Genomic DNA, 72,089 nt, shown 5'->3' with positions numbered 1-72,089 from the left:
TATCATAAAAACATTTTTGATTGTGAAATCAGAATGTTTTAATTGTCTTTTCATTATGTTTTCATAAAGTGGTGTTTTACTTGTGACATCTTAATGCTATCATTTTCATATCATTATGGCATCATAAAGGGGAGTTTTGATTGTAATATTATAATGTTTTAATTGTCTTACCAGAAAGAGGTGTTTTTATTGTGATACCATAATGCCATCAATGTGTTATAATTATGACATCATAATAGGGCATTTTGATTGTTACTTCATAATTCTACCATTCTCTTATCATTGCAACATCATAAAGGAGTCTTTAGATTGTGACATCATAATGTAATTGTTGTCTTATCATTATGAGGTCATAAAGAGGTGTTTTGATTGTGACATAATAATGCTATCATTCTTTTATCATTATGACTTAATAAAAGAGTGTACTGATTATGACAACATAATGATTTAAAATAGAAAAAGGCTCCAGGCACTCAAGGGTTCCATCAGACAGATTTATTGAAGGAAACGGACAACATAATTATTTAATTCTCTTATAATTATGACATCAGAAAGGGGTCTTATGATTGTGATGTCATAATGCTATCATCATCTTAACATTATGACATCATAAATGGGTGTTTTGATTGAACATTATAATGCTATAATTTTCTTATATCTGAGACATTATAATGGGGTCTTAATATCGGGTCATAATAATCCAATCAATGTCTTATTTTTATAACATCATAAAAGGGTATTTGGAATGTGACATCATAATTCTATCATTGTCTTTTCATTACAACATTATAAAGGAGTCTTTTGATTGTAACACTATAATGTAATTATTGTGTTTTTATTATGACATCATAAAGGGGTGTTTTGATTGTGAATAATGCTATCGTTTTCTTATTATGATATCATAAAAACATTTTTGATTGTGAAATCAGAATGTTTTAATTGTCTTTTCATTATGTTTTCATAAAGTGCTGTTTTGCTTGTGACATCTTAATGCTATAATTTTCTTATCATTATGACATCATAAAGGGGAGTTTTGATTGTAATGTTATAATGCTTTAATTGTCTTACCAGAAATTGGTGTTTTTATTGTGATTCCATAATGCCATCAATGTGTTATAATTATGACATCATAATAGGGCATTTTGATTGTTACTTCATACTTCTATCATTGTCTTATCATTACAACATCATAAAGGAGTCTTTAGATTCTCACATCATAATGTCCTTGCTGTCTTATCATTAGGAGGTCCTAAAGAGGTGTTTTGATTGTGACATAATAATGCTATCATTCCTTTATCATTATGACATAATAAAAGAGTGTATCGATTATGACAACATAATGATTTAATTGTCTTATCATTATGTTTTCATAAAGTGGTGTTTTGCTTGTGACATCTTAATGCTATCATTTTCTTATCATTATGACATCATAAAGGGGAGTTTTGATTGTAATGTTATAATGCTTTAATTGTCTTACCAGAAATTGGTGTTTTTATCGTGATTCCATAATGCCATCAATGTGTTATAATTATGACATCATAATAGGGCATTTTGATTGTTACTTCATAATTCTACTATTGTCTTATCATTACAACATCATAAAGGAGTCTTTAGATTGTGACATCATAATGTAATTGTTGTCTTATCATTATGAGGTCATAAAGAGGTGTTTTGATAGTGACATAATAATGCTATCATTCTTTTATCATTATGACTTAATAAAAGAGTGTACTGATTATGACAACATAATGATTTAATTCTCTTATAATTATGACATCAGAAAGGGGTCTTATGATTGTAATGTCATAATGCTATCGTCATCTTAACATTATGACATCATAAAGAGGTGTTTTGATTGTGACAGCATAATGTCTTAATTGTCTTATCATTATGTTTTCATAAAGTGGTGTTTTGCTTGTGACATTTTTATGCTATAATTTTCTTATCATTATGGCATCATAAAGGGGAGTTTTGATTGTAATATTATAATGTTTTAATTGCGTTACCATTATGAGATCCTAAAGAGGTGTTTTGACTGTGACATCATAATGATTTCATTATCTTTTAATTCTGACATCAGAAAGGGGTCTTATGATTGTGATGTCATAATGCTATCATCATCTTAACATTATGACATCATAAAGGGGTGTTTTGATTGACACATTATAATGCTATAATTTTCTTATATCTGAGACATTATAAAGGGGTCTTAATATCAGGTCATAATAATCCCATCAATGTCTTATTTTTATGACATCATAAAAGGGTATTAGGAATGTGACATCATAATTCTATCATTGTCTTATCATTACAACATTATAAAGGAGTCTTTTGATTGTAACACTATAATGTAATTATTGTGTTTTCATTATGACATCATAAAGGGGTGTTTTGATTGTGAATAATGCTATCATTTTCTTATCATTATGATATCAGAAAAACGTTTTTGATTGTGACATCATAATGTTTTAATTGTCTTTTCATTATGTTTTCATAAAGTGGTGTTTTACTTGTGACATCTTAATGCTATCATTTTCATATCATTATGGCTTCATAAAGGGGAGTTTTTACTGTAATATTATAATGTTTTAATTGTCTTACCAGAAAGAGGTGTTTTTATTGTGCTACCATAATGCCATCAATGTGTTATAATTATGACATCATAATAGGGCATTTTGATTGTTACTGCATAATTCTATCATTGTCTTATCTTTACAACATCATAAAGGAGTGTTTAGATTTTGACATCATAATGTCATTGTTGTCTTATCATTATGAGGTCATAAAGAGGTGTTTTGATTGTGACATAATAATGCTATCATTCTTTTATCATTATGACTTAATAAAAGAGCGTATTGGTTATGACAACATAATGATTTAATTGTCTTATAAATATGACATCAGAAAGGGGTCTTATGATTGTGATGTCATAATGCTATCATCATCTTAACATTATGACATCATAAATGGGTGTTTTGATTGTGACATTATAATGCTATAATTTTCTTATAACTGTGACATTATAAAGGGGTCTTATGATTGGGTCATATTAATCCCATCAATTTCTTATTTTTATGACATCATAAAAGGGTATTTGGAATGTGACATCATAATTCTATCATTGTCTTATCATTACAACATTATAAAGGAGTCTTTTGATTGTAACACCATAATGTAATTATTGTGTTGTCATTATGACATCATAAAGGGGTGTTTTGATTGTGAATAATGATATCCTTCTCTTCATTATGAGATCATAAAAAAGTTTTTCATTGTGACATCATAATGCTTTAATTGTCTTATCATTATGTTTTCATTAAGTGCTGTTTTGCTTGTGACATCTTAATGCTATTATTTTCTTATCATTATGACATCATAAAGGGGAGTTTTGATTGTAATGTTATAATGCTTTAATTGTCTTTCCAGAAATTGGTGTTTTTATTGTGATTCCATAATGCCATCAATGTGTTATAATTATGACATCATAATAGGGCATTTTGATTGTTGCTTCATAATTCTATCTTTGTCTTATCATTACAACATCATAAAGGAGTCATTAGATTTTGACATCATAATGTCATTGCTGTCTTATCATTAGGAGGTCCTAAAGAGGTGTTTTGATTGTGACATCATAATGCTATCATTCTTTTAGCATTTTGACATAAAAGAGTGTATTGATTATGACATCATAATGATTTAATTATCTTTCAATTCTGACATCAGAAAGGGGTCTTATGATTGTGATGTCATAATGCTATCATCATCTTAACATTATGACATCATAAAGGGTTGTTTTGATTGTGAATAATGATATCGTTCTCTTTTCATTATGAGATCATAAAAAAGTTTTTCATTGTGACATCATAATGCTTTAATTGTCTTATCATTATGTTTTCATAAAGTGGTGTTTTACTTGTGACATCTTAATGCTACCATTTTCATATCATTATGGCATCATAAAGGGGAGTTTTGATTGTAATATTATAATGTTTTAATTGTCTTACCAGAAAGAGGTGTTTTCATTGTGATACCATAATGCCATCAATGTGTTATAATTATGACATCATAATAGGGCATTTTGATTGTTACTTCATAATTCTTTCATTGTCTTATCATTACAACATCATAAAGGAGTCTTTAGATTTTGACATCATAATGTCATTGCTGTCTTATCATTAGGAGGTCCTAAAGAGGTGTTTTGATTGTGACATCATAATGCTATCATTCTTTTAGCATTATGACATAAAAGAGTGTATTGATCATGACATCATAATGATTTAATTATCTTTTAATTCTGACATCAGAAAGGGGTCTTATGATTGTGATGTCATAATGCTATCGTCATCTTAACATTATGACATCATAAAGGGGTGTTTTGATTGTGACAGCATAATGTTTTAATTGTCTTATCATTATGTTTTCATAAAGTGGTGTTTTGCTTGTGAGATCTTTATGCTATCATTTTCTTATCATTATGGCATCATAAAGGGGAGTTTTGATTGTAATATTATAATGTTTTAATTGTGTTACCATTATAAGATCCTAAAGAGGTGTTTTGATTGTGACATCATAATGCTATCATTCTTTTAGCATTATGACATAAAAGAGTGTATTGATTATCGCATCATAATGATTTAATTATCTTTCAATTCTGACATCAAAAAGGGGTCTTATGATTGTGATGTCATAATGCTATCATCATCTTAACATTATGACATCATAAAGGGTTGTTTTGATTGTGAATAATGATATCGTTCTCTTTTTATTATGAGATCATAAAAAAGTTTTTCATTGTGACATCATAATGCTTTAATTGTCTTATCATTATGTTTTCATAAAGTGGTGTTTTACTTGTGACATCTTAATGCTATCATTTTCATATCATTATGGCATCATAAAGGGGAGTTTTGATTGTAATATTATAATGTTTTAATTGTCTTACCAGAAAGAGGTGTTTTTATTGTGATACCATAATGCCATCAATGTGTTATAATTATGACATCATAATAGGGCATTTTGATTGTTACTTCATAATTCTACCATTCGCTTATCATTGCAACATCATAAAGGAGTCTTTAGATTGTGACATCATAATGTAATTGTTGTCTTATCATTATGAGGTCGTAAAGAGGTGTTTTGATTGTGACATAATAATGCTATCATTCTTTTATCATTATGACTTAATAAAAGAGTGTACTGATTATGACAACATAATGATTTAAAATAGAAAAAGGCTCCAGGCACTCAAGGGTTCCATCAGACAGATTTATTGAAGGAAACGGACAACATAATTATTTAATTCTCTTATAATTATGACATCAGAAAGGGGTCTTATGATTGTGATGTCATAATGCTATCATCATCTTAACATTATGACATCATAAATGGGTGTTTTGATTGAACATTATAATGCTATAATTTTCTTATATCTGAGACATTATAAAGGGGTCTTAATACCGGGTCATAATAATCCCATCAATGTCTTATTTTTATAACATCATAAAAGGGTATTTGGAATGTGACATCATAATTCTATCATTGTCTTTTCATTACAACATTATAAAGGAGTCTTTTGATTGTAAAACTATAATGTAATTATTGTGTTTTTATTATGACATCATAAAGGGGTGTTTTGATTGTGAATAATGCTATCGTTTTCTTATCATTATGATATCATAAAAACATTTTTGATTGTGAAATCAGAATGTTTTAATTGTCTTTTCATTATGTTTTCATAAAGTGGTGTTTTACTTGTGACATCTTAATGCTATCATTTTCATATCATTATGGCATCATAAAGGGGAGTTTTGATTGTAATATTATAATGTTTTAATTGTCTTACCAGAAAGAGGTGTTTTTATTGTGATACCATAATGCCATCAATGTGTTATAATTATGACATCATAATAGGGCATTTTGATTGTTACTTCATAATTCTACCATTCTCTTATCATTGCAACATCATAAAGGAGTCTTTAGATTGTGACATCATAATGTAATTGTTGTCTTATCATTATGAGGTCATAAAGAGGTGTTTTGATTGTGACATAATAATGCTATCATTCCTTTATCATTATGACATAATAAAAGAGTGTATCGATTATGACAACATAATGATTTAATTGTCTTATCATTATGTTTTCATAAAGTGGTGTTTTGCTTGTGACATCTTAATGCTATCATTTTCTTATCATTATGACATCATAAAGGGGAGTTTTGATTGTAATGTTATAATGCTTTAATTGTCTTACCAGAAATTGGTGTTTTTATCGTGATTCCATAATGCCATCAATGTGTTATAATTATGACATCATAATAGGGCATTTTGATTGTTACTTCATAATTCTACTATTGTCTTATCATTACAACATCATAAAGGAGTCTTTAGATTGTGACATCATAATGTAATTGTTGTCTTATCATTATGAGGTCATAAAGAGGTGTTTTGATAGTGACATAATAATGCTATCATTCTTTTATCATTATGACTTAATAAAAGAGTGTACTGATTATGACAACATAATGATTTAATTCTCTTATAATTATGACATCAGAAAGGGGTCTTATGATTGTAATGTCATAATGCTATCGTCATCTTAACATTATGACATCATAAAGAGGTGTTTTGATTGTGACAGCATAATGTCTTAATTGTCTTATCATTATGTTTTCATAAAGTGGTGTTTTGCTTGTGACATTTTTATGCTATAATTTTCTTATCATTATGGCATCATAAAGGGGAGTTTTGATTGTAATATTATAATGTTTTAATTGCGTTACCATTATGAGATCCTAAAGAGGTGTTTTGACTGTGACATCATAATGATTTCATTATCTTTTAATTCTGACATCAGAAAGGGGTCTTATGATTGTGATGTCATAATGCTATCATCATCTTAACATTATGACATCATAAAGGGGTGTTTTGATTGACACATTATAATGCTATAATTTTCTTATATCTGAGACATTATAAAGGGGTCTTAATATCAGGTCATAATAATCCCATCAATGTCTTATTTTTATGACATCATAAAAGGGTATTAGGAATGTGACATCATAATTCTATCATTGTCTTATCATTACAACATTATAAAGGAGTCTTTTGATTGTAACACTATAATGTAATTATTGTGTTTTCATTATGACATCATAAAGGGGTGTTTTGATTGTGAATAATGCTATCATTTTCTTATCATTATGATATCAGAAAAACGTTTTTGATTGTGACATCATAATGTTTTAATTGTCTTTTCATTATGTTTTCATAAAGTGGTGTTTTACTTGTGACATCTTAATGCTATCATTTTCATATCATTATGGCTTCATAAAGGGGAGTTTTTACTGTAATATTATAATGTTTTAATTGTCTTACCAGAAAGAGGTGTTTTTATTGTGATACCATAATGCCATCAATGTGTTATAATTATGACATCATAATAGGGCATTTTGATTGTTACTGCATAATTCTATCATTGTCTTATCTTTACAACATCATAAAGGAGTGTTTAGATTTTGACATCATAATGTCATTGTTGTCTTATCATTATGAGGTCATAAAGAGGTGTTTTGATTGTGACATAATAATGCTATCATTCTTTTATCATTATGACTTAATAAAAGAGCGTATTGGTTATGACAACATAATGATTTAATTGTCTTATAAATATGACATCAGAAAGGGGTCTTATGATTGTGATGTCATAATGCTATCATCATCTTAACATTATGACATCATAAATGGGTGTTTTGATTGTGACATTATAATGCTATAATTTTCTTATAACTGTGACATTATAAAGGGGTCTTATGATTGGGTCATATTAATCCCATCAATTTCTTATTTTTATGACATCATAAAAGGGTATTTGGAATGTGACATCATAATTATATCATTGTTTTATCATTACAACATTATAAAGGAGTCTTTTGATTGTAACACTATAATGTAATTATTGTGTTTTCATTATGACATCATAAAGCGGTGTTTTGATTGTGAATAATGCTATCATTTTCTTATCATTATGATATCATAAAAATGTTTTGACATCATAATGTTTTAATTGTCTTTTCATTATGTTTTCATAAAGTGGTGTTTTGCTTCTGACATCTTAATGCTATAATTTTCCTATCATTATGGCAACATAAAGGGGAGTTTTGATTGTAATATTATAATGTTTTAAATGTGTTACCATTATGAGATCCTAAAGAGATGTTTTGATTGTGACATCATAATGCTATCATTCTTTTAGCATTATGACATAATAAAAGAGTGTATTGATTATGACATCATAATGATTTAATTGTCTTTTAATTCTGACATCAGAAAGGGGTCTTATGATTGTGATGTCATAATGCTATCACCATCTAAACATTATGACATCATAAATGGGTGTTTTGATTGAGACATTATAATGCTATAATTTTCTTATATCTGAGACATTATAAAGGGGTCTTAATATTGGGTTATAATAACCCCATCAATGTCTTATTTTTATGACATCATAAAAGGGTATTTGGAATGTGACATCATAATTCTATCATTGTCTTATCATTACAACATTATAAAGGAGTCTTTTGATTGTAACACTATAATGTAATTATTGTGTTTTCATTATGACATCATAAAGCGGTGTTTTGATTGTGAATAATGCTATCATTTTCTTATCATTATGATATCATAAAAACGTTTTGACATCATAATGTTTTAATTGTCTTTTCATTATGTTTTCATAAAGTGCTGTTTTGCTTTTGACATCTTAATGATATAATTTTCTGGTCATTATAACATCATAAAGGGGAGTTTTGATTGTAATGTTATAATGCTTTATTTATTATGACATCATAATAGGGCATTTTGATTGTTACTTCATAATTCTATCATTGTCTTATCATTACATCATAAAGGAGTCTTTAGATTTTGACATCATAATGTCATTGCTGTCTTATCATTAGGAGGTCCTAAAGAGGTGTTTTGATTGTGACATAATAATGCTGTCATTCCTTTATCATTATGACATAATAAAAGAGTGTATCGATTATGACAACATAATGATTTAATTGTCTTATAATTCTGACATCAGAAAGGGGTCTTATGATTGTAATGTCATAATGCTATCATCATCTTAACATTATGACATCATAAAGGGGTGTTTTGATTGTGACAGCATAATGTTTTAACCCCTTCAATCCCAGGGGTTTTTGGTACCTCAAAGCCCAGAACAATTTTGCCATTTTGGGGGTATGTCGGTTTAGCGATGATTCTCTTTTCCTGTGAATAGTGTACTTATATAAACTATATATTGTTTTTTCAAGGAGAGATAGAGCTTTCGTTTGATACCATAGTTGGATGATTAGCTGAAAATTTAGAATGAGAAATTTAGTAAAAACTAGCGAAGATTAGAAAAATAAACTAATTTTTTTTTAAATTTTCCCTCTGAATCCTCACAAAATTAGGTAAAGTGATGGAAAATCCCCTCCAAGTTTATTAATTCAGGTGTCCTAATTTCAGAAATACCTAATTTATATAGATTTTCCAGACTTTCCCAGCACCAGGGAGCATACTATAAGGTGTACAATTTTGTATAATTTTTATGCCTATGGCTTAACGGGTTTGGGGGTTGTGAATGGGGGCAGAAGGGTTATACTGGCTAGATGTTATGCTAGGGCAATGGGAAGTAAGGTTTTTTAATAATTTTTTTATTATCTTTTTTTATATATATTTTTTTTAATTTTAATTTATTTTTATTTATTTTTATTTTTTTTTATTTTTTATATATTATTTTTACACAGAAACGGTTAGAGGTCCTCCTAGGGACCTCCTGAACATGCCAGTGATGTCACAATGACATACAGCTCACATTATAATTTTTTTTTGTATTATATATATTATTTTAATGTTTTATTTAATATTATTTTTTAAATGAATTAACTTTTTTTTTCTGCTTTTCTCTTTCAGGACGGGAGGGGGAGTGAGAGAGATGGTTTCTCACTCCCCTCCCCGTGATCCCCCTGCACCGATCACACTGTGATCTCTATGCAGGTCCTCACAGACCTGCATAGAGATCGCAGCGTCTCTGTGCCTCATCCTTCGGAAGGGAATGCCCGATCGCGCGTTTGCAACTACGAGATCGCGCGATCGGGCACTTTCAACTGTAACAGCTTACCGGCTTGTACCTGCAATTGTGACATCACCATGATAGCTGGCATGACATTCCATTCACCACACAGCATGCTTAACCCTTCTACTGCAAGAGTACTGTATGCCACTCACAGCTTTATAAATAGAAACAAAATGTGAACAACACATTGCTGCTCATTAATTTTACATTCCCTGAAATTGTAGTATTTAAACATAAAATTATGATGTGATAATTGAAACTAAGAGTAGTGTTTTCCTTTCAATTTGAGGTCATGTGGTGTTTGCGATATGAGAGGAGAAAGTGAACCTGAAAGGCTAGGAAAAAGTTGTTTTGCTATTTTCAGAAGGTATTGCCTAAAGTTTGTTTCCTTCAATTTGTTCCCTTTTTGCATCCCTATGTGAGCATCATCACTTGACACAATGCAGCCTATTAAATGTCAGATTGTGGTTTTCCTGGTTTATAATTGTTATTTTTTTAGATCCCATAAGGAGAGAAAAGGGGAGTTTGGGCCACATAGAGGGACTTCCCTCCAAAACAGCGGCACTTGGGAAGTGTTTCAAAATTATTTCAAGGGACAGTGCCTCTTTTGGCCACAAATGCCTGTACTTCTCTTTCCTCCCCTAATGTTCCTCTTTTCATTGAGCTCAGAAAGCTTGCTGGTTATGAATGTAGCACAGTGTTCTATTACAAACATCAGAAAATGTCTTTATTTGCTAAATGCATAACAAAGCCTTACTCGGTTACATAAATAGTTATCAATAAATGCCATAAAATGTTTCAATAAAGCTCTGCCCTAGCCAAACCTCCTAAAACAAAGTGTCCCTCTGTGGCTATTTCTATGTTATTATATATATTGTATTTGAATGTAGCATGTAAAGGTTTCGCCAGCACTAAATATGGCTTCTGCTGCGTAAGACACGTAACCTGACATACTGTCCTAGGGTCTTGTTTACGTGATAGATTGGGCAGGAATCATCTGGCCCCACCCCCTCACCCAGGCACTGAGAAACATGGCGGCTAAGGTACTTCTGGAGTGGAGGTTTACCGAGCTGACAGGGTCGAGTGGGGATTTCAGAGAGTTCTTGGGGCTGCCCGGTGGACTAAGGGTTAATACAGAGAGCCTGAGGCCTTTAAAAACATAATTTTACCCCATGTTATGGTGCGACTGTGTGATTGAAAAGCTTCATTTCTGCCCCCTCATAGGGTAATAAGCCATGTGCTTCTGCTATAAATAAGGGGCTGCAAGGATTAAACATATTTAGCTGTAACAGATCTACTTAGCGCTTTCCAGTTTACCGTTTAATTAGTGGACTTTATCATAAGTACAGCAGTCATACAAACATTATTGGGGTACAATAGGTATTACGTGACTCACTGGAGGTGTCAGCGTCTGTCTGCTTCCGTGCCTGTAGATTTACTGAGATTTTTTTACTCACATACTTGTAGTCATGCATTAATAGCCATCACTGATGTACTCCCTATTGCCCTGATTTACTTTCTTCATGTTAGTGTTTAACAGCTTCATACTGATGGGTGTTTTGGAACACCCGATCACGAAAAAGGTTAAAAGACTTCTACAAAATCTTTATAGTCTGTATAACCACTCAAGGACCATGCTGGTTTTTTTTATTTTTGTACCCTTTGGTACCAAGGCTGTTTTAACACTTTTGTGGTGCTCATGTTTAGCTATAATTTTCTCCTTACCAATTTAGTGTACCCACACAAGTTATATATTGTTTTTTTCAGGACAAGACGGGCTTTTATCATATCCTCTAATTTCCTATAAAATAATAAAATATGAATATCACTTTTATTTGAAAAATATTTTACTCATTCAAAAAAGCTAATGAAAAACCTGCTAAATAAATCTTACTATTTGTCCTGAGTTTAGAAATACCCTAATGTTTTTTTTGGTTTTTTTTTTCCTGCAAGCTATTGGGCAATAAGTACAAGTAGCATTTTGCTATTTCAAAACCAATTTTTTTTCCAAATCTGGTCATTCTGCTGGTATTTCAGGTATCTTTAATGCCAGCCAGTGCAATTTACCCCATCAAACGATATATTTTGAAAACTAGACTAGGTATTTCAAATGCTAGTATTTTAACCCTTTCCATGCATGAGATTCTACCACCAGCATTTGCCAGAGTTTTTGATCTTGATAATGATCAACTCCTAAACTTTTTTAAACAGGCGTCCGCCACCATACAGTGTATGGCGGACATTGGCGCCTCGGGGAGGGGCGCCTAATTCCGATCTCAGTGTTGCTGAATGCCTCAACATTACAGCAACACCGTTTAGGTGTTCTAAGCTTCTTTAATGCCATGATGTGCCAGGCTGGCCTGTCATTGGACGATAAGGGGATAAACCGCAGTAGGATTCTAGATAAATGGACAAACATACGATGCTTTCTTTCTAATCACTGCTGCTGAATTACAGTTACAGAACACTTGTAACTTACTACGCCATTTGACCAGGTTTCCTATTGTGTATTCATTGGTTTCTAGGTGCTGTGTTTGCTGGAGGAATGCCGGGCTACCAGAGCTTGTGCTACAGTTGTCTACTTTGGCAATAACTGAAGTAGCTGGTGACTGGAAGAGTCAGATAGAAGTTTATCTTTAAATATTTTACTGCAGCATTATTTATTAACATTTAGAATTCTGGCGCAACACTTTATTATCAGTTATAACTTCTAAACAACCCAACAAACCCATGCATGGGGGTATCACTGTACATGGGAGATGTTGCTGAACATATATTGGGGTCTTGTTTGAAAGTGACATACACCAGGCGCTGTAAATCCATACCTGAACTGCAATAAAAAAAATAAGTGTGTGATAAAAAAAACACACAAAATAAATTACTACCATAAAGTTTGACATGGTGATGTTAAAATGCCACTGGATAGTGTGTTCAATATAAAATAAGATTTCCGGTGGGGATCTTTATAATACAATTAATAATACACATTTCTCCGTTCTCATGTCTACTTTATAGCAAAAGTGCGCCGTGTGATTGGCCGGGAACGTTTAGCACTCATACGTGGAAACGTATTACACACAGTGAACCTATGACCACAACAAAAATGGCGGTCTGGTGATGTACGCGAAGCTCTGACGTCATCGCGCACAGCGAAAGGAGACTGGATTATCGTCGATCGAGAGCCTACGGAGCAGCCGTACCTGGGACCGGGGGAAATACGTATACTCCGTACCGATAGGAATAATTTGTGACATCGAGGCCTGGTTGTATCGAAGGCCTAATTTGGTAGGCTCCCACTTACGGAGCGAAGATGGCGGCTACTTTGGTTTTGCTGCTAGGGCCGGGAATACTCCTACTTCGAGTGATGGAGGCCGCGGCTCCGGACCCCTCCTGCCCAGCACCGTGTGTGTGCGAGGGGAGAATGCTGGACTGCAGCAGAAGGAGGCTAGGTCGGCTCCCCGCAATGCCTTTGCCAGAGGGGATAACCAGCCTGTGAGTAAATAACAACATCCATTACCCCGCCACCCATGGAATGTATGAGCAGCTTATCCCTTAAACAAGACTTAACCCAATTTTTGCAATTATAAATATTGAGGGTATACATTAAAAATACATGAAAACGTATGTGTGTGTGTGTGTATATATATATATATATATATATATATATATATATAACTAACACACACTTTTTAATAGTCCCAAAATGGGACTGGGGATATGGGTATGCAATGAAGAAACTACAGCTTCTTAAGCAGTTTTGTATGTTGGGTAGAAAACGAATTTCAAGGTTAAAAGTAATCAGAAAATTCTGGTTACGTTATTTACTTTTCTTCTGTGTGAATGCATTTTTTCACACAAAGGGTTAATTATATACATACACAAAACTTTTTTTTCCCCCCATTATTAGCTTGACAGCCACATGTCTGTCTGGTTAGGCACACTAAAGGAGGTGAACTATTTGTGAAATACTTCAAATATTTGAAAAAATATAAAAAGAAAAAAAATGCTCTCACCTGAGTTTGATGAATGAAAGGAATTGCTCCAGGTCGTAAAGTGGGGTACGCAGGAAGTTGCTATTGTCCAAACAATGTTTGTATCTGTTTTGGCACAGACGTGTGAATACGGGAATCAGAATAATAGACGTGTATTTTTCTGTAAATGTGTCGCAAAGTTAAGAAAATTGATATATATATATAATTACACACACCATACATACATACACACTCTGGGATGGATCAGTTCTCTGTACAGCTTTGTATAATCCTCCATGCATTTACAAGGGGGAGAAAATGGTAATTTTAAGGGGATTCTTAGCTAAATATTGTGTCCAAAAGAAATTTGATTGTGATGCATTTTACAAACCTATAGAGCATCTATTATGCACAGAACTTTGTGTCACCAGTCGCAGAGCTTACTATAACAATTCAATCATCTTTGTTCACAATCTGTGAAAATATTTTACTCCAGACAAGCTGAGAGGTGGCAAATAGTAGCAAGTGTAGCATATCTAATGTATTTCCTGTCATCTACTACCCCACAAATTCTGGGTTTCTGCATCTTATTTACCAAAACCATACTGAGTTTTTATAGGTCTAAAATAGTGAGATGTATCATATTTAAGGAATCTGTGTTTCTCTTCTGCCTGGGAATAACCCACAAGTGTCATTTGCCTTCCTCTAACGTAGGTAACAGATCTTCCGCCTCCTTCACTTATCAAATTCAAATGCTCATCAGCTTTGAGTTGGTATCTGATTTTTGGTTTGGAGCAAACGCTGACCTGCATTGCACTAGACACTGTTGAGCATTTTATTTTCTGTTTGCGGTCTTATATTGATGATTAACGTGTACTTGAAAGAAATAAGATACCATAGATAAGAACGATTTGACGGATCATAATTAAAGGCTGTTAAAAGGTAATATATGGAAACCCTTGTGCTTTTAAGATATCAACATTTGGACTGGAGATTTTCTTTTGATTTTGTTGGTTCTGTTTTCCCTGGCCTTATCCCTTTAGTTAAATGTAAATATTTTGTATGGCCTATAAGCAACTTTAAGTGTTTCCATCTCGTACAGTTTGAATTAGGGGTATGATTAGAAACCATAGCGCTAAGCAATATAGTGCCACCTTTGCCCCAAGCAGCTTATCAGTGCCCCTAAACTGCTTATCTGTGCCACCTTTGCCCCCAAACAGCTTGTCTGTGTCATCATTGCTCCTTGCCACCCCTCCAACATACACTATGGCGCACATACACCGATCAGCCATAGCGTTATGACCACCTGCCTCATATTGTGTAGATCCCCTTTTGCTGCCAAAATAGCCCTGATTCGTCGAGGCATGGACTCCACTGGACCTCTGAAGATGTGCCGTGGTATCTGGTACCAAGATGTTATCAGCGGGTCCTGTAAGCTTCGAGACGAAATATTCACTTGCTGTCTAAAATATCCAGCCCACTGACAGGTGCCATGATAACAAGATTATCAGTGGTCATAATGTTATTATAAGTGAACGGTGTATAATCTATAGCTTATTTCTAGAGACTATCCAATATTGAAATCTTTCATCTGTCCTTATGTAGAGATATATTATACGCTCTTGTAATTTTTGTCTTGCATTGGAAAGGGCCTTAAAAAAGGTTTGCCAATTGAAGGCTATGTATGTCTTATTATTTTAGTAGGGGGACTCATATATGTGTCAAACAATAGGCAGATTGCATTTTAATTGTTTCCTCTGCCGTTAATAAAGGAAGAGACCTTGTGGAAATGAGCACTTCCTGATAAATGTGAACATGACAATTCAGAGCAAGATTTTTTTTCTGTTCCCCTGAAGGTTTAATCGGTTAAACATTGGGTGGCGTTTTATAATTTTATTTAAATAAAAATGAAAGAACTTTTATTTTTTTTACCCATGGTGATATGTTTCTGAGATGCTCCTCGTTATTTGCTGCGTACTGTTACGTTAATTGAATGTTTCCCATACTGTTTTGCCTGTCCAAAATGTTTTGGGGCTTTTTCACATTTTGTTCCTTGCTGGTAATATAAATAATAATAATAAAAAATCTTGAATTGTCTTGGAAGTAAATGCAGTTTTTCTGTCACTGGCACAAGGAGTCCATTAAATTTATCTCCTACTTGTGAGTATGGGCGTAACTAGAGACCACAGCACCCTGGTGCGGAAAATTGCCCTGTGGGCCTCCCAGCCTCACAGCTGGCCTGTGCTGTCATTGCCCCAAACAACTTCTCTGTGCCTTCTTTTCCCCTTGCCCTCTTCCAGCATACACTTTGGCACACATATGTAAATACAGTTACAGAAATTACACACACGTACACATTCATTCTAACACACACTCCATCTCACCCACATGCACAATTCCACGCCCATGCTGACGCGCACGCGCGCTTACCCGCCCATGCTGACGCGCACGCGCGCTTACCCGCCCATGCTGACGCGCACGCGCGCTTACCCGCCCATGCTGACGCGCACGCGCGCTTACCCGCCCATGCTGAAGCGCACGCGCGCTTACCCGCTCATGCTGACGCGCACGCACACGGACACTTACGCGTCCATGCTCACTTACATACATACATCTGATCTATGCAAACATACATACATTCCTCCTGCCCCCGCTTACCTCTCACCGCTCCTGTAGCTTGCCGTCTGGCTGCTCGCACACTTGGTTTCACCTCAGGATCACATGACCCCTATACACTCCTGTCCCCTTGTGCAAGTTCAAAATAGTTTTATAAAAGGGGCCTTCCGACCTGGATCAGTGCGGTCCAGGCTTGAAGGGCAAGAGACAATACAAGGAGACCGGTAGAAGGGGTCGCAGTGCCCCTAGAGGCATGGGCCCTGTGACAGCTGCGACCCCTGCAGTTATGCCGGCGCTTGTGAGTAGCAATAATGTGTACCCGTTTGTCAGAATTGTGTCCTGCTCTGAACATCAGTGTGCAATGCAAATTGACAGTTCCACTACAGAAAAATGCATATTAATGTACTTTACTGCACATTCTTTGAGAACTAAAAAACCCACAAAAACATTCACCTGAGAGGGAAGCTGCAGCCCTGCACCTGGAGCTTCCCTCTTCAATGTTCTGAGTATTCTTTCTACTCATTGACAGTTTCAAATCAATGGGAATGCTTTCCACGCATGTGCATGGGCAGCCTGCAGCATTCTCAGAGCCAACAGTGGAGATGACTAGTGGGGAAAAAAATTGCATACATGGAATCAAGCTGGGGGACCCTCACTAAAATTTGAAGGGACGATGCAACTATCATATCATATCATGCATATGGTGAAAGGAGTGTCCCCTTTAAACCAGCATGTCACAATCTCCTGATGAGCAGAAATGCTAACCGTTATTTGCAACAAATTGATGAAATCCAACAGAACTAAGAATTGTCTTCTCAGCAGTTTCCTGATTCATACTTTGTGAAGTGCTTGCATTCTTTCACATAATGAACCCTTACTATCTATAAGCTTGGGTGTGTTAGCAATGAAAAAAGATAATCTCTTGTTTAGGAAACTAAAACATTAAGTCTTCTCTGAGTGGCATGTTTTGTACACTGTGGGAACTGTCAATGTCTAACAACAGGAGCTCTGTTTTTGTTTTGTAGAATATTTTTGACGTAGAGTGACAACACTACTAAAATAAAAATGAATGCCTATCCCAACAAATTAACATAAATAGAGTTGGCTGCTCAACAAGAAAGTGTTGGAACTTGTTTTGTATTTCTATCTTTATAAGTGTGGTTAAAGAAAAGAGAGCTTGGAGTCCCACTAGTGTCTAAAAATATTAATGTTTTTAAATACCCCCAAAAAAAACAAATGTTATATTTTTAGTGTATTTTGTGTTATTCTTTTGAAAAAAAATGTTTGATTCTTCCAGGATGAGTACTCTCTTCTTTAGACATTGTCCGTATTTATATATATATATATATATATATATATATATATATATATATATATATATATATATATATATATATGAAAAATAAATAACACAATTGCCCACTTACACTTTATAGAGCAACTTAATTGCTCCTTAAATACAGGGTCCACGGGTATTGCTGTCAAACCAGGGGTTTAATAGATGATCTGATCAAAAGAGAAGTTCACACATGACAAGGCAATTTAAAAAAAAAAAAAAAAAAAAAATATATTATAAATACAATTTTTAGCTTATGAATAAAACCTTGAGAAACCATGAGGAGTCTCACACTAAGCACTTTAGAAAGGGCCCTGTTGCAGTTTCATCAGCTGTCTTCCTGCAGCTGCTCCATGCAAAATGCCTATGTGAAGGGCATCTTGCATGAAGAATACAAATTTAGGATTTCTTAGGCCACATCCTGCCATAAATGTTATCTGGAGCCCTGGCTAGACTGTATCTTAAAATCAGCGGGGCATGAAGTGCATCCAAGCAGGGCATCTTCAAAGCATACTAGATGTCTTGTCCTAGGCACCATAAATTCTTATAGGGGGACTAGTATCTTCAGAGTTTTGATTTGAGAAATGTGGTTGTTTTCGTAGTAGAATCATGACATGAAGATGTTCTGTGTGGTGACAGTGTGTCCTCCAGAATCCCATCAAACATGGCAGGAACGGTTTATATAGAGCCTGAGAAGTAAGAATAGGTCACCCATTCCCACTAATTATTTAACTTTTTGTCTTCTATCTATGGTCTCATCCTTGTTTGTTTTTATACTGTTTTTTATTTTTTTTGTGTTCCTCTTTTACCGTTCTTTTTGAAAAGCACTGTGAGTATTTTTGTCAGATGAAATATAAATGAATCAGTTATGCCTTTTGTGCTCTTATATTGAACTCAAAGCTTTTGAGGATAACCGGAGCTATCACGTTAGCGTTTAACTTTTTTGACCAAATTGGAGTTTGGGGGCCGAGGGGTGAACAGGTTTGGGGTTATGGTGTAGTAGCGTTTTTACTATTAATCATTTCACACTGGCGTTCCTCCCTTAAAGTCGAGGTGAGAGTCAACAAGGTGGCCGTTAGTGTTGCTGTGTGTTTAAAGGTTCCATGACACTCCTCCTTGGCTTTCTATGTTTAAAGTATCCACACAATGCGTATTGCCTCACCCAGAGGCTTGCTAAAAGTGTTTGTCAATCATTCTCCACAAAGGGTTTATATGGCAGCAGTTCAAAGTGTCTCCCTCCCAATATCAAAAATAATTTACGAATTTCAGTTGAATGGTAAAATACATTTCTCAGATTTCAAATAATCAAATGTCACCTCTTTTTGTGTAGAATTGTGTAAATTCAGAGTTCTGCCATGGTCTGTTCATTTTTACAAAATCCTTTTTATTTCTAAAAAGTATAGTGTAGTATTTGATCTAAAAGAAATTTCTTTTTTACCATGTTTAAATTTGTAAACTATTTTTGATATTGGGAAAGAGGTACCCCTTATGCAATACATTAATAGGCAATTGATACAATTTGAGCTGCTACAATATGTATTATGCGGATGCTTTCTATGTAAGAGCCAAGGAGGAGCCTATAGGTTGTTACCTGTTGGTGGAGCGGCTACAGGAAGACACCTGATGAAACTGCAGCACTGGGCTTTCTAAAGAGCTTAGTGTGAGACTTTTCACTGTTTCTCGTGCCTTTTTACGTAAGCTGAATATTTTATAATACATAAAATTTTTTAGATTGCCCTTATTTTGTCATGCTTGAACTTCTCCTCCTTAGTGTTCGATCCGATCCTCATTTAACCCCTGGGTTGCCAGCAATATCGGTGGATCCTTTATCTCAGAAAAGGTTCACCATTTGTCTAAAACATTCTCCATTTGGTTAATATGGCTCTTACATTGATCCTGTGGGAACCCGGATCATTGTAGATAGATGTGCATAGACCAATTTCCGGGGTTGTTTAGACATGTCTTATGAAAGTAGCATGATGTGCCTGGGACCTTTAACACATAATATAGCACAAATAGGCCTTATATGTGAAAGAGCAAGTGTTTCCGTATAAACTAAATTACTAAACCCTTATACTTCTGTTGCACATTTGATACCGTCACTTTGGATGTGGTGGTTTTCTGTTGCAAAATCCAAAATAGTTATAGGTGGAATGTATAAGTCTGTTGACAGTGGCCTAGTGTTATTTCTTTATTGAGCAGGGCTCTCTGGAATCAGATCTAATTGTTTAATTCAAGCAATAAGATTGCCTTTTGTTTATTTACCAAGAACATCAACCAAATGAAGCAGACCCCAAACTTCAGATACCTATAAGTATTACTACAAACAAAAAAAAAATCATGTGACCAAAATATGCAATAATGCGTAAAATAAAAGGGGGTCAAATACTTTAACACAACTGTAATAAAAATGTTTAAGTCAAGCAATGCCTGGTGTATAACTATATGTGTTTAATAGATTTAAGTCTCAAAATGATGAACGCAGATCTAACCAGAGTGAGAGCTACATAGGAGATGCATAGATGTCAAAGTGGGCTCAGATGGTCAGGTGTATGTCTCCTAGGTAGCGGCAGTCTTAGCAGTGTACTACATAAATGATCACTTACTGTCACGTACAAGTAAATAGGAGATACCGTAGTCAGGTAGGACTCCAAGACAGAACAAGTTCAGACAAGCCGAGGTCAGGATTCCGGAGAGCAGGATAGCCGATAAACGTAGTCGAAGTCAGGATTCAGGAGATCAGGATAAACGATGAACAAGCCGAGGTCAGGATACAGGAAAACAACGTAGTCAGGCGAGCCGAGGTCAAACACAGGAATCAGGCAGGTAAACGCTATCTGGGTGCTAGCACAAGGCATAGATGACCATCAGAAGGCAAGGTGAAACTGGTCTGAGGGGTTTAAATGGAGAACCGCGGAGGAAGTCTGAATCTCCCATCAGCCCCTCATGACATCACTTCCGGTGTCTGTGACTCGCGGCCATCTTGTGGATGGCGTAATCTCCCTTCATAAATTCCTCCAGTATGTGAGTTCGCCACTAGAGGTCGCGCATGCGCAGCAGCAGGTCGCCGTGTACCAGGAGGTCTGCCTCTCCTGCGTGGCACTTCAGAGGAAGGCAGCGGAAGCGGCCTTGCGGTGGAGGGGGGTCTCCCTCTCCCTCGTGGTGGCTGCTGCGGAGGTGGCCGTGCGGTGGGGGGTCTCCCTCTCCTCCGTGGGGGCTGCTGCGGAGGTGGCCGTGCATTGGAGGGGGGTCTCCCTCTCCTCCGTGGTGGCTGCTGCGGAGGTGGCCGTGCGTTGGAGGGGGGTCTCCCTCTCCTCCGTGGTGGCTGCTGCGGAGGTGGCCGTGCGTTGGAGGGGGGTCTCCCTCTCCTCCGCGGCGGCTGTTGCGGCAACGTGGGAACCGAGGACAGGTGAGTAACAGTACCCCCTCTCAAAAGCGCGCCCTCAGGGCGACCACCAGGACGAGAAGGGCGTCTTGCGTGGAAGGCACGTATCAATTGTGGTACTGAAAGGCGTGCCGCTGGTACCCAGGAACGTTCTTCTGGACCGAGTCCTCTCCACTGTACGAGGTACTGTAGACTGCCTTGTTGCCGCCGGGAATCAAGAATGGCCTGGGGGATACGACTCTCCAAACCCCTCCTGGAAGTCTCAGCAGTAGACTGTGCCCCTCGGGTATACTGGTTGCAGACTAGAGGTTTCAGCAAGGAGGCGTGAAATACCCGAGGAATACGAAGCGTTCTGGGGAGCGAGAGTTCGTACGCCACCGGATTAATCCGGCGTAGAACCGGAAAGGGCCCAATAAAACGCGGAGCCAATTTCATAGAAGGAACCCGGAGTCTCAGGAACCGCGTGGACAACCAAACCCTATCACCGGGTTGGTACGAGGGATTGGGAGACCGCTTCTTGTTGGCCTGTCTCTGCTGGAGCTGAGCAGCACGTTCCAGGGCGGAGTGAACAGAGGCCCAGGTGGCACGGATGGAAGCGAGTCTCTCCTCCAGATCTGGAACAGGTGAAACCGGTAAAGTCCCTGGGAGAGACTGCGGGTGGAGGCCATAAAGGCAGAAAAACGGAGAGATCCTGGTAGCCTCCTGGAGTGTGTTGTTCCTCGCAAATTCAGCGAACGGCAGTAGATCGGCCCAATCATCCTGGTGGTCATTAATAAAGAGGCGCAAGTACTGTTCTAGGTGCTGATTAGTCCTCTCCACCAGGCCGTTCGTCTGAGGGTGATACGCAGAGGAGAAAGCCAAGGTGATTCCCAAGGACTTAGTAAAGTCGCGCCAGAATCTAGCAACAAACTGGGTCCCTCTGTCCGACACAATCTCAGACGGTACGCCGTGCAGGCGAACGATGTCCCGGATGAACACATCCGCCAAAGTAGAGGCGTTGGGAAGCTTCTTAAGCGGGATAAAATGAGCCATCTTTGAAAAGCGGTCAACCACCACGAGAATCACGGTATGGCCCTTTGAAGGAGGCAGCTCGACAATAAAGTCCATGGCCACATGGGTCCAAGGAACCGAGGGACAAGGGAGTGGCTGAAGTAGTCCAGCAGGACGTGTACGACAGGACTTATTGGCAGCGCATTTGGTGTATGAGTGGACGAAGGCTGTAGTGTCCCTCCCCCAGTGGGGCCACCAAAAAGTTCGAGAAATCAGGTCCTTGGTGCGCGCTACTCCAGAATGTCCCGAGGTTCTAGCGCCATGAAGCGTGCGTAGCACAAGGGTGCGTAAGCTAGGAGGCACAAATAGTTTCCCAGGAGGTAAGGAGGGCGGAGCTTGTCCTTGAAAGCGAGAAATACGATCCAGCAGGGGAGTATACCCACGTAGATGAATGGCAGCGATGACCTTGGCAGGGGGAATAATGGGTTCGGGTTCCCCATTCTCCTCCTCTGGTCGCGTATGCATACGGGACAATGCATCCGCCTTGGTGTTCTTAGAGCCTGGACGATACGTCAACACAAACGGAAATCGGGATAGAAACAAGGCCCACCTAGCCTGGCGTGGATTGAGGCATTTAGCAGATTCCATGTACTGGAGGTTCTTGTGATCTGTCAAAATTAAGGTAGGTACAGAGGCTCCCTCCAGCAGGTGACGCCACTCCTCCAAAGCAAGGATGACAGCCAATAACTCCTTATTCCCGATGTCATAGTTCCTCTCAGCCGCAGAAAAGTGCCGAGAGAAGTACCCACAAGGGTGCAGCGGTCCGCTGTATGATGCGCGTTGAGAGAGAACGGCTCCAACCCCAGATTCCGAAGCATCTACTTCCAGGACAAACGGTAGATGCGGGTTGGGATGCCGTAGCACCGGGGCAGACGTGAATCTCTCCTTGAGAATAGTGAATGCAGACACTGCCTCCGAAGACCACTCCGCGACTTTGGCACCTTTCTTTGTCAAGTCCGTTAGAGGTGCAACGATCTTGGAGTAGTTGCGAATAAAACGCCGATAATAGTTGGCAAATCCAAGGAAACGTTGAAGAGCCTTGAGGCTCCTGGGCTGCGGCCAGTCCTTGATTGCTTGAACTTTGGATGGATCCATGTCGAACCCCTCAGGAGTGATAACGTACCCCAAAAACGTCACTTTGCGAGTCTCGAAGACGCACTTCTCTAATTTAGCAAATAATCCGTGTTGCCGAAGACGGGACAGTACACGACGGACCTGTTCGCGATGAGAAGGCAAGTCTGTAGAGTAAATGAGGATGTCGTCTAAATAGACCACGACAAACTGCTGGAGGAAATCTCTGAGACAGTCATTGATAAAGTCCTGAAACACCGCCGGGGCGTTGCATAATCCGAACGGCATGACTAGATACTCGTAGTGTCCCGAACGCGTATTGAACGCAGTTCTCCACTCATGACCGGCACGGATACGGACAAGGTTATAGGCCCCACGAAGATCCAGTTTAGTAAAGATCGTAGCCCCTCGTAACCTGTCGAATAGTTCAGAGATGAGGGGAATCGGGTAGGAGTTACGTCTTGTGATCTTATTCAACCCTCTGTAATCAATGCACGGTCTCAACTCTCCATTCTTCTTCTTAACAAAAAAGAACCCGGCACCAGCAGGAGATGTAGACCGACGGATAAAGCCACGCTTGAGATTCTCCTCGATGTAGGTCTCCATAGCCTTGGTCTCAGGAACGGATAGCGGATAGACCCGGCCTCTGGGCGGCATAGTACCTGGAAGGAGATCAATCGGGCAATCATACGGTCTGTGTGGGGGCAACGTCTCTGCCTCCCTCTTGTCAAAGACATCCGCAAACTCCTGGTATTGTCTGGGAAGAGCTGTAGTAACGGTCTACAAGTCAGAGGACATACTGGCCAGTTTGACTGGTTTGATGCAATGCTCCTCACACGGTCGACTCCAAGAGGTAATCTCTCTAGTAGTCCAATCGATGGTGGGATTGTGCGTCTGTAGCCACGGAAAGCCCAGAATGACTGGAGTAGAGGGAGAGCAGATAACCAGGAACTGAAGCGTCTCATTATGAATCATGCCCACGGAGATTGTCACCGGTGTAGTAATATGGGTGACCTGGGCAGGATGCAGAGGTCTGCCATCAATGGCCTCGAGTCTCACAGGAATGTCCTTAAGTGTTGTGGGAATATGCTGTTGGTCACAGAAACCGGCATCGATAAAATTCCCAGCAGCACCCGAATCCAGAAAGGCCTCTGTGCAAACAAACCCCGCAGGCCAGGACACCCGAATCGGAACAGTCATTCGAGTGTTACTTGAGTCAGAGGACATACCCAGCACATCCAAAGCAGGTCCTCTGAACCACTCTAGGTGCTGGCGTTTCCCCGACTTCTTAGGACAAGAACTTGCCCAATGCCCTGCCATGCCGCAGTACAAACAGAGCCCCTCTCTGTGTCTCCTGGATCTCTCATGCTCTGACAAATGGGTAGTCCCCAGTTGCATGGATTCCACAAAGGCGGAGGAATTCATAGGTGGTGGTATGAACTGGGGAACAGCACGCACAAGATGACGAACTCCTCTGTCACGTGCTTTCAAGTCGTCCCGCTGTGCCTGTCGCTCACGGAGTCGAAGATCAATCTGTGTGATGTAAGCTATTACAGAGTCTAGGTCAGACGGTAGATCTCGAGCAGCAATCTCGTCTTTTAAAGTCTCTGACCGTGCAAAAAGGCTGCAATCAGTGCTTCATTAGTCCAATCCACTTCAGCCATTAGGGTGCGACATTCTATAGCATAGTCCATCAGAGAACGTTCCCCTTGGCGAATATTGAAAAGAGAGGACGAAGCAGTGGAACTCCTGCCTGGAACGTCGAATACAGAACGTAGTGCAGACACAAATTCGGAGTAGGAACGAACCACCGAAATGTCTCTCTCCCACAGAGGTGAAGCCCATGCCAGGGCCTTGTCGGTCAGGAGCGAAATTACGTATCCCACCTTAGCGCGGTCAGAAGCAAAGGCATAAGGAGAAAGTTCAAAATGAATTTCGCATTGGTTAAGGAAAGCACGACAAGTAGTAGGATCTCCTCCATAACGTTGTGGCGGCGGAAGGTTCGTAGGAGCATGAACCATGGAGACTGGAGCCGGGAGGGAGGCTGGCGGAGGTGCTACTGCTGGAGACTGTGCCGGTAATCCGGGATCAGTGCGCTGAAGGAGGATCTGGAATGCCTGGGTAAACTGCTCCAGACGATGATCTATCTCATCCAGCCGAGCCTCACACGGATCTTGAAGTCCCACCGAAGCGGGTCTCATGATGGCCTTCTGATTCTGTCACGTACAAGTAAATAGGAGATACCGTAGTCAGGTAGGACTCCAAGACAGAACAAGTTCAGACAAGCCGAGGTCAGGATTCCGGAGAGCAGGATAGCCAATAAACGTAGCCGAAGTCAGGATTCAGGAGATCAGGATAAACGATGAACAAGCCGAGGTCAGGATACAGGAAAACAACGTAGTCAGGCGAGCCGAGGTCAAACACAGGAATCAGGCAGGTAAACGCTATCTGGGTGCTAGCACAAGGCATAGATGACCATCAGAAGGCAAGGTGAAACTGGTCTGAGGGGTTTAAATGGAGAACCGCGGAGGAAGTCTGAATCTCCCATCAGCCCCTCATGACATCACTTCCGGTGTCTGTGACTCGCGGCCATCTTGTGGATGGCGTAATCTCCCTTCATAAATTCCTCCAGTATGTGAGTTCGCCACTAGAGGTCGCGCATGCGCAGCAGCAGGTCGCCGTGTACCAGGAGGTCTGCCTCTCCTGCGTGGCACTTCAGAGGAAGGCAGCGGAAGCGGCCTTGCGGTGGAGGGGGGTCTCCCTCTCCCTCGTGGTGGCCGTGCGGTGGGGGGTCTCCCTCTCCTCCGTGGGGGCTGCTGCGGAGGTGGCCGTGCATTGGAGGGGGGTCTCCCTCTCCTCCGTGGTGGCTGCTGCGGAGGTGGCCGTGCGTTGGAGGGGGGTCTCCCTCTCCTCCGTGGTGGCTGCTGCGGAGGTGGCCGTGCGTTGGAGGGGGGTCTCCCTCTCCTCCGCGGCGGCTGTTGCGGCAACGTGGGAACCGAGGACAGGTGAGTAACACTTACCTCCCTTTTTACAAGGCACAGTTTGAGAGAAAGAAGCTGCTGATTAGTCTGTATTTGACACGCTTGAAAAGAGAGTTGAGGATTTATTAATTTTAATATTTATTTTTATTTGTCTTTAAATAAAAAAAAAAAAAAGTCCGATTGGCTTTTGTGGATTGTGCAATCTACATTTGTGTATCACCACGTCTATTGATCAAATTTACTAAGGTTATGGGAGCTTTTATATATGTATATAAATATATATGTATGTGTGTGTGTTTTCACCACTATATTTGTTTTACATGATGCACAACTTGCCCTAAAATAGGTGTTTGTAAATGGCTTAACTAGTTCTAAAAACAACAATCCGAGACATTTAGGTTTACCTAGGTAAAGCAAAATCCAAAAATTGTCCAACCTCCATAAAGGAATATGGGCCTCTACCCTGGCACTCAAAGGGTTAGCCTTAATGTCACAATACACAAACTATTGGCTTCGCTTAGTGTAATGAGCAAAACACTTGGCAACAGTTGCAAAGCAATACACCCATACAAAAATAAATGAAAAACAAAGAATTTTAAGTCTCTAATTGCACTTGTAGTCTCCCTTTGTTTTCTTGTGATCTCGAGAAATCTCCATTTTAGGCATTGTGTATGTTACGGCATTCTTGACACGATAAAGCCTGAAATCCATTTTTTGTGATTTTACTTTTCCTTCACCATCATCTTCTACCTCAACTGATGGAGCAGAGTTGGGAACTATGAATGTAAATTTCAATACTAAGGTGACGGCTACCTGCTCAAGTTGGATCAAGTTGAAACTGACTGCACTCAGTTCCTTGAAGCCAATTGGTTGGAATTAGGCAGAGTTTTGAAAGTATTTAACCCATCCCCCCCTTAAATACTGAGACAGCTGAGCTAAGGAATGTGTAACAGGGCTGTCAGTTTTCCAATCGCTATCCTTGCTGCAGGGTGCAGACTTTAAGAGATTCCTCTCCACTTCCTGTAACACATTCAGTGGCCAACTGCACAGCATTTTAATTAGGGACCTATATACTGCTCCGAGACATCTGGTTTCACTTAATCCATAATAAGCCCATTCTTAGAGGCCTTTCAGGTATCTTTCTGTATAAGATTTAACTCGGTGGTGTGTGCCAGAAACTTTGGATTGTTAGCAGAGCCTTTTTGCCAGCATAAAGTCACTCTATCATTGTTGCACAATTAAGTATTTTTGATTTCTTTGCAGCTCTTATCACATGTGTTTCAGCCTCCAGATCCTAAGAATATTTTATTTGTTCCACGTTTTGAGTTATTTGCAGAATAAGTATTTAAAAATCCTGCAGCTACCAGGCTACTACCAGTCCGTTGCCTTCAGCGCTGCGGAATATGATGGTGCTCATAAATCAATAATTGTCTTCTCCCTCCCTCGACCGCTTCAGCTTACCCTCCTTTATGTATTTATTCTTCATCTTAATGTGTGTTTTTGTCCGTTGTCAGTTTTAACGTTTTCCCTTTTGTAACTAGTCTTACCTACATAGAAACCAAAGAAGTGTTTTGATTGGAACACTGTTAGCAGTAGAACATACCCCCCATTTTCAGAAATCTTTCTCAGTTTGTGTTTGAGAGCCACATGTTTTGAGCCTACTCTCTCGGTCCCCGGCAGGGATTAAGCCCCAATAGTGCATGTCCATGACCATGGTTTGTCCTTCATCCTGTAGGACCGTTTTTTGTTTTTTTTTTGTGATGTATCCCCACTTCCCTTGGTCGCAAATGGGTTAAACCTTAGGAATAAAGAATAACACTACAAACCTGCTAAGGTTAATTCTCTTTATATGGTACAATGTGCAATTAATATTTGGTCTAAGTAACCGCACATTTAACAATTTGAGTGCCAACCAGATATGATACAATACTTTATTACACCAACATATATACCACTCTTCTGAAAAGGCCTTACACAAGATTTTGGTGTGTTTCTGTGTAAGAGTCCGCAACTACACCTACTCCTAGAGGTCATACATATGGGGATGGCTGTAAACCCACTTTAGCTGATCAGGTATAGATTTTTATGGTAGATGTTATCTTGGAATCTCCTTTTAAAAAGTTGGCCCCTAACAGTAATTCTTGCCCTGTTTGCCTACCGTTAATACGTTTTGTGCTTTACGTGATAAGTTTTAGCACATTACAATAATTCGTCTCTGACAGGTGATATGTATTGCTCTGATCGTGAGACCATTGTACAGAGCCACATGGTATGTTGTAGCTTCATAAATAAATGATCATCTTTGATTTTTGTTTGCAATTTGTACAATTTGGTACAAAGTGCTATTGAATAGTAGCGTTTGTGTTTGAAGGCCCATTGTCCAGTTCCCTAGGTAGGTTTAAATGGCTTTGAGGACAAGGGTATTAATATTTTAGTAGGAGAACTTTATGGAAGTCTCTGCAGGGAATTGAATGATATCACTTGATACACAGATGATTGCATGACATCACATTCACACATAGATGTGTGTGTTGCATAGATTATGTCAGCTACTCAAATATTTACAAACCTTCATCAGTTTCCTGCTGGTCTATCTATGAATTTAAGAACTTTTTTTTTTTCCTTCACAAAGTAAAATGCCAGCGTTCTTAGTGGCATTTAATTCTAAAACCTTCTCAATGCTGTTTGTGCTTAAGGATATAAATAACATTATTGACATTTGTAAACCTTTGTTGTATATCAGGAATTAGGAGTAGGCTGTGTCAAGGACTTCTGAACTGTGATGGTAGAAAATGGGAGCATGTTCAGCCCAGAATGCCACAACATCTTGTGTATGAATTGTCTTGCTTTAGTGTTGTAAATAGCAAGCGTCTGTCACGTTAGAGATTTATTTTTTTTACCATGGAAAGTGTGATTTCCCCCCGCCCAGTTATTTTTCTTAACATTCTTGCTGTAAATCAAATAGCATGGTCAATAATTAGATGTCTGATGCGAAAAAAGGAGAAAACAAATTGAAGTTTGCCAATGTAAATGATTTACCAACAAAATTACACATACTGCAAAATGAAAGTCATATCAAGATGTAAACAAAATATCTGCCAAACTTCCAATCAAACATTCCACGTATAACTATTTTGGATTTTGCAACAGAAAACCACTACATCCAAAGTGACGGTATCAAATGTGCAACAGAAGTATAAGGGTTTAGTCATTTAGTTTATACGGAAACACTTGCTATTTCACATATAAGGCCTATTTGTGCTGTATTATGTGTTAAAGAGCCCTGTTTAAAATAAGTGGCATCTTTGGTAGAACCCAAAGTTTTTCATCTCCTGTTGGAGTTTTCAGAATACAGGTTCTATGCACGGCAATGATGTTGTCAACACATGTCACTAAGACCAAGTGCTGTCGCAAAGGCAATTGCCCTTTTAGGCTTGCAAACGGTAGGAGAGTCCTAAGATCCCCCTCTCCGTAGTTTTAAATTGGGTTCTCTTTTATTACATGACTATGCAAAATTGCTGAGGGGTATATCTGACTTTAATACCTTATGTTCTAGGTAACATATCAGTATACGCAAACAATATATAATATCAGTGATGTTGCCTTTTAGATTAAATGAGGATATCCTTTTAGATGCTCCAGACAATTATATGGTTATTTCGATCACATGCAATGGAAACATATGTTGATGTGTACGTTTGATAGAGTGGTTTTAGGTTATGCTAACTATAATGACATTAAAGATATGCTGGCCAGCATAGGTCCCCCGATCTCCTGCTTACGAAAATATGCAGCCCTGATTGACTTTAGGTAAACTTTATCTGCCTTGCTATCTTACATATTGGCACAGAAACGCTACAGGACATATATTCCATACAAAAAGAGTCCTGTTACGTGTGTTGATTACATTTAGTTTGTATGCTACTCGACGTAGAATCGCAATCAAGTCAGACTACCCAGTCTGGAATGTATTTGCAAGTGGGCTACTGGCAAATTGAATGTAATAGGATGACTAAAAATGAAATCTTTTGGAAAGTTACCTGCATTAAGTGGCTGAATGCTGCGTTGGCTGAGTAACTGATCCGGCACTTGTTTTCCTTCTTACCTTCAGGGAGATCAGCCACAATTGGTTGACTGTTTCCAACAGTAGCTTGGTGCCAGAACTGTATTCACTGCAAGAAGTGTAAGTCCTACTTCTGTTTCATTTTCTCCAGGCATTTACTATGCGGATGTATTTGGTGTTTTCTACAATAATCTCGCAAAACTCGTTAATTTAAATGGGAAAGAATCAGCCCAAAAAAGCCTTATCTTAGCACCGCTCGCTAGCAAGAAGTTTGAAGCACAGTGAAGGTGAAAAAAGTACTCAGAATTACCACTTTGGAATAATAGGAGCTAGTTTGGCCATACAGTGAGGGTTGCATACAACCCTATATCAGCCCCACCTATACTCCCTAAAAAGCGATAGCCGTAGCTGCTGTAGAGCATTTTGAACAGTGCAACCGATTATCACAAACTGCAGCTAGGCATCCGTTCCTAAACTAATTAAACCGCCTCATTCTATAATATGTATGAAAACAGATATCAGACACGCGTTTTGACAACAGGCATAGCAGCAATGTAAGTTTTTCTTCTTTCCTATTGGTTTGTGTACACCGCTCGCATTACAGCGTTGATAAGGCAACAATGTATTCCATACAAGATACATTGTTGTTGGCATTATGGCACATACTGTGAAATAGAATATTCACTTCACCGAGCCTTCTCAATGCCATAATGAGAGCAGGGTGACGTCTTGCTAGAGTAACACGCCTTTATGCTCGTTTTTCATACATATCATAGAATAAGGGTGTTTACTAGTTAAGGAACTGATGCCTCACTGCTGTTTGCAATAATCAGTTCACCGTTTGAAATGCTCTACAGTGGCAGACCACCTCCCTCTTCCGTTTACTAATGCAAGGCTCAACACCGGACACATGTTGCTATGGCGACTAGAAACCACTTTGTGGTGCCCAGCGTATTGCTGTGCTGCCATCATGAATCTGGTGTAGCGGATGCCATGATGTGTCTAGTGGGGTCACATAATGCACGCTTCATGACCCCACCGGGTGTCTCACGTCACTGACTTCACCGCTTCCTAATGTTCTTATTTTTCCTAGTGTCTGGTGTGTCGTGCCTTGCCATACACTAACATACATTTATGCACTCCAACGCCATACAGTAACAGACACACGCTAACATTGTTTGCTCACAAACACCTTACAGTAACATGTTAATATTCTGTCCTTATGTACACGTATGCTACCAACATACACTAATACACACACTTACACTATATGCTGACATGCACACTCATGCTAATGCCATACTGTATTATAAACACAATACATGCTAGCACCACACTCTTATACACATGCACACACACTGGCTACCACTATAAAATGATACACACTAACACTATGGGTACATGCACACTGAATCTGGCACTGCAATACAGTAGACATACTGATTCTGGCACTATACATTTGCACACACACACACAGTCTGTAGCTCACATACCTACTGATGCTACAAACTACACGCACACAGACTTCAGCACTATACATTTATACACACAAACACTCACACAGACTGACGCTATAGTGGTATATGTAGTGTTTTTTTATGTATGTATAGTGTCTCGTGTATAAGAGGGTGTTGCGTGTATGGTGGTGATTGTTACAGTATAGCATTAGCATGAGTGTGTATATTGGCATCTAGTGTCAGAGTGTGCATTAGTGTATGGTGGTAGCATGTGTGTTACTGTAATGCGTTAACGTTAGTGTTTGGCAAAGCTTAACAAACCCAGAGCTCCAGGTTGGATAATATATGAAAATAAAAAATATGATTAGGGCAGAGAAGAAAAAAGTGGCTCCTAGATCCAAACCAAATTTGTCAACCCCTGTACAAATGCTTCTCACTATACAACCCAGCACCCTGCTTGCTTTTTACGATGCTTAACTTTAAGTAGAAATAACAATGCCCTAGACCTTCTCTTCTGTTGTTGCTGAGACAACAGTGCCCTGAATGCTATATTCTGCTTTGGGACTTTTAGATTCCAAAGTGCATTTTTTTGCTTCATTTTGTTTACATTTTCCAGGAAGATGAATTATAATGAGTTAAGTGTGATTCCCCATCTTGGAGAGCCAACTTCAAACATAACACTTTTGTCACTGTAAGTATGTGGTTTTTTTTTTACTTGAATTTGGGACTCTCAGACATATTTGTAATGAAAAATGGAATCTGTGTTGGAGATCTACTCTCCCTACTAAGTTGGTTGTCCTTTGTTTTACAGCATGTTAACGCACATGTCTTCATTATTATTAAAAGAGGGAGGCCAGGAATGAACTAATATCTTATCACTATTAATATCTAACATTTGTGGGATCTAGAAATGTATACTAGTCCTCCTTAATTATAAAAGTAACTTTTCCCATTGCAGCTATTATGACTAGTTGAACAAAACTGTTTTCTCTGCTGCTTAAGTTGGTAATTTATCAGAGGCTTGTAGACTTGTGTATATTTCCAAATACATGCTTGCCTTGGCTGATGAAACAGATGTGCAAATTATTAATTATCCTAATTTAAAAATGTCTTATTTTTTTTTTTTTATATATATTTTAGTGTACACAATAAAATCTCAGACTTGAATGCAGATCTGCTACAGCAGTACCAGTCACTGGAAACTCTAGACTTGAGCTCCAATCTCCTCACTGAAATAAAATGCTCATTTTTTCCACGGATACCACTCAAACACCTGTAAGTAATGTATAACTGTTCTTCCCGTGGTGCATGTTTTGTTACTGAAAACCAATGCAGTGAAGGCAGTGACACTACCTAGAATCCTTTGCAAATATGAGAAAGAAGATAGGTACCAGTAGACCTTGTGGCCCTGTGGCCAAGTGACATTTTTGCCCTTGCCTTCCCTCAATTAACATAGGCACTGGCACACAAGTTTTAGATACGCTTCACTCACTATCACATACTACACATAGATACACACCCTGTAACACACACTTTTTCTAACACATACAAATACACACACATACTCCCTTACCCAATCTGGCACTTCTGTCTTGCTCCCCTGTCACCTGGGCTAGCACACCCCAGATGGGTATATTCATAATTAGGGAGGTATTTTAGATTTTTAGTGTGTGTGTGTGTGTATATATATGTGTGTGTGTAAATATATAGTGTGTGTGTTTATAGCACTGTCAATGTTTATATAGAAGATATGATACAATGTGAGTCATATGCATTATTTACCTAATTGTATTTTAATCATTCTTGTGGAACAACTGAAAATAAGCTGAGGAACATCAGAAAAAACAATAATTTAAACCTTTAGAAAAACAAAATCTGTTTCTAATCTGTTTGGTTTGTTTGGTTGCAAAGTAGGTAGGATCATTTATTCCTTTTTGAGAGAGACAGTGAGACTGCCCGACATAACAGTCTATTAGGGGTTTTTGCCCTGGCCATAGTGTGTATTGTGGTCTCCAAACAAGAGTCTGTCCAGATCTCCAAGGGAGACCTGCAGCATCTACGTCAATATGTAGGAGTAAAATTAGGTGTAGTTATTTTACTGGCTAGGCTAATCTCCATTACAGCAATAATGAGCAAGTTTTTGTTTTAATTTTTTTCAAGAATGCATTTTCAAATCAAGTATCTATTTGGTTAAACATTCTGAATGGCCTTAAAGCATATTTATCTTTTCATCTGTATTGTAAATATAGTCAATAGTAGTAGTAAATAAATTAATTTAGTGACTGTAGAGGAGAATTTAATTGGCCCTCTGGAAATTTTCCAGTATTTATACTAAGTTGTGAAAGTGTCTTTGTCTGTTTTTTCAAAATGCTTTGGTGTAATCCAGTTGTTTTGCCTGGTCTTTATTCCAGAAACCTGAGCAACAATAGAATAGCTATATTGGAGCCTGGTTCCTTTGACAACTTGTCAAGCTCCCTCATCATCTTGAAGTTAAACAGAAACAAAATTACTGTAATTCAACCAAAGACCTTCAAACTTCCTTATCTGCAGTACCTGTAAGTAATGTATATAATGGGTTTGAAAATTCATTTTTTTTTGTTTATAAAATCTGTTTTTGGTGCAGAATCTTAAAAGTGGTCTTCCACACAACCCAATGGAATGTTCTCATTCATCAAACTTTCCAAAAGGAACACCATTTTGTATATGTAATATACATAGTGGTTTGAGATCAATAATAAGTCCATGCATGTTATGTCTAGGTAAACGTTTAGGTATATTGTGTGTTATGTTACCCCTTCAAAATATTTTGTAGTAGACTTACAAGCAGAAATATTGGCTTGCACTTACTTGTGGTGCATCAGCTTTTTGCAATAGCTGTAGAGAGTCTTCTACATCTTATGTAGCTTTATCACCCTTATTAAGATTATCCAGTCCAAATGTCACATCCTAACCTTGATAAATACCCAGAGTTGCTTTGCTAGCATCAGTCAACTCTCTCTAAGGTTCTTCAAATGCATTCTTTGTTGAATGGAGCATATGAGATGCTCTAGTAGGGACATTGAACATGTAGCGAGATAAAATCCAAAAAACTCTGAATTAAGTTGTCTAGGAAGCTATAAGTTGTATAAGACCAAATTCTTCATAAAGCAATGCTGTTTGTAAGTTGCTTGTCATCAACCTGTTTAAGAAAAAAAGTCTGTTTCTTTAAGGGAGGTTAGGCGTAATCGTATTAAAATTGTGGAGAGCCTCACATTCCAAGGACTGGATTCCCTAAAATCTTTGAAAATGCAGCGTAACGGAATAACCAAACTAATGGACGGAGCATTTTTTGGCCTGGACAACATGGAACAACTGTGAGTTACCAACATTACTCTTTACGAAAACCATTCAGATCAGTGGTCATAACTGATACACCACTGGTGTTGATGATCTGTAACCATGGCAATTGATTCTTAAGCTCAGATTGGTATATCCAAGAATTGTGGCATGTTTTATAGCCCTCAAAGGCCTGGAGTTGTGCACTGCCACATTAGCTGTCTTATTTGTACCTTGTGTTTAGAGATTTTTGTTGCCCTTTGTGACAATGTTCTGTCTTTTTTGATACATTCCTGTGAACATTTGCATGCATTTTCCCCATTGTCCTGTTCTCAGAATATATATATATATATATATATATATATATATATATATATATATATATATATATCTCTTAGTCTCCCCCCCTTTCTTTTGTGCAGGGAGTTGGAGCATAATAATGTCACTGACATTAACAAAGGTTGGCTGTATGGCTTGCGGTCCCTGCAGCAGCTCTATATGAGCCAGAATGTCGTTCACAGGATCAGTCCAGATGCGTGGGAGTTCTGCCAGAAACTCTTGGATCTGTAAGTGTTCAAGTACATTCCACTTGGTGTATGTGTGGGACACTCTGGGTTATGCAAGACTCCTGCTCTGAATATCTCTCTTGCATCTGGGTACCATTCCATTCTTGTTATGGAGTGAGAGAAAACAATGGTTAAGGAGTTCCATGAGGAAGTTATTACTAAGCCAAGGTTTCACATTGATTTTTCCATAATTTTTTCTGGTCTCCTTCAGGACCACCCTACTGATTTTCTGTGGATGTCATTATTAGGTATGGTATATAACATCAGTCTGACTTGATAATGATACACAATGTACAAATTGTCATATTTATTGAAAACGGACCTAAGATAAATCTGATTTAGCCTTCCCTAGTACGGTGCTCAAGCTGGGCTTCCCTCATATAGTGCAGTTTTCCTAAGTCTTTCTAGTTTATAATGTCCACATCGTATCCTCCAAATACTGGAAAGTTGTTGATGAGACCAGGGACTGGGCAGAAATCTATCTCCCTGAAAAAGTGCATGCCAAAACCATGTTTTGCATTAAATGGATCCCCCATCCTTCCGCTTGTGTAAAGCACTGGTTAATGCTGGGTGAACAGACCTATAAAATCAGTCTCTAGTTCACGAAGCATTAACCCTCAATATATACTGTTATAACTTGCAATGAATATATTTGCTGCAAACGCAGACATCATAATAAATACTTTTGATTATTATTCAAATAAGAGTATATTATAGTAAATATTTCAGTGCATCTAAAAGTTATACAGTGTCTTTTTCTTCCCTTTTAATGAGATTTCACAATTACAATGTCTACATTTTTTGTATGTGTTTTTGCACCGAATGCACTGGCCTTGGGTCCCATCTGCTTATCATAGAGCTTTTGTGGTAAATAAAATGTCTGTCTTCATCACATTGGGGGACCTTCTGACTTTTTAATATTTATAATGTAAGGGTCTTCATCAGCATTACTATAAATGATCACCTCAGTTTTGTGTTTAATTAGCAATGTAACCAAAATATCACCATTGACTACAATGGTGACTGCAAGTCTATAAATACATTTTTGGAATGTAAATCAAAACCCTGCTTTCTACTTTGCTAAACTATATACAACTGTACTTAAAATTCAAATATTTTTCATGCCCTGTTCAACTTCTGTCTGGCCCTTCCTGAGGAATCTAAACCTTTTAGAAAGAAGGAGCAGGTAGAATAAGTAACATTCATGTGTATGTTCTCAACTTCAGATTTTTTCATTGAAGGTAATCAAGTCTTTTTCTCCCCCCTCTGCTTGCTTCCCTCAGAGATTTATCCTATAACCAGCTGAGTCGTTTGGACTACTTTGCATTTGCTGGACTGAGCTCATTGGAAAAATTGAGCCTGGGGGACAACCAAATAAATCATATTGCCGAAGGTGTTTTTAAAGGACTTGCAAATCTTGTGACTTTGTAAGTATTGCAAATACTTTCTCTTCCTGACTTGAGCAGACTGCAAATTTATTTTTTGGGTTCAACAGCTGCTTGCGCTTACAGTAGTGTAATGTTAAGTTGAAAGAGCACTTTTTTCACACTCCTTGCAAAAGTATTCATCCCCTTGGCATTTTGCTGCATTACAACCTGGAATTAAAATTTGAATTTTATTCGGCTTTCATGTAATGAACATAAAGAAATAGTAAAAATTGGTGACATGAAATGAAGAAAATAACTTTTGAAAACAAATTCTAAAAAATAAAAAAAAGGAAAAGTGGTGCATGCATATGCATAAATAATATCTGGAGCAACCCATCACCTTCAGAAGTCACATGATCTCAGTGTGTGTAATACTGTATAATATATAGCTAGATAGATATAGATGTATTGATGTAGATATATATCTGTTCTGAAAGACCTCAGAGTCTGCAACAACACTGAACAAGGGGCACTATGGAGACCAAAGAGCTCTCCAAATAGGGGCAAAATTGTGAAGAACTACAGAAAAAAAAAACCCATCCCATTTCTTAATTAAATCCATTGTTAAAGAAAGAATATGGCACCGCAACAAACCTGCCAAGAGAGGGCCACCCACCAAAACTCACGGACCAGGCAAGGAGGGCTTTAATCAGAGAGGCAACAAGGAGACCAAAGTTAACCCTGAAGGAACTGCAAAGCTCCACAGCGGAGATTGAAGGATCTGTTCATAGGACCTCTTTAAGCTGTACACTCTACAGAGCTGGGCTTTGTGGGAGAGGGGCCAGAAAAACTCATTGCTTAAAGAAAAAACAAAAACAAATACTATTTGGCATGTGGGAGACTCCCCAAACAAAGTAGGTACTCTGGTCAGAAGATACAAAAATGTAGCTTTTTGGCCATCAAGGAAACGCTATGTGTGGCGCAACCCCAACACCTTTTTATCACCCCGAGAACACCATCCAGCTTGGTGGTGGCAGCATTATACTGTGGGGATGTTTTTCATCGGCAGGGACTGGAAAGCTGGTCAGCATTGAAGGAATTATGGTGCTAAATTATTGAGGGAAACCGCTTCCAGAGATTTAAAACTGGGATTGAGGTTCGCCTGGCAGCAGGATGATGACCTTAAGCATATTGCTAAAACAACATTCAAGTGGTTTAAGGGGAAACGTTTAAATGTCTTGAAATGACCTAGTCACAGCCCAGACATCAAACCAATTGAGAATCTGTGGTATGACTAAAGATTGCTATACACCAGCAGAATCCATCCAACTTGAAGGAGCTTGAGACGTTTTGCCTTGAAGAATGGGCAAAAATCCCAGTGGTTAGATGTGCCAAGCTTAACCCCTTGATGACAATTGCCGGTCCGGGCACGTCACGGAAAAACATGTCGTTAACGACAAATGACGTGCCAGGACCGTCATTTGTTAACACGTTTTAAAAGCGTTTAGGAGGCGATCAACGATCACCTCCTAAACTTAAATGGTGTCGCTGGAATGCCTCGATCAGGAGGCATCCAGCGACACCAACCACTTACCTTAGGATGGACTGTGACCGCTCTGGAGAGCGGTCACAGCCGCAGCTGCCGGTGATCTTCGCCATCAGCAAGATGGCGGCGGCCCGGGAAAAAAAACAATAAAGACGAAAAAGTTTGCTAGAGGGTCTCCAGACCCCCTAGAGAACTCTGGCTCCACTTGCAGGTTGAATACAGGTACTGCATTCAACCATGCAAGTCAATGGAGCCCAGCTTTCTAATCACAGTGTGATTAGTAAAAATAAATTAAATAAAATTAATAATAATTAGAAAATAGTAAAAAAAAACAGTACAATGTAAAAATAATTTCCCTCTTATGTCACTATCAGGGGAACCTTGAAGTTGAAAAAAAATGTTAAAAATGTTTTAAAAAAGGCAAAAAAAAATTAAAATATATATATAAAAAATATATTTTTGTGAGCAAGTCCTAAAATTAGCACATTAGCTTAAAACAATTCTCGCATGGAAAGAGTTAAAATACTGGCATATTAAATGCCCATGGGGTGTCTACTTTTAAAAAATGTATGATTTGATGGGGTAAATTGAATTGGCCGGGTTCAACAATGTCCCAATTAACACGGGGGGAAGGATGGCCACACATCTAATTTCCAATTAGAAAAATGCACACGTACCAAATGTGGCCTTTTAGTTCCCCCGAAAAATGACAAACCCATGCATGTGGGGTATCACTGTACTCAGGAGATGTTGCTGTACACATATTGGGGTGTCGTGTGACAGCGGCATATACCAGGAGCTGTAAATTCATACATAAAGTAGGTGTGTGTGGGGAAAAATAGACACAAAAGAATACTACTGCAAACTTTAAAAAAATGCTGGTGGTAAAATGTGTGCATGCAAAGAGTTAAAATACCAGCATTTAAAATACCCTATGGTGTCTAGTTTTCAAAAATATATGGTTTTGTTGGGCACACTGAAATGGCCCGGCTCAAAGATGTACCAAATAGGGCATGGGCAGTGGATCCCCAAATGCCAAAGTTCAACATTGAAAATGTGCATGCCCCAGATGTGGCCCTTTTGCCCCCAAACAGCCAGGCAAAATCATTCATGTGAGGTATCGCTGTGCTCAGGAGATGTTGCTAAACACATGGGGTGTTTTATGATACTGACATATACCAGAACCTGTTTATTCATACCTAAAGTAAAATGTGTGTGAAAAAACAAATGCAAAAAAATGACTACCATAAAGTTTGACAAAGGCTGATGGTAGAATTAGTGCTTGGAAAGGGTTAAAATAGCATTTGGAATACCCTGGGCTGTCTAGTTTTCAAAAATATATGACTTGATGGGGTAAATTGTATTGGCCGGCTTCAGAGATACCCGAAATGGCACATTGGGGGGAAGAATTACCAGATTTGGAAAAAATGGCTTTGAAATAGCAAAACGCTACCTGTACTTTTTGCCCCATAACGTGTAGAAAAAAGCAAAAAAACATAAAAACATTGGGTATTTCTAAACTAAGGGCAAATAGTAGAATCTATTTAGCAGGTTTTTTCATTACCTTTTATAGATGAGTAAAAGATTTTTCAACTAAAAGTTAGAAACAGTCATTTTTTTCTAAATGTTTCACCATATTTTATACTTTTTTTAATAGTAAATAATATGATACAATCAAAACAATGTCATCTAAAGAAAGCCCTTCTTGTCCTGACAAAAACAATATCTAATGTGTGTGGGCTCAGTAAACTGGAAAGAAGAAAATTACAACTAAACACGAGCAGCGCAGAAATGTTAAAAAGGCCATTGTCACGAAGGGTACAAAAAGTAAAATCAGCCTTTGTCACGAAGGGGTTAAAGAGACACAACCCAGGAGACTTAGTTGTTTACTGCAAAAGGTGGCTCTGCAAAGTATTGAAATTGGAGGGTAAATTAATTTCCCAATAAAACAATGTTTTTCATATTTAAAGTGGTGTGTAAATCAAATGATACAACCCCCAACAAATGCATTTTAATTCCATGTTGTAATAGAATAAAATAGGAAACATGCGAAGGGGGTGAATACTTTTGCAAGGCACTGTATAATTGAACTTGTTACAAACCACCATGCAAATATATATACATAGCTGCAAACAGCCCAAATATACTAGTTCAGTCCTAGCAGAGGTTTATAAGAACAACCTTGTTTTTGGCTACAAGTTAGTGGCTTATTTTATTAGCAATTAAATTAATTTTAAGTATAACCCCAGCAGTGAGAAAGTAATTGTGTAATAAGGGTGACTGTTAGCACCCTAGTGCTTTAAGTGGCTTAGGAGTAGAATGCACTTACTTACTCAATAGGTGGTGATGTTTGTGAGCAGATTAATAATTTATAAACTCTAAACGTAACATTTTCCAAAAAGGAATATGTGGCTCTCAAATTCTTTGTTCCTTAATGATATTTAAAAGCGAAAGATGTTTTTTTCTTTTTGTGGCATTTACTAAACCATTATGGAAAAGCTGCTTAATAGCCTGTCCTATGGTGCATGCTACTGTGAGTCCACCTCAAGTTTGTTTTTTATGGCAATTTTAGAATATTTTTTTTTATCAGTACCATTATGAGAACCATTTTGTTTCAACCATTATCAAGCCACTGCAACAGTATGTTTTTGATGGGCGATTAGGTTATTTTTTGATTCTCTTGGTCATTTCAAACTTTTCAATTGTATGTCTTACCACAGAGCTCAATCAAAATAGATAACATTGTGTTCTAATAAGCATATGCAGAATCATTTGTTTGTGGTCCTCAAGGCCTGGGCGTTTGACAAGCTTTGTGTGTGTTCAGCTGTGATATGTTTTTGGCTGATAACCATCAGTTCACTCAGTCAATATATTTACACAGAGACCTTCAGAACAATGAAATATCATGGGCTATTGAAGATTCAAATGAGGTGTTTGCTGGACTCCTAAGACTAAATACACTGTAAGTTTAACTTTTTTTTAAAAACCTGATTTTGCAGGTTAAGACCTTTTTGTGTTATCGTTGGGTTTATCATTCTCATTTGACTTAAAATATGAAAATTGGCACATAGTTTGAGAGGACAAGAGCCGAGCATACATTGGTCCTCAGGGATCTACATTACAGGCTTTGTGGCTGGTGAACTACTACCACCACATTTAGAAAAGTGCTTCTAACTTTTTACATTGGTTTGGCAGCCAAACCTGTTGGCAGGCTTGTTTAAGCATGTGAATGTTGCATCGTGGGAGTGTCCCATAGATAACACAGCATACAGATAAAGGTTAGTGTATGACTGCTTTTAAGTGACTATCCTGGCTTAAATAGGAGCTTAGACGACCCTTCTAAATAGGGCATCTTAAAACAAACTAAATCATACAGGACAGCAGCGTTGTCCAGCAACATTCATGTGTATTGATCCCATCATCCTAAGTATCAAAATGAAATGGATTCCCCAAAAGTCATTTTAATTAAGAAGTCTGTAGCAGGTAACTCACATTTTTATTGTAACAAAACTTACCCCTTTAGAAATAAAATGTAGCAAATACATTGTAATACTAGCCATTAGCACTTTTAAATGGTCATAAGTAACTTTTTTTTCCCCCTGAGGGAAAGGTTGAAGACAGTTGCTTTGTTTTTCCATTTTGTGGCAAGATAATCTGCTGGTGTCTGTTTAGCTAAACTATTTATGCCTTCCGTTCAGCATTTTGCAGGGGAACAAGATTAAATCCATCACAAAGAAAGCTTTTTCTGGCCTGGATTTACTTCAGCATCTGTAAGTATTGTCCAGAACCTTTCATTTCAGCTGTGGATAATTTATCTAGGATATTGCTTACATAGCAGGAGTTTGCTATAATTCTCTGCCCTCTAAGTTCGAGTGACCAAAGCATGAAACTTAAGTGTGTGACAATTAGTATATGCCAACTATCTTTATCGTTACTGCACACGTGGCGTTATTTTAAAAGCTTTGATTAGTCTTTTTAATACATGTCATTTCACAGGTCTGTACATTTCATAAACCTGCGTGGAGCACCAACAATATATCTATGCATTCGCCATCATATTAAAAGTGGAGATCTTTCTCATTCAGTTACCTTTTGATAAGGCCCTCCCTATTGGTGGAAGGGGATTGGCTTTGGCAGTATTGGCAAAGATGGGTTGAAGATATAGCTAGATAACGCTAGGACAGAAAACCTTATTGCCTTTTCTAACTTGTGTAAGCAAACAAAAACAGATGTATCCAAAATAATGACACTGCATGTAGGGCTGAAACAACTAATCGATAAAATCGATAATAATCGATAATGAAAATCGTTGTCAACGATTTTCATTATCGATTAATCGAATAGATTTTTATCGATTAAAAAAAGGTTTTTTTCAGAGCAAATGCTCTGAAAAACTCCTCTCCTTTATATAATCCGACCTCAAACAGAGATCGGATTATAACACTAGAATCCAGACCCCCGCAACGCTGCAGGGGACCTGGATTCTCCTCACTGTCGGCCGGTCTCTCACTTCCGTCTCTCTCCCCCCTCCCATCTGCCTCCTCCCCCCTCCCATAGATCACTCTGCCTCTCTACCCGGCTCCATTACTGACAGGCACTTTCCCTGCAGCTTCATAGAAGCCTCAGCGTAAGTGAAGGACAGTAACGGAGGCTGTCTGTGCGCATCGTTTAGACCCCCACCGGCTGACAGAGGATCATCCTCTCTGTCAGCCGGTGGGGGTCTGCATTGCACAGACAGCCTCCGTTACTCACCTTCACTTACGCTGAGGCTTCTATGAAGCTGCAGTGACGGAGCCGGGTAGAGAGGCAGAGCGGTGTATGGGAGGGGGGAGGAGTCAGAGGGGTGTATGGGAGCCACCCTCCCACACACCACTCTGGCTCCTCCCCCTCCCATACGGCACTCTGCCTCTCTACCCGGCTCCCTGGTATCTTGTCAGCAACGGAGGTTCACAGGAGGCAGAGTGGAGTATGGGAGGGGGGGAGGGGGGAGGAGGCAGAGTGGAGTATGGAAGGGGGGAGGAGGCAGAGTGGTATATGGAAGGGGGAGGAGGCAGAGTGGTATATGGAAGGGGGAGGAGGCAGAGTGGTATATGGAAGGGGGAGGAGCCAGAGTGGTGTATGGAAGGAGGCAGAGTGGAGTATGGGAGGGGGGAGGAGGCAGAGTGGAGTATGGGAGGGGAAGGAGCCAAAGTGATGTATGGGAGGGGAGGAGGCAGAGTGGAGTATGGGAGGGGGAGGAGGCAGAGTGAAGTATGGGAGGGGGAGGAGGCAGAGTGGTATATGGGAGGGGGAGGAGGCAAAGTCATGTATGGGAGGGGAGGAGCCAAAGTCATGTATGAGAGGGGGGAGGAGGCAGAGTGGTATATGGGAGGGGGAGGAGCCAGAGTGGTGTATGGGAGGAGGCAGAGTGGAGTATGGGAGGGGGGAGGAGGCAGAGTGGAGTATGGGAGGGGGAGGAGCCAAAGTGATGTATGGGAGGGGAGGAGGCAGAGTGAAGTATGGGAGGGGGAGGAGGCAGAGTGAAGTATGGGAGGGGAGGAGGCAGAGTGGTATATGGGAGGGGGAGGAGGCAAAGTCATGTATGGGAGGGGGAGGAGGCAAAGTCATGTATGGGAGGGGAGGAGCCAAAGTCATGTATGAGAGGGGGGAGGAGGCAGCGTGGTGTATGGGAGGGGGAGGAGCCAGAGTGGTGTATGGGTGAGTTATAGTGGTGTATGGGGGTATTATGAATTTCAGGGCATATCAGGGGGCATAAACATATCTGGGGGTAAAAGGTATCAGGGGGCTCAGTGGCATATAGGGGGTATAAGGCATATCGATATTAGGCATATCAGGGGGGCATAAAACAAATCTGGGGGTAAAAGGTATATCAGGAGGCTCAGTTGGATATCACTGGCATATAAGGAGTATAAGGCATATCAGGGGCACAGCGGAATCTGGCATATAAGAGGTATAAGGCATATATGGGGGCAGAGTGGCAAGCTGGGGGTCAGATGTGCATAACTGGGGGCAGTTTGGTAAATAAAAAAAATGTAAACAAGGCTTTTTTCTCAGTTTTTATTAAATATGAAAAATAGTTAACATATGAATTAATATTTACTAATAACTTTGTATTAAAACCTAGTTTGAGAAACACTGTTTGGTTTCTTGTAGCTTTTATTAATATGTCAGTAAAAGAAGATGAATAGAGAGAGGCCATTGCAATAAAGAGATGAAAGTGTAAATTGTACGTTTTTTATTGCAATTTTTCTTCAATTTAAAATAATGTATTTTTTTATCTGATTAATCGATTAATCGACAAAATAATCGGCCAACTAATCGATTATTAAAATAATCGTTAGTTGCAGCCCTAACTGCATGATATACAAAACACAAGGTATACACATGTGCAGGAAACTCATTACGATCCTTGGCACCATTATTTAAAGGGGGAAAAAAGTAAAAGTATTGCATATTAGTACATTTGTGTACTGCTTTGTTTTTCTGGTGTGTACACGTACCTACTTCTGCAGTAGCTGTTTCTATGTTACGTTAAATTTTATTTGTGGAGCACCAGCAGATTCCATAGAGCTATTATGAAAGGAACAAGTGAAAATGAACATGCATTAAGACATATTTGTACAGAAGGAAACTAATGACAATCTCATCAGTGACCAAAACCAGTAATGATTCTTATATGAATGGGATTTGGATACTGTGACGCACATATGCTTTGATAAATGACTTTTTCCCTGCACTAGAATTCAAAATGCATGTGTGTTATTTTTTTAAATGTTTTTATTAACATCATCTTTTTTCATTCAGAGACCTTAACAACAATGGTATCATGTCTGTGCAAGAAGATGCCTTTTCTCACATGAAACTCCAAGAGATGTAGGTTTTTCTTGTCTGTTCAATCACATTTATAATTGTTGTATGTGAGTGCAGTTTTTTTGCACAAACGGCATGTAAACTCGCAGAGGGGGGGTACTTCATTTGAACATAAATGTAAGCACACATGTAGACATTGCAAAAGAGTTAAACTCAGGGTTTTAACTGCTGGCTAAAAATGAGTGCGCGCATATTGAGCCGGCATCCGGTCTGGTCTTAAAGTGACAGAGCTGCTTAGTCATCCCTGGACTAGCCCTGTGCAATATGAAAGGTTTGCATTGTTTTCTCCAATAACAGTTATATTGTGTAACATAGTGTTAACAACTCGAGTTGGTGGCATTTGAATAAAAGATTTAGCTAGTTTATTACTGCTCTTGATTCATATCCAGGTCTGTGTATAAGTCTTGCACTTTTATGTGTTTATTGATACTGCCTTGTAACATACGGTTCAATTTTCTTACAGAGTCTTAAACACCAGCCACTTGCTGTGCGACTGTCAGTTAAAGTGGTTACCCCAGTGGCTTACTAACAGTGGTTTTCAGCAATCTGTTAATGTGAGCTGCGGGCACCCTGATTGGCTGGCTAGGCGTCCTCTCTTTAGCATGAATCCTGAAGATTTTATCTGTGGTTTGTATTTATCTTTGTTTGGTACTTTGTTTTTGAGGCGAGGGGAATTTCATTCCACCTTTGTTTAAATTCAAAAGGGTTTATTCACAAAAGTAACTTAAAATATGTGCTTTCTCCATCACTATGCACTGTAAAGGTCAAATGAGCTTCTTCTACAAGAATAGCTTGGTTAGCCGTTTTCAATCAGTGGGATTTCTTGCGTATGTGAAGAATACACAGGCATGTTGCATTTGATTTTTGGTTTTAATCATGTTTCCCTGTTGCCAATATTTAATCTTGTTTGTTTTGTTTTTCATTTAGATAATTTCCCCAAACCCCAGATTAAGGTGCACCCTGAAACCACAGTAGCATTGAGGGGAATGAATGTCACTCTAACCTGCTCTGCTGGAAGTAGCAGTGACACCCCCATGTTCACAGCTTGGAGGAAAAACAGTGAAATCCTGTATGATGCAGAAGTGGAGAACTTTGCAAGGTACCAGAAGCATGGAGCCGAAGTCATCGAGTACACCACTGTCTTGCATTTGTTCAATGTCAACTTTACTGATGATGGGAAATACCAGTGCGTCATCACCAACCACTTTGGGTCCAATTATTCCAGCAAAGCAAAACTCACAGTAAATGGTAATTTTTTATATTTTTGTTTCATTAAATTTTATCCAACATATTTCAGATAATGACTGGCACTTTGAAAACAATCCAGATCAAGTTTAATATAGGATTAAGACCGATTGTCAACTTTTCTCTTTCAATTCTCATAGAAATGCCCACATTTATTAAAACCCCTATGGACCTGACAATCCGCACCGGTGCTATGGCCCGTTTGGAATGTGCAGCAGAAGGCCATCCACTTCCACAAATTGCATGGCAGAAAGACGGAGGGACAGATTTTCCTGCTGCCCGAGAACGGCGTATGCATGTAATGCCAGAAGACGAGGTCTTGTTTATAGTGAATGTTAAAATTGAAGACATGGGATTATACAGCTGCACTGCACAGAATGCAGCTGGCAGCATATCTACCAATGTTACATTGACTGTATTAGGTAAGAAATTTTTATTTCCAGATGTGATAGTCGACAAAAGAATACGTACGTTAAAGAGGAGCTTTGCACCTTCAGATTTTACATAAACCAGTCAACAAGCAGTAATTTAACAATACAGTAGAGACAGGTTATTGGGGAGGAGTTATGCGCATCCTGATAAAAGGAAGATATCCTTTCTTGCAGTATACACATAACATAAATTTCAAAAACAAATGCCCACCAGCTACTTGCAGGAAACATACTTGTCTGAACATATCTACTGTTGCCTGTGGTGGCATGATGTACTCACTACAGATCACCAATCGCAGCAGCCCCATGTATTTGCCCTCAACTAGCATTACTGTTATTAAAGTACAAAGTATGTTTTTAAACTGACCGTATTTAGATGCAGATGTATTTCTTAGTAAGTGGCTTGCATATCCTTTAGTGTCAGAGTATGGATTTGTTACCCTGGCACTAGATGGTTATGTGCAGGTTATAGCACTACAAGTGGAACAACAACTATTATAGTTAGCTTAAATACAGTTTATAAGTTATTTTGAAATGAAGGCCCATATTCCATACCAAGAGAGTTTCAGTCATATTTGTATGAAACCAGGGCTCGACAAATCCCAGGCGCCAGGTCGCCATGGCGACTCAGAATTTTGTCCCTGCGCCTAGGAGTTTGTCAGCCTCTTAAATCCACAAAAATAATGCCCCCGCGTCACCACGCGGGGGCGCTGCTGCTGTCTGCCCAGGAGTCTGGGTAGACAGCACAGCCACTCAGAGCCCGCCCCCCGAGCCTGAGATCACTCCCACGGAGTGATTCTGTAGGCTGAAACCGCGATTGCAGGAAAACCTGCAATAGCGTTTTCAGCTGCCACAGGCAGCTTCAGGAAAGGGGATTCAGTGTTGATTGGGTACCCACACAAGTGTGGGGACCTGACACAACATCCCCCTGCTGCCTGATCGCTCCATGAGAGCGACAGTGCAGCATTAACCCCTTCAATGCCGCGATCGCGGCATTTAGGGGTTAATTCCCGTTTTGTAAGGGGCTCTGCTGCTGATGGTCTGCAACGGCAAAAACGAGCCCCCACAAACCCTTTGATTCCTGTAGGCATGGAAGCCTACAGCAGTCATCAGACTCCCCCCTGCAATGGCTGGTCTATAGACCAGCAATTGAGTCCCAGCTGCCAGAGGCAGCTTCAGGGACAGGGGAGAAGGTTCTTTGGTCTCCACATGAGTGTGGAGACCAGCCCCAACACCACCCTGCTGCCTGATCGCTCCATGAGAGCGACAGTGCAGCGTTAACCCCTTCAATTCCACAATTGTGTATAACACATTCGTGGCATTGCAGGGGTTAACATTTGTCCCCACAAGCTTGTGGGGACTAAATATCAGTCAATGCTGTGCTCCAATGGAGCATCAGCATTGAAAACGTTAAATATGTATATATATCAAAAATAATAATAAAAAAAACAGCACTGACCTGAAAGTCCAGGGTGCTTCCAGGTCAAATGCTGTGAGTTTAGTAAGTGGGCTGATGATGATCAGATCACTCCTAACCAACTGTTAGTTTAAAAAAAAATCCTGGCTCCTAACTTTTTTAGCTGGCGCCTAGATTCACAACAAATTTGTCAAGCCCTGTATGAAACTATGCCACTTGCACCTTTTAACAGATGAAAAAATTATATTTTAATGCAAAATAACTGAATAAATGTGCGGCCATTTTAAAGTGAATTAGTGTCTCTCCAGGTACTGATTGTGTTCATGAGCTGTCTGGGATAACTTTACTGTGGTTTTGGTTTTTCTTTTCTTTCAGAAACTCCTTCTTTCATAAGACCGTTGGAGGACAGAACTGTGGCTCATGGAGAAACTGCTGTATTGCAGTGTATAGCAGGTGGAAGCCCAGCTCCACGTCTTAACTGGACCAAAGATGATGGCCCACTAGTGGTCACTGAGAGACACTTCTTTGCTGCAGCCAATCAGCTGTTAATCATTGTTGATGCTGGGCCAGAGGATGCTGGGAAATACACGTGCAGCATGTCTAATACACTTGGCACCGAGAGGGGTCATATTAACTTATTTGTACTTTCTTCCCCAAACTGTGATTCCTCTCAAAATGTCATGGGCTTTGAAGAGGATGGCTGGACCACTGTTGGCATAGTGATCATTGTTGTGGTGTGCTGTGTTGTGGGCACCTCCCTGGTCTGGGTTATTGTCATATACCATATGAGAAGAAAAAGTGAGGATTACAGCATAACCAACACAGGTGAGTGCAACTTCAAAAACATTTTGTTTACTCCTGAATATCTTCTTTACTTGAACCACATTGTTTAAGTCTGCTTTTCACATAAAATAAGTAGCAGAAATGTGAGACGACGTTGTGCTATTCTCCAATACATGTAGAAACTGACTTAAGGGATCATCTTTACTAAAGAGACTGAAACGCATACCTTATAATATAGGACATTCTGCATAAATCATTGATAAATGCTCATTTCACCATAATTAAGGAATGCAGAAAGGTGTTGCACTCAACTTTATAAAAACATACACTTTTGTAACCCCTTAAAGACCATTGAGGTGCTAGAGAGGTCACGGAAAAAGCAGTTCAGGGCCAATACGACACTTATTACTGCCTGGCACTATCATGTGCCTGGCACATCATGGGGTTAAATGAGCTTAGAAAGTGGTCAAAGCAACACCCAAAAAAAAATCTCTATGGCATTCAGCAACATCAAAATAACAAAAACCCATGGAATTGCGTGATCACTCTACATAGCAATCTCAAGTGCCACATTAAAAAGGCAGTGCTGTCCTCCGGGCAAGAGTTTTGGAAGAAATCAATGATCTATTGCTATTCTATTGCTTTGGGGTTTTGCTGCATCAGGAATATCCAATAATGTTCATTGGCAAAGAAGGAAGCGCTTTGTTTAGTGTAATTTATTTTTAATTCATTAACTAAATTATTAAATGTTTAAATGAAATATTAAGTGATTTTCTGTGCAATTAAATTACACTGGTAGTATTTGTGCATGGAAAGTGTTAAAATACCCTGGGGTGTCCAGTTTTCAAACATATATATTTTGACAGTTTTCAAAGATGTCCCAAATTAGGACGTGCTCAGGAGGACTAGATTTATTTATTAAAAAAAAAAAAGGTTTGAAATAGCAATGCGCTACTTGTACTTATTGCCCTAGAAATTGACAAACAAATAGAAACATATGATATTTCTAAACTCAGGACAAATATAAGAATCTACTTTGAAGTTTTTTTCATTAGCTTTTGTAGATGAGTAAAATATTTTTTTTAAAATCAGGTATTTTTGTTTTCAATTTTTAACCATATATTTTTTTTTATAGTACATTAGATGATATGATCAAAATAAAAAGCGCTTCTTGTCCTCGGAAAAAAATATTTGAGTGGGTACTGTAAATGAGAAAGAAGAAAATGGCAGCTAAAGACAAACACCACAAAAAAAGCCATGGTGCACAAAAATGTAAAAAAAAAAACGGTCCGATCCTTAAGTGGTTAAAAAACAAACACCATGTTATTTTAAAACATATGTATGTGAATCAGTGAGCCTTTTGTTTCTGCATCATAAATGGTCCTAAAAGTTAAGAGTCTGAACTTTTATATCTTTTGGTTTCCCCTTATAGTTGTTTTTGTCATAAGTGCCATTCTGGCATACTAAGCAGTTGCGTATATTTCACAGTGCACCTCATCGCAATTATTGACTCTATAAATGTAACTTTACATTTTTTTTTGCTTTCTGCAGAAGACATGAATTTGCCGGCAGACATTTCAAGCTACTTGTCTTCTCAGGGAACGCTTTCCGAGCCACCAGACGGTTATAGTAACTCCGAGGCTGGCAGCCACCAGCAGCTTATGCCTCCAGCAAGTGGCTGTACACACAAAGGAACAGATGGTGCGTAATCTTATGATACTCATAAACCCCAACAAGTTGCCACCTGATATGTTTAATTGGTTAACAGTATGATCTTTTTGACACAATTGACAAAAAAGGCAAGGGTGCCAACTTAGGAGAAAGTTACACTATACCTAGTCTTCCTAAAGTTACATAATAAACATTAGTCGGAAAGTATTTGGTTCTGGTTTCATCTCACATTTAGCTGATTGCATCTGTGCCAATCAATCTGAGTATTTATCTGGCCTTATCAACCCAGTCTATCATATCCCAAATTTACACCAACTCCTGTAAGAAGATTTTTATTATTTTTTTGTTTCTCAAGATTTTGGGGACTTTTCACTGGTCATAGGAAATGCACAGCTCTGGTGTTCAGCTGTTAAACATTTGCCAATGAGAATTTATTTAGAGAGGACTAAGCTGAGTCAGTGTAAATACCATTCAGCTTGCATCAGCCCAAGTCAACAAGCAACCCTGTCCAAATTTTATACTAACAGCTGCTGTGCGCAAGTGGATGCTATAACACAGGGAGTGAAGTTATTGGTATACCTGGGAAATGAAGCCTTGTTTCCTTTAGGTCTCTGGGTCAGGTGCTCCTTTACCTTTTGTAGGGGAGTGAAGTTAGCCCCACGCCTTATGCCACTTGCAACAAATTATGTTTCTTTATGTTAATGGTATTTACTGGCTTGCACATTCAGATTCCTCCTCATTCTTTATAGCATCAAACACATCTTCAAACCCCAAACTATCCAGGAGTATCTGTCACTTTCTAGCAACCCCTTAGAACCACAGACCCGTGCAAGTGAATTATTCAACTAATGGCCCCATCTGTGCTTCCTCTTCCTTATTTCTAATAAGCCATCACAAGCTAAAACCTTGTTACTGTTTTGTGTAATTCCCACTGGTTTCATGGAAAAGATTACAATTGTATCATTCTCTCTCATGTTTTACTCTTTTACTTTCTCGGTTTTATTATATATATTCCTTTCAGGTTTGTATGTAGATACTGGTAGTGAGGCAGATGCAGATATCCTAAATTCCCAGTACACACCCAATGTACAAGCAAGAATGCCTCAGTTATACAATGGCCGTAGCAGCATCCATCCAGTAGATATGCGGGAAGGTCCTATTGTACCAGGTGAGCAAAAATATTAATTTAGCATATCAGCCCATACATGTTTTACACATCATAACCTAAGTTAACCATATTAAATGTTAAAGTTCATGACGGTACAATTAGAAAAAGACTAAACAAGTATGGTTTGCTTGAAAGGGTGGCCTCTTCTCTCAGAAAAAAGGAACATGGTAGCACGGCTTAGGTTTGCAATGTTGCATCTGCAAACCACAAGACTTCTGGAACAATGTCCTTTGGACAGTCGAGACATAATGCACAGTGGTGATGGTGGAGGCTTGTTTTGTAGCCACAGGACCTGGGAGCCTTGCAGCCATTTGACCATTTACTCTTCTGTATACCAAACTATTCTAGAGTCAAATGTGAGGCCATCTGTCTGGCAGCTAAAGCTTGGCCGGAATTGGGTCATGCAACAGGGCAGTGATCCCAAGCACAGCAGCAAATCTACAACAGAATGGCTGAAAAAGAAGTGTCGATGTTGAATGACTGAGTCAAAGATCAAAAGATAAATGTTGTGGTGAGAGAGCTGTGCATAAACAAATGCCTGCAAACTACAATGACCTAAAAAGTGTCATCGTAAAGAAGAGTGGGCCATCCTCCACAAAAGATGTGAGGGGCTGATAATGTCATGTATGATAGCTATCAGATATCAACACCTGATTGCCTCTGACAGGAAGCTTAAAATGGGTGTGGTTGAATCTTACAGCAGGACAGTGATTCAAAACATACATCAAAACACAAAAATGGTAAAAATAAGGCCCTACCATGGCCATCCCAGTCCCCTCACTTGAACCTCTTAGAAAAACCATGGTGTGAACTGTCAACCTCAAAATAAATTTAAAGGCTCTGAAGAGAGTCTATATGAAGGAATGGTCTCAGATCCCTTGCCATGTATTCTCCAACCTCATCAGGCATCATAGGATAGGACTCAGAGCTGTTATCTTGGCAAAAGGAGGTAGCACAAAGTACTTACTAAAAGGGTGCCAATAATTGTGACATACAAATATTTTTGTATGAGTAAGCCCGTGTTTGCACTTTTTTGATATCCATGAAAACAGAGTAGTTTTGTGTCTTATTTGATGAAAAGGTCAAAGGGTTAAACAATTACATATTTACCAAGGGTGTCAATATTAGTGGAAGGCATTGCATAAAAAGGAAATGATACCTTCAATGAATTCTATATTTTTACATACAGTTGTGCTCAAAAGTTTGCATACCCTGACAGAAATTGTGAAATGTTGCCATTGATTTTGAAAATGTCTGATCATGCAAAAAAACTTTTATTTAAAGTTAGTGATCATATGAAGCAATGTATTATCACATAGTTGTGTGGATGAAGTTAGACTTTACAGTGTGTGTCAGACTTTTCAGCAGAACAAGCTAATCTATCAAATTAATCTCATGTGTCCTGTCAGATATAACTCAATTCCTTTTTAACTCCTTTCACTACTAAGGACTTTTGCATCTTAAACAATTACTAGTTTTACCTATTTTCATAATTTGTATGTTTTCTTACACTACATTGTGTAACCCCCCCCCCCAATTAAGATATTTTTAAAACGATAACTAGGATTTTCACAAGTCAAGTTCTCGCATGTAATTTATACCAAACACCTGAAAATTTCCCAGACTTCCTATCTTTCTGCTTCACAACCAGAGGGACAGAGCAGCAGACAAAGCCAGTGTTTGCATAATATCAAGTCTCAGGATCAGTCCTGTGTACCAAGACCTGAATAAGACCACGACTTGAAGAGGCGTTAAGATGTGATTTGAAAGTTATGTCTCGTAAACAATATTCCACTGCAATGGAATAGAACAAAAAGTTGTACTGTCTCGCAATAATCTGCCAGCATAGTCTATCAAGCCATTTTGATGCCTTTTTTAAGCGGTTCTTTGGCCCTAATGAGTTTGTGAACCTTACATTTGCAGGTGCAGGGCAGGTGGTGATTTGCTCTGATTGTTATGATAATGCCAACATTTACACAAGGACTCGGGAGTATTGCCCTTATACATATATAACCGAGGAGGATCCCGTGGACCAAGCATTGTCTAACTTTGTATCACAAATACCAAAGGATGCATTCTCACCTCACTCCCAGCATGAGAATAGCAGCGGTAAGTGTTTCCTTTTTAGTTCTTTAACCTTGATTTCTAAAAGCCTTACAAGGTCCGAGCATCCTTGTACTTCGTATCATTAATCTTTCAGAGAAACCATTGTGCCCTTTATTCTTTCACAGTATTCAGACCGATGTGTACACTTATAAAGGCCTTATGCTAGTAGTGCAGCATGCAAAGGAAAACATATTTATTGCACTACTAATAAACACTGTATGCATTAATCTTAAGTGATGTCACTGTCATCCAGTAAGTCCATTTGGGATTTATAGTTTTCATTATTCTACAAAAAGTACAGTTTCATGCTATATGAGACTATTTGTGTCATGCAAATATACCACCTTCTTTCTAAGTTTTATCATGTTAACAGTTTCTCGGATCAAAAGGGATAAGTATAGTCCACATCTCAGTCTGCATACATTCGTAAATTCGTAAAAGTGAAAACAGTGCAGTCCAAGCATATAAGTTTTATATTTAAATTTGTCATGCAGAGCCTGTGTTGGACTAACGCAGGAGTTTGGCATTGGAAGAGTAAACGTAGCCAGATGTGTGTTACAGCCTACAGCTCCTCTCTTAAGCCTCTCTGAAGCCAGAGTGACCCACACCTTCTACATACCAGAGCTCTGCCATAGATTCATTCAGGTTCAGCCTAAGTGACCATTATTGGTACTCCTCTATAATATGGAGTTTAGGGTGATTGCCTTTGCTGGATATGTAAACTCAACAAGGACATTGAGGTTCCAGCAGATGACCTATATGAGTTTGTTTCCTCTTGTTTATTTTTGCAAACTGTGTCGTATACTGTGTGTCTAAACTGTTATCACCCCTCTTCATATTATTTTTGAAGGTAAGGACAGTGAAATTCATCAGATTAAACTATATATTAATCCGGTTTCCGTCTCTGTGCTCTAACTATACTATAATGTTCTATACATGTTTAGCAATTAATATATTTCCCATGATTTATCAATGACAACAGTAAGTGACGCTCAAGTTTCTCACCATTTGTGCCATATGGAGCCCTAAGTATTAATTGAAAATGGTATCTGGGTTTTAAACTGAATTCAAAGCCCATGTTCCCTCATATAGGGCGCATATTAAAGATCAATTAATATTTTTTGTCAGATAGGATCAAGAGAATGTAGCCCCTAATGAAGCCCTTGGTGCAACGCATTCAGCTTAGACAATGTTATAAGTAAACAATCAAATTGATGTCCATTGTTTTCCATTATTTTATTAGCAAAGCTCTGTTAAAGAGTAAAGTAAAGACATTAGTTTTATTCTACACATTTTGCTGAAGACCATTGCTTTTACAGTGTTCCCATTTGCCATAGTATATTTTGTATTTTGTTGCAACAGCCTTGAGAATATTTTTTTTTTCTTCAATCTTTGTCCACAGATGCTTTTCTATGTCAGTCTTGGACTTTAAAGAAAGATGTTCCACACTCGCATTTCTGTCACCAGTCTATACCAATTCATGAGAAAACAGTGCTTCAAAGTGAAGGACCACCTACAAACAAAACTGGAGAACATTCTTTACCTAGGCCCTGTCCAAGACCATGTGACCTGGACTGTGACTTGACCAGGACTCCAAATATTGGTAATTACAAAGAAGCAACCTAAGGGCACTAAGTATGCAAGCAGGTTCATTTCATTTGTATTGACTACCTCAGAATTAATCCTGTGGCCAAATATTGCTCCAGTATGTTTGTTTACAAACACATGTCGAGTGGAACAAGGAAGTTTATCGCATTAATATGCTGAAGAGACCATTCGCGGCTTGGACCGACCGCATTTTAAGCACTTGTTGCTTTATTGGACTTTTGCATCAGCAAACTATGGAATGGACCAAGTTAATGTGAGAGATGTTGAGTTTGTGCTTAAAAAAGCATAACTAATTGAACATATCTCCTTTTTACAGGTTTTAGGCAATATCCATCCACTCATCTGATGACATAACCATATATAGGGTTTGCAAACAGCCAGTACACAGATGCATATGAATGCAGGTCGCATTTGAGATAACTCCTACTAATTTTAAAGTGTTTACCCTCTGAATGTCAGAAATATGGCATGAACTCCTCCAAGCACTAGAATATTTACCTCTAACGTAATGGCTATGGTACTTCAGAGGCACAAATGCATAATAAATAATAGTCAGGAATGAATGCATTCTGAGGTAACACTATTCAGAGCCACAATGAAAAGATTTTTTACAAGCAGTACATCCATAGAAATCAAATGGCAAAACTTAGTTGATCTATTATGGCAGAAATCCTTTTTTTCTTATTTATAAACACTATAATTTTTTCTTTACACAATCTACTTTTCTCCATGTTCTTGTTGAATTTGTGAATATCAAGGGGTTATCAGAAGTAGTGAATTATTCTCATCAGAAGTAGTGAATTATTCTCATTCAGCTTTTGAAGGAAAACTAACATGGTCAGTTTTGTCAGCTTGTATGAAATTGTGTATAAATAATAATAATAAATAAACTATTTTAAAATAGAAAAAATATTTTGTTACAGTACTAGCTTTCAATTGCATATGTTGTCAAGAACCTAGTTAAAGCTACTTTTCTTTGCACTTCCTGAATTTCTTGCACTTCTGTTCTCATTTCTGGTTTTCTCCAGTGAAGGCAAGTTACATTGTCCATGTTTGTTTATTCTTTTTTTAATTATCTGTGAATATTACAATGCTATTTCTAATGACCTTTAACGATATGCTTTAAACATCAGAAGAATCACCGGCCTCTTAATGTTTGCATATTTCATATTACATGGACAATTGTGGACATTCATGAAAAACTGATTCTGTTACTGTGACTTTTTTTTTTTTGCATACTGTGATATCGCTCACAGATAGATATAGCTAGCTGCTGATGTGCGATGTAGTACTATGCATTAATTACAAAATTCATAATTTAGCTTTTTTTGAAGAGAAAAATAAATTTTGCAACTGTGCACAAAGAACTGGCACACAGACTCTACGAGATCATGAGAGCCACAATATTATAGAAAATAAGACTGCAGACTAAAAATCATACGCTAAGCAGAAAACAATATATCTGCGCCCCTTTTACTGATATATCGTTGTTACACTTGTGAGGAGTGTTGTTTTGGGAGCCGAGGAACTTGTAGGGGTATATATATATATTTCTTTATTTTTATATCATTTTATTCACGTGGAGGTGGTTTTTCTTGTTTTATTATAGCTAAGCAGAAAACAATATCAAATCATGCATAGAGTAGTTACTGTTTGAGATTTTCTCTAAATAACGATGGCCTGGTCTGATGAGTCACACCTTCTTTTACATCTTGTGGATGGCCGGGTGCATGTGCGTCGCTTACCTGGAGAACACACAGTACCAAGATGCATCCTGAAGGCCCCATCTCGCAGCTTACAGGAGTTAAAGGATCTGCTGCTACTGTCTTGATGCCAGATACCACAGCACTCCTTCAGAGGTCTAGTGGAGTCCATGCCTCTACGGGTCAGGACTGTTTTGGCCACAAGGGGGGGATCTACACAATATTAGGCAGCTGGTCATAATATTATGGCTGGTCGGTGTATTTTTTATTTAAGGCAAATTCAAGTTTTTGTCCTTCTAGCCCATGTGTACGAGAGGAAATTAAGCTTAGACACCAAAGATGTTTCAAGAGACGATCCCAATTCTGGTCTTCAAAGAGCTTCTATATCTAAAACTAAAGTCTAAACTTTTATAAGATAAGGTTGCACATTATGGCAACTGTTTCATTATAGTTGTTATGGAGACTCCAAGCACCCACCCAATTATCACCAAGTGTTGTAGTCCTAAATGGTTATCAAAATTCTACAGAATCCTCTCCAATAATATGAAATAAATATGACCATCATAACCCTTAATGTCACATGTGGGATCTCTTAAGCACTTATCTGTACTTTACATTATGTGGCGTGTATACAACCTAGACAAAACTTTTATTTGCTTAGCATACTAAAGCATATTCTTTTATTTCCTATGAAAGTTTAATTGCAATAAAACCACAGAGACTTTCAAGAAGTTTTTTTGGGTTTCCACGAAAACAACCAGTACCAGCTTTTGACTCACATTAATTGTTCCTGGCAAAGAAATATGAATGAGGGCACATTTTTGTATTTGAGAGAGGTTTACATTCAACAGTACTAATAATAATTAGGTTTCCGATGTATTTAATGTCAAATATGTTAAGTTCAACAGAGCATCCAAGCATGGTCTAATTTGTTACTCGGTTACTTTATTTTGGTATAGCCAACATTTCTACAGTAATTGCCCACAATGCTAGCAACTTATACTTAACAATTAAAAAAAAAATTCTGATAATGTATGGTTAGAAAGTACCTATTTTCTCCGAAGTTGACTGCTTCCCAAAGCCACACTGTATCGTCTCCATTAGAGGATAAATGCGTGTCCCAAAGCCCAGCTGAGACTTAACATTAAACTCAGTGTCACTCTCCTTGTGGAATTTCTGGGACTGGGATTTTAGAGAATATATTTTCGGTTATCTGGGACATAATGTAGTGATTTTTATTTCTTAGCTTTTACTGTCCTGATCTGTAATCTGATAGATCGCTTATGGTTATCTGCCTCTTTTTTTGATTTTTAGAATGATGGATTGTTGCTGGTTGTCTCCTCTCCCATCTTTTTAATTGAATAAATGCATAAAAAATTGTAAATTTTGTACTCTGAAGATAGACATGTTTGCAGTTGAGTGTTTCTTTTCCCCTTCGAGCTATAGCTTGGCATATATGGTGTACTGTCCTACTGTGGGACCTGTACCACTTGTTTTAGGTATTCTCAAACCGGCGAGTAATTATCCAAACCAGCCAGAAAATATACTGCAACACAAACCTAACTTATATGCCACACATGCTAAACCGTTGGGCTTCTGTGTCGGTTCATTTTAAATGTAGTTTCTCCCTTTTGTATTCATATGACTCACCTTTGAGAATGGACAACATTCAATTTTTGTTTGTAGAATTTCCAACTCTATCGTGACCTAAAGTTTTTGTGACTAGATCATAGATGCAGATCTATGTAGATTTTGTTCCTTGAACAAATATCATCCCAACAGAAATTATTTTTTAGTATCGTATGAATCTGGGTGGCATTACTTAAAATGCCATACAGCACTCGGCAGCAGGCTGCATTTTTGTGTCTCAATATGCATTTCATAGTTCCAAGTGTCCTCTCCTCCATAATTATTTATAATGCTCTGACCTTTAATCACTCCATGTTAAATATGTAAATATACTTGCAATTCTAAACTATTTTTGTACACATTGCACATACCTGTGTCTTAGTAACAATGTTGTTGTATTTTTTTTCAAACCATGCCAAAAACATATAATGCTATGTTAACCAGTCAGCTTAATGGCCTACTTTTCTAATTTGTCAGTTGGGATTTTATGAATATAAACATGTTGGATCAACATTTTTGATGTAGGGGCGTGGCTGGCCTGGCGATGAGGATGGCCGCTTAACTGTTGAGCTCCGCGCCGCCTGCCTCTGATCGAACGCTCGCACACCCGCATACCATACCATGGGCAGGAATAAAAAGGTGCCTACCGACCCTGCCACACCGGGGACCAGTTCCCGACCTCCCTCGTCCTCCCTGAGGGAGTATTTCCACACGCCGGCGCTGCTGCAACCTGAGCGCGCCGATTCCAATATGGCGCCGACCCACGCTGACTCCCAGGCCTCGGACGGGGACGCTTCTGCACAGCAGCACTCGGGGGGCTCCCCGGAACCTACCTCTCGGGACTGGAGACGCATCTTCGCCTCGCTCCCCACCAAGGATGATTTCAGTTTGTTGGTGGCCGAAGTAAAGCAGACGGTCAGGACGGAAGTCACGGCCCTGCGTGCCGACATGGGGCGCATGGACACGAGGCTCACCACCACGGAGACCAGGCTGAGGGACGTTGAGCACCGAGTTGCTGCTCTTGACCGGTCACTCTCCGCCAAGGTAGCTGACTTATTTTACCATTTAGAGGATGTTGATAACCGCGGCCGCCGGTCCAACATACGCGTGCGGGGCCTGCCAGAGGGGGAGCGCCCTGAGGACCTCCGTACGGTACTGGATAGCCTTTTTTCAACGATTCTGGGGAAACCTGCTGCTTCAGGTGGTCAGCCCATGAAATTCGACCGTGCACACAGGGCGCTTCGCCCCGGAGGAGGCCCGGGTGATCCCCCCCGGGACGTAATTTGCTGCCTGCACAGCTTCTCCCTGAAGGATGCAATCATGCAGAAGGCACGTGCCCGCAGGCTCTGGGACTTTGAGGGTCACCAAGTGTCCCTCTTCCAAGACCTCTCTCGCTACACCCTACAGGCCAGGAGGGCTCTACGACCCGTCACTGCTGTTCTCCAAGAGCACAAAATTGCTTACAGATGGGGCCACCCGTTTGCCCTGATAGCGCGCAGAGGTGATATCACGGCCACGGTTCGTATGCCCGCAGACGTGGGGCCTTTCCTGCGGTCCCTGCAACTACCGGAGGTGGCCTTCGACGATTGGCTCGACTGGATCCCTGTACCGCGACCGCACAGACCAAGGCCTTCGCGGATCAGAGATGGCCGCCCTCGCTCTCCACGTGGTGCTGCGCAAGAGGACGCCCAAGTTTGATCTCCCCGGTGCACGGCTCCCTCCGTGATCTGTCGTTTTCTCGGCGTTTCTTTCCAAGGGACTTGGACATTTCATACGCCAGCGCGCCCCTGGCTCACGTGAGACACCTGTTTTTGTTTTCTTTTTTACTCAGGCCTGGTGGCCTTATGTCACATGACACGTTGCATTTGTTCGTTTAACCAGGCTTATATATATATATATATATATATATTTTTTTTTTTTCTTTTTTTTTTTTTCTTTCCCCCCCACCCCCCCACCCCCCTCCCTCCCCACTCGCTTCTCCACCGACCTAGGTCAGGCCCGCATGTGGGATTGCGCTGTCTATTTGCCTGGATGTTGCCTTCGGCTGCCTCGGTTCCCTGTTTGACCACTAGGTGGCACATGATGTGCCTCTCCCGCTGCTGGGGAGCTTAGTGTTTTTATGATTTGGTGCGTCCCCCCCCCCTTTTTTTTTTTTTTTTTTTTTCTCACGATGCGTCTGGGTGCTCTCTACACCATTCACAGGGGTTCATTTCAATTGTTGTTACATTATTTTCCTTCAGTGTTATATGCAATGGTGTGGTTTGTTTACGCCTATCTACATGCGACTTTATTTTGGTGCTGCCATTCTGCCTTGTTTTGCTTGGGCGGGTGGCGGGGCTTTGTTACATTGTTACACTAAGTCACCTGTTGCCGCGTTTTTGCGGTAGTTGCTCCCTCTTCCTCGCCTGCCAGCTCTCCTGCCCCTCAGGGACCTGGTGTCATACTCCTCTTACTGGGGTCTCCGCTCCCGCTACTTGGGGCGCGGTATCCTTACCGGTACTTGACACGTTTCCCACTCTCCCCCGCTCACCCTCCGTCTTACCCACCTTCCGGTTCCTTCTCTACCTCGCCACCCCGCTCCCTTCCTTCCCGTCTCCCTTCCTCCATTACACCCCACACGATGGCCTACCGACCTTCGCCCCTCACGTTCTACTCGGCCAACGCTAAGGGTCTTAACATCCCTGAGAAGCGCTCCAGGGCCCTGCGGGAGTTTCGATCTCACATGGCCTCTGTCGTGCTGTTGCAAGAAACCCATTTTAAAGCGGGACAGGCCCCCAGCCTTAGGGATGCGTATTTCCCTACAGGATTCTTTAGCAATAATGTAGAGGCCAAATCCAAGGGCACGGCCATTCTGATAGCTCGTACGGTCCCCTTTGTTGTTAAGGACACTCTATTGGATCCCTCGGGCCGCTACACATTTGTTAAGGGCACGATCGCGGAGGTCGTTTATACCTTTGCGAGTATTTACCTCCCCAATAAGGGGCAGGACGTTGCTCTGCGATCCATCGCGGCCTCTCTGTCGACCTTTCAGGAGGGTGTCCTGGTTGCTGGAGGGGACCTGAACGCCCCCCTTTTTCCACAGTCGGACACGTCGTCCGGTTCCAGCTGCCTTCCTGATAGTCGCCTGCGCTCACTCCGCGGCACCCTGACACGACTCCTTCTGGTTGACTGCTGGCGTACTCTGTTCCCCACGGCTCGTGACTATACCTTCTTCTCGCCTCCCCACAATCGTTACTCCAGACTGGACTATGTCTTCCTCTCCCACGCCCATCTTGACCTTTTACAGTCTGCTGCTATTTTGCCGCTGACGTGGTCGGACCACTCTCCTGTGCTCATGACCATGTTGTCGCCACTTTGTAGGGCCAGGGAATGGTCGTGGAGACTAAATGACTCTTTTTTGACGGACGAAACTATGGTGACCCAGATTGAGACTGAATTACAAAATTATTTCCAGAGCAATGATACGCAGGGGATGTCCCCGCTGGTCTTGTGGGAGGCCCATAAGAGTGTGATCAGAGGTTTTCTTATACAGCAAGGGGCGCGACGGAAGAAGGCACGTAATCGTGAAATTGTTGAGCTCACTAGGCAGATCTCCCTTCTGGAAACTGCGCACAAACGCTCTCTCTCTACTGAGTCCTACCGAGAGTTAACGGCGTTGAGGAGTAAGCTCGCTGATCTGCTCCACTCCCGTTTCCGAAGGGCTTCCCTTTATAGCCAGCGTTTTTTCCACAAGCACGGCAACAAATGTGGTGCCCTGCTTGCTAAAATGCTGCGTCCACTCGACCGTCGCTCCTATATCCACAAGATTCGGTCGGTGGGAGGTCAGGTCTCCCCCTTCCCGGCAAAGATCACCGAGGCATTCCATGCCTACTACACCTCACTCTATAACATACGGGCGGGGGATCCCCGAGACGGACGGCCGGAGGTGCTGGCGCGGGTATCTGAGTACCTTAGCCGTAATGTTCGCCGCCGGCTTACCCCTGAGCAGGCTTCCTCCCTGGAAGGCCCTTTTACGGTTGAGGAACTTTCACTGGCACTACAATCCAGCCAACGGGGTAAATGCCCGGGGCCGGACGGTGTGCCCTTGGGGTACTACAAGACCTTTTCGGCCCGGCTACTCCCTTACCTTGTGCGGGCTCTTAACTCCGTCCAGGGGGGCCTCTGTTTTCCTCCCCAGGCTCTGTCTGCCACGATTGCTGTTATTCCCAAGGAGGGGAAAGACCCTAGCCTGTGCCAGAGCTACAGGCCCATATCGTTGCTTAACGCTGACCTAAAATTGTTCGCCAAGATGATGGCCCTCAGGTTGGCCCCGTTTCTCCCCCTACTGGTTCACCCTGACCAGGCGGGCTTTGTTCCCCACCGTGAAGCACGCGATAATACGGTCAGGGTGCTTAACGTCATACATAGGGCGAAGAAGGAGGATCGCGGGGTCCTGCTCCTGTCCACCGACGCTGAAAAAGCGTTTGACAGGGTGGACTGGACATTCCTGCGGGCGACTTTGGAGCATCAGGGCCTGGGCCCTGCTATGTTGGCCTGGATTGGGGCTCTATACACCACGCCTACCGCCCGTATTCGAATTAACGGCGCCTTGTCACCCCCGGTGGTGATTAGGAACGGCACCAGACAGGGTTGCCCCTTGTCCCCAATGCTTTTCCTACTGTCCCTCGAGCCGTTTTTGGAGGCAATAAGAGCTAACGCCGACATACAGGGTTATTGCGCAGGGGACGCTCACCACAAGGTGGTGGCGTATGCAGATGACCTCCTCTTTGTTGTGTCCAACCCCAGCGTTACCTTGCCGAATATAATGCGTGAGTTTCACCTTTATGGGTCCCTATCGAATCTCAAGATTAACTACGCCAAGTCTGAGATTCTCAATATCTCGGTTCCCCCTGTTCTGGTCCCGTCGCTCGTGTCTAGCTTCTCCTTTCGGTGGTGCTCGGACCGTATGCGATATTTAGGGATTTGGTTGACTGCCGACCTTGCGCACCTTTACCGGGCTAATTTTGCACCGTTGCTCTCTGCGCTAGCTGACGACCTGCGCAGGTGGACGCCTCTCTTCCTCTCCTGGATTGGTAGGGTCAACGTGGTTAAAATGAATCTGCTCCCGAGAGCGCTGTATTTATTTCAAACCCTTCCGATCCGGCTGCCGCGCGTTTTCTTTTCGTCACTCCGTTCGTCTGTCACTAGGTTTGTCTGGGGCAATAAGAGCCCCCGACAGAAATTTTCGCAACTCACTCGACCTAAGTCCCGGGGGGGCTTGGCTCTTCCCGATTTTCAATCATATTATCGGGCGGTCCACTTGCTGCGCATCCTAGAATGGAATCTTGCTGGCCCGACTGCTAAGCCCTGGGTCGACCTGGAACTGGGTGCGCTCAGGGGCCGTGTCCATCATGCTTTATGGGGTCCTAGAGTTGGCTGTGGTGTGGGGCGGCATCCTCTGATTTCCGCCACCCTGGCGGTTTGGCGGAGCGTGGGTCCCCGGGCCCGGCTCTCCTCGTCGCCCTCTCCCATGTTGCCCCTCGGGGGGAATCCGGACTTCGCACCGGGTCGTGCCCGAGGGAGATTGGCTTTCTTGGGGGTTCCTCCGCCTTTTCGATTGCACGCGCTTCTGGGTGATCGGGGTGTTTTGCCCTTTGCAGCTTTCCACGCACACGGTCCACCGTCCATGCTGGATCGCTTCACTTACCTTCAAATAACGCACTATGTCTCCTCCCTTCCTAATCAGCAGAGCCTGTACAGGGGCCTCACGGTATTCGAGGCCTTATGCACTCAGGAGCGCCCGCCGGCGGGGGCCATCTCCATGCTCTACTCGTTGCTGCTGTCGGGGTTGACGGACTCGCCCCCTTCATTTTGCCTGACTTGGGAATCTGTATGTGACGTACGACTCTGCGACGCTGACTGGACCAAGATATTCTCCCTCACCCATCAGAGTTCTAGAGCCACCAAGGTCCAGGAGACTAATTATAAAATCCTGTCTCTCTGGTACCGCACACCCGAGAAGTTACATGCCATGTTCCCGACTGCCTCCGTATGCTGTTGGCGGTGCGGCCGGGATGTTGGTACCATGCTTCACATCTGGTGGGCCTGTCCCGTGCTACAGGTATTTTGGAAGGAGATATACCAGGTTATTGCAGAGCTTACTGACTCACCCCCGCCTTACCAGGCGCTGTCCATGCTTTTACACCACACGTCGCTCCCTGTATCGCGTTATAAGAAATCAGTCGTGCGTCACTTGCTTGATGCAGCGAGATGCCTTATCCCTCTCAACTGGAAGTCGGTCCATCCTCCGACGCTCCATACCTGGATGTCCAAAGTAGAGGACATTAGGGTGATTGAGGACCTTTCCGCCACTTCTCTTAAACAGAGGGAGGCTTACACCGCTACCTGGTTCCACTGGCTCTCCTTCTTGGGTAGGCGTGCTCCATGATTGCTTCACTTGTTAGGGGTGTAAAATTCTTTTTGCCTATTTGTTTTGTCTACGCTAGGATGGGCGCATAGTCCTGTCCGTTTCGGGATGTTTTCGCCTGTAACCTTTGTGTTTTACTCTATCAGGTATGCTCATTTTATACACTGTGTCTTGCTGGCATGTTATATTGCAAATGTTGTATTATTTCCTTTTCCTTTGTCCCTTGCTCCTCTCCCCCTTCCCCTTTTTTGCCTTCTGTACTCCTCCTTCCCTCATCCTTTAAAAATTTTTGAAAACCCCAATAAACTTTGGATTTTGAAAAAAACATTTTTGATGTAAAGGTATGTCAATGTTATTTCTTCATAAAATGACCCCTTGATACCTAATTGTATATGTATTAAAATAAAGAAAAATGTTGAGACTGCAAAGAAGATTTCCCATTTATACAATTAATAAATGTAGAGGTCACCCTCTTTGGCGGTTATAACATTTTTTTAATGAAAGGATACTACACGTGTACGAGTTGGATTGCAGAGTTCTTTAAATGGTTTAGTTACCACCTGTTTAAATTCAAAGTTGGAAAAGTATGGAAAAATTACCCCTTAACAAGCATTAGGTCATTGTAAGATTGTATAATAGAACTTGGTTCATTTGTATAGCTTTATTTGGTCATCTGTTTCCTTTCCTCCTGTTTCACCCTCTATTTGCAACTTTCAACGATAGAGTGCGTTCTATAGATCGCCTTGATATATTTGTCCTTGCAGAACATTCTCCACTTCTATATTATTTAGACTTTACTATTTCAATTGGAAGCCAGTGTGTCACTTGTCATTTGTAGCTATACACCTAGATATTGAGCTACTATTAAGACGTATGAAGTGAGTTTCTGGGACAGCCCAATTCCCTTTCTATTTCACTGCAAGTAGGCCACATAAAAATGCATTAAAATCTTATAGAAAGGAGAAATAAAAAGATCAGGATTTCATATCCTTCCTTGGTCTGGTGTTAGAAATAACTTTTGCTGGATACTGCTGTCAGCTTGATTGTATCATGTCACAAACTATTCGACATGCGCGACAGAGCTGCAAAGATATTAGCAGCATGTTTCCATTGCATGTAGTGTGGTGTATAATCTGACAAAAAGTTTTCACCGTAGGGAAGCTTATACCAAAAAATTGTAGAACAAAAAAAATGAACGTATTGATGTATTCTTGCAATCTTTCAATATGTATGAGCTGCATTACAAAAATAAATTAAAGGGAACAACTATTTGTGTGTGTGATTATATTTTTGGCTGACCATTTTGAAGGGTCTTTAGCCTGCTCCAATATTTCAGCACTAAATAAACTGGTAAATTTTACACAAAATAATTTATAATACACCTGAGCACAAGATAATGACTCCTAAAGTTTCCATTTTCTTTCCATTTCTTAATAATGGATTTAAAAATTCTCCGTTTGATGTTCAAAATTTCAGATATTCCTTTATAACCCAAGCCTGATCTGTACTTCACCACAACTTTGTGCCTGACCTTTTATGCATGGTCTGCATGGTGCCGCTTGCTCAGTGGTGATGCAGCCTTTCAGAACAGGTATATATTGAGATCATGAGACAGATTGCACACAGATGAGCCTTATTTAAGTAATTGACTTATGAAGGTAATTGGTTGCACTAGACCAGGGGTAGGCAACCTTCGGCACTCCATTTTTCCGTTTTCTTAATTTCACTTCACCAATGTGAACTTTGTTGTATATGTCTAGGGCTGCAACAACTAATCGATAAAATCGATAATGAAAATCGTTGCCAACGAATTTCATTATCGATTAGTTTAATCGATTTTTATCGATTATAAAATGAGGGTTTTTTTCAGAGCAAATGCTCTGAAAAATACCCCTCATTATATAATCCGTTTCAGTGACTCACAGCAGCAGTTCCTACTTACCAGTCCCTCCCTGTAATCACTGGGACAACTGGCCCCGCCCCTTCTCCCAGAAGGCCAGAACCACATGGCTGTGACACTCATCTAACTAAGTATAAAATTAATATTTGGGCTGCTGAAAGTTAGGGGAGGTGGGGGTTAATTTAGGGGCAGTTATGGTTAATGGAGTGTTTAGGGGCAGCTGTGGTTAATGGAGTGTTTAGGGTTAATTTGGGGCAGTTGTGGTTAATGGGGTGTTTAGGGTTAATTTAAATTAATAATGTTAACTTAAGGTGCAGTTAGAGGTAAAAAGGGGGCAAACTAAGGGGAATCGAAATCCTGGGGGCAGTGAAGATTATTTTTAAAGGTATGGTGTCGGTGTGATGCAAACGGGTCTGTGACTCTGAGGGGACTATGAGATATCTGGGGGGGGTATAAGGCATATCTGGGGAGGACGGAGTGACATATCTGGGGGTATAAGGCGTATAGGGTATATAAGGCATATGTGGGGAGGGCAGTGTGGCATGTCTGGGGAGGATGGAGTGATGTATCAGGGGATATAAGGCATATCAGGCGCCACAGTGGCATATCTGGGAGGCAGTGTGGCAAGCTCAAATGTGCATAAATTGGGGGGGGGCTGGTTGGGAAATAAAGACAAGAAATGCATTTTATCAAAGTTTTTTTTATTCTGCTGTTTGTATTTAACATCATTTGTTTATTAAATTATTTTAAATAATGAAAAATTTACATTCATTTTTTTATCCGATTAATCGAAAAAATAATAGTTAGTTGCAGCCCTATATATGTCCATTACATGAAAGGCAAATAAAAAGCCATTTTAATTTCAGGTTCTAATGCAACACAAATATTTTGGAAAGTACTGTATTGCTTTGCATTGCTGTGCTTTTACCAAAAAAATAGCAATGTTTCTTGATAAAAAAAAAAATCAACCCCTTTTTCATTATGATGTATTTGCTTTTCTATAGAAATGAAGAGTGCATCTAACTTTGGTTGACAGTCAGTTCCCCAGTCACTAGCTGAGACTCAGTGTAGGGTAAAACCAAAACAAAGACTGATTTATTTCTCACGCACACAGCGCTGGATATATCCAGCAAAACACACATTATCATAATGTGGGATACAAACCGCCCCCTTAATCTGCCTCCCAGAGACAACAGGGGCAGTAACGGGATTAACAATACAATAAGGTCCCAACCTCCACTATCTATTACTGGCCCAAATCAGTTCCAGGGATGGCCTGGGTAAATGTCTGTAGTAGTGGAACTCGGGGGGGGGGGGTTTAACAACATAATAATGCACCATGGGGTGGGGGGGGATCTGATATTACACTGAAACAATGCCAGTCACTCCCTGCTTGCAGATTCTGTCTGTCTGCCGGATGGGATGATATACTGCTGGGGGTAGCCACAGGAGTCTTTACAAAGTCAGGGCCCATAGTCAATAGGGAGAAGGCTGGCAGTCAGGCCTCTCCACTGGTCCCAGTGATGGAGGGTTCCTTGACAGCTGCATTTTTGTAGATCGCATGTAAGACATTCTATTGTTTCTATCAAATTAACCCCTCTTTGAGGCCGCACATGGTTAGGATGTTGAATGATTTCCAGAGTCTGCCATTTGGTAGCTCTTACAATATGGAGAATTTAGTTTTTTAGATTTTGGTTGATAACCCTTGGGTATCATGCCAAGTAGAGCTGTTAGTAGCAGAGGTTCAAGGTGTGAACCTAAAAAAGAGTTAGTAAGTTGGAAAACAGAGTTCCAGAAGGGGAGTAGAATAGCAGAATGCAACCAAATGTGGCTGATAGTACCTATGTACCCATAAATATACTTTATTAAATATAAAGCAAATAGGCAAAATCGTATCCTAAGATAAAAACCAAGAAACAAGGCGGGGTTCAGTAACCAAAGCGTGTAATCAGACAAGCCAGGTCAGGAGTACAAAGATCAGCAATATCAGGGTACTGACTGATGCCAGGGAACAGGATCCAGGAGGGAAGTCTGACAAAGCCAGGCAATACACAGGAATGCAGGAACCCAGAAATGCACTTGGAAGTAAAACAAACACAAGGGCAGGGACGAAAAGGGGTTGGATAATAGCAACCAGGTGAGTGTGTTAATGAGAAGTAAAGTAACCTGACTCAGGGAAGAAAATGCAGCTTGTTAAATCATCAGCGTAACCTCGGCCCTCTCAACGATTCCCCCCTCAAGAGGGTCCAGGCTTCAGGGGAAAGCAGGCATGGGTGGAGGGAGGGGGTATATACATCAGAGGCGGTAATATTCTTCTGGACCAAATACTGGATCTGCCCCCTAAATTCACAAGAATCAAGGATTTGACTGAACCTTGTATTCCTCATGGTTATCAACCAGGACAGGACGATGCAACAATTGCATACCAATGGCTTCCGTAAGGAAACGTGGAAGATGTTATGGACATCATGAAACTGAGGGTATTTCAAACGAAAGTACAGGAGATGTACACAACCAATACACAAAAAGTCATCCACATAATGGAGAATGGATGACACTCCAAACTCCTCCCTCACCACCTATTCCACCCATTCCAGGAAAGTGCTAAAATAAAAACACAATATCGAGCATCCCATGGGGAGACTCATATCAACATAAAATTGGCCCTCAAACTGACATCCCAGCAGGTGGTGACACTCCAGATGGACAGGGAACAGCCGAAAAGCATCTACAATGTGAGTCTTAGACAGGAGTGCACTCTTGTCTGTGGCCCTCGCCATTTGAATTGCCTCATCGAACGATGCATAGGAAACCCGGAACTTGCCCGGCACCTTCTTGGGAACCACCACCGACAGAGACACCCTCAAATCGGCCATAGAGGGAGCTGTAAATGGACCAGCCATGCAGCCCAAAGCCACTTCTTTAGCTAACTTATCCCTAACCACACTAGGATATTAAAAAAACAAATGCACATTTTTAACCAAAACAAAAGGAGGACAGTCCACAAAGGAGATTCAAAAACCTCTGTAAAACCCTCCCACAAGATCCGCGCATGATCTAGCCCCCCCAAGAAAGGATGAAAACCCTTCCTGGTGCGTAGTCAGGTGAGTCATTATGGACAGCCAGAAACCAATGTCTATCTGATCCCACCCGATTGACTGCCGCACTGCCAAGCTTTAGCGGAACTGCCTGTCATATCGCCACCATCTCAGACCCCTGTACATACGGCACACATTCCAAATCAGGTCCTGATAGGTAAAAAGAGCTGAACACTTCTCCGGGCTCTTCTCCCCATCATGCTCGCCGGAATGGAAAACACAGAATACAAAGGTGAGCAAAATGCTCCCAAAGCACCCTGCCACCAACCTTGTTGCATACATCAATCACACAGCACTCACCCACACTCATACATGCTCCCTGTCCATTCAGCTATGCTAATTCCCTGGATATTACTTTGCTGCAGAGGAATTTAGATAAACTCGGGGGCTGTGCACAGAAATGGCCGATGAAATTTAATGTATATAGATGCAAAGTTATGCACTTTGGAGTAAGGAATGCACAAGCAACTTACTCCCTAAACGGTAGTGAATTAGTGATAACAACAAATGAGGAGGATTTGGGAATTGTTACAGACAACAAACTAGGCAACAATGTGCAATGTCAGTCAGCAGTTGCTAAGGCCAGTAAGGTATTCTCGTGTATAAAAAGGGGCATCAATTCACGGGATAAAAATATAATTTTGCCTTTTTGTAAATCAATGGTAAGACCACACCTTGAATATGCTGTGCACCTATTCTAAAGAAGGATATTATAGCACTGGAAAAGGTGCAGAGACGGGCTACAAAATCAATAAAAGGAATGGAACACTTTAGTTATGAAGAAAGGTTAACAAATTTAAATCTGTTTAGTTTAGAAAATGGCACCTCAGATGGCATATGATAGCATTATATAAATATATTCTGGGCCAATACAAACCATTGTCTGGAAATCTATTCGTAAACAGGACTGTGCATAGGACACGTGGTCACAGATTTAGATTGGAAGAAAGGAGGATGTGGAATTCTCTGCCTGCAGAGGTATTTTTATCAGAGTCTGTACAGACATTTAAACAGCCACTGGATGAATACTTGCAAAAACATAATATTCAGGGATATAATTTTTTTACTTATGAGGAAACAGCTTCTTGATCCAAGGAGAGATTTGACTGCCATTCTGGGGTCAAGAAGGATTTTTCCCCTAATTTGTTGCAAAATCGTACAGAGCTAAAAACTGGATTTTTTGCCTTTAACAGCAATTAACAGATGTGG

At 40.2% G+C, this 72,089-nt stretch overlaps 1 protein-coding gene across 1 annotated transcript; it reads left to right on the top strand.

Annotated features, from left to right (window-relative positions):
- The first annotated feature begins 27,895 nt into the window (after positions 1 to 27,895).
- LOC149298380 (leucine-rich repeats and immunoglobulin-like domains protein 2) lies at positions 27,896 to 55,047 on the top strand. The gene is made up of 19 exons (XM_089487520.1): positions 27,896 to 27,940; positions 30,647 to 30,714; positions 32,668 to 32,742; positions 33,192 to 33,326; positions 34,463 to 34,606; positions 35,261 to 35,404; positions 35,789 to 35,932; positions 37,216 to 37,359; positions 41,727 to 41,807; positions 42,544 to 42,615; positions 45,650 to 45,718; positions 46,179 to 46,342; positions 46,643 to 46,963; positions 47,101 to 47,382; positions 49,184 to 49,633; positions 51,143 to 51,292; positions 53,377 to 53,379; positions 54,354 to 54,539; positions 55,031 to 55,047. Exons 1-19 carry the CDS (start codon positions 27,935 to 27,937, stop codon positions 55,045 to 55,047), a joined length of 2,655 nt encoding a protein of 884 aa, XP_089343646.1. The 5' UTR covers positions 27,896 to 27,934.
- Positions 55,048 to 72,089: the final 17,042 nt, after the last annotated feature.

The sequence above is a fragment of the Sceloporus occidentalis genome, unplaced genomic scaffold (assembly GCF_023333645.1).
Source record: "Sceloporus occidentalis isolate IW3139 unplaced genomic scaffold, rSceOcc1.0.p SCAF_33, whole genome shotgun sequence".
Taxonomy (NCBI): Eukaryota; Metazoa; Chordata; class Lepidosauria; order Squamata; family Phrynosomatidae; genus Sceloporus; species Sceloporus occidentalis.
The sequence above is the reverse complement of the archived record's forward strand: the minus strand, read 5'-3'. Positions and strand labels throughout refer to the sequence as shown.

Bases quoted from the DNA above. Each gene is read 5' to 3' on its own strand.
- LOC149298380 (XM_089487520.1), top strand. The intron at 32,743-33,191 runs GTAAGTATGTGG...TATATATTTTAG, and splicing joins AACATAACACTTTTGTCACT to TGTACACAATAAAATCTCAG. The intron at 34,607-35,260 runs GTAAGTAATGTA...TGTTTCTTTAAG, and splicing joins CTTCCTTATCTGCAGTACCT to GGAGGTTAGGCGTAATCGTA.